The 72,089-nt window shown below is 39.3% G+C and overlaps 1 protein-coding gene and 1 long non-coding RNA gene across 2 annotated transcripts; one reads left to right on the forward strand and one right to left on the reverse strand.

Annotated features, from left to right (window-relative positions):
* The first annotated feature begins 8,696 nt into the window (after nucleotides 1-8,696).
* On the forward strand, nucleotides 8,697-44,730 carry LOC130082271 (E3 ubiquitin-protein ligase TRIM21-like). The gene is made up of 7 exons (XM_056247072.1): nucleotides 8,697-8,759; nucleotides 21,323-21,895; nucleotides 22,279-22,374; nucleotides 29,587-29,820; nucleotides 29,936-30,077; nucleotides 43,764-43,790; nucleotides 44,130-44,730. The coding sequence occupies exons 2-7, from the start codon at nucleotides 21,341-21,343 to the stop codon at nucleotides 44,684-44,686; spliced, it is 1,611 nt and encodes a 536-aa protein (XP_056103047.1). The 5' UTR covers nucleotides 8,697-8,759; nucleotides 21,323-21,340; the 3' UTR covers nucleotides 44,687-44,730.
* Nucleotides 13,199-14,540, reverse strand: LOC130082272 (uncharacterized). Its single transcript, XR_008806754.1, has 3 exons — nucleotides 14,454-14,540; nucleotides 13,839-13,906; nucleotides 13,199-13,426 (listed from the first exon to the last, which is right to left on the reverse strand). It is a non-coding gene; the product is annotated as an uncharacterized LOC130082272 (long non-coding RNA).
* Nucleotides 44,731-72,089: the final 27,359 nt, after the last annotated feature.

The raw sequence follows: 72,089 nt of genomic DNA on the forward strand, positions 1-72,089 counted from the left end.
TCATGACGTAGATCCACAGCTAGATCAATGAGTTTAGAAGCACTATGATTACAATGACCTCCGATTGAAGTGTCACAAAATTCTGAAATTATCATACATTATGGGATTTTTTTTCATTATTCATCGTACATCGTACAGAGGTCAAAATTATCGTACAAATACGATATAGCAACACTGACACTCACTCAATCTCTTACAGGCACACACTCAGGGGTTAAAGTATTAGCCAATCAGAAGCAGAGTAGGGTGGGACTTGTGTTTGCTAGCTATAACAACGTGCAGCTATCCAACAAGATGAAAGTTTTCTCTGTCTCGCAGATGCGTGATGTGCGAGTGCGTGGAAAAATAGAACCAATTCCTATTTTAAAGCACGCGTGCGCCGGGTCCGCGCTTTCCACGTTCCTGGTGTGGCCAGAATCGCTGACATCAGTTGAATCTACGTGTGCGTAGAATTCAGCGTAATACGCGCGTGTAGAGGCCCGGTGTAGTTCGGGTGTTAGAATCACGGTTTAGAGATCTTTCTATTTGTTATAATGCTCATGAATTTAGACCTGAAAATAGACCTACCCCTCTGCATCTAATAGTCTGCTCGTTCGGGAAATGGCTGAGATAATTGTGAAAGTAAATTGAATGAAAATAATCATTTAAACATAATATACAGGCCTATATAAAATAGGAAATCAGATTTTACTGATACAAAGCTTTTAAAGGGAGATGCATCAGGGTTTCAGCCCAATTTATATCCGATGCACACAAGGCCGGACTTACCATTGGGCTTGACTGGGCTCAAGCCCATGGGCCCCGCCCAATAGGGGGCCCCGCCCATTTACGTTAGATTTTTTCAATAATATGTCAGTCATTTAATTTTTCATTTAAAGTTTGTTGATTGGTCTAGCATTGTTACCTGGACCTGCCCTGCAATGAAAAATGTAATTTAAGTAGCTAAATTAAATGTCAGTCATCTTGAGGTTAGCTGATTGGTTATTGGCAGTTACGTAGTGCCTCGTTTACTGCCGTAGAAAAAACCTGTCTGCATTAGACAGTAATGTAATGGCGGACAAACGGTATCAGAGTGGCGCGCTTAAAAGAAAACTAAATAATGAAAGACAGCAACGCAAAAAGGAAGTTCTCAATAAAATGAAAAGGATTACTGGATTTTTTACACCCATGACACCACAGCCTGATGTGCAAGCGGAGAATCCACAGGACAACAACCCGAACCCGCTGGAAGAAACGGTTGGAGACGATTTGAATTCACGAGCAGGGCAGCCCAACAATGAATCATCATCTCTTCAGTCAGAAACAGCGACCGAACAATGTCCAACTACAGATTCTTTATCCACTGATCCTGCTCGCTGGGGTAAAATTGATGAAAGCGTGCGTGCTTATTGGGCGCGAAAAGGTCCGGAGTCCGTTCAAAATAAGGATGCTAATATCAAGGCTTCTGAACGCCACTACAAACATCAGAAGAGACTGTTTTCTAAAACTCATTTCAAACGCAAGCATTTGAATGGTGAGTACTTGCCCAGAGAATGGTTGCTCTACTCACCATCTACCGGTTGTGTATTTTGTTTTGCTTGCCGCCTTTTTGGCGAGGGTGACGGTCAATCCCTTTTTGAGTCTGGCTATAATGACTGGAAAGATGCTACCAGACGCATTGCCGAGTACGAGAATAGTGACAGTCATAGGAAGGCTATGTTTAATTACATCAACAGAGCAGCAGCTGACAGAGTTATAGATTCTCAACTTAAAAAGCAGTTCGAGTCGCAATGCAATTATTGGAGTGAAGTTTTGCAAAGAGTGGTTGCAGTTGTAAAAATTTTGTCAGAGCGTGGATTGGCTTTCCGAGGCTCCAGTGAAATATTTGGTCAAGCTGACAATGGGAATTACATGGGAATCCTGGAACTGATCAGTGAATTCGACCCATTCTTGAAATCACACATACAGATATATGGCAATGCTGGGGTAGGAACCCCCTCATATCTCTCATCAAAAACATGTGACGAATTTATCGAGCTTATGAGCAATAGAGTGCTTTCTGAAATCATTGCTGAAGTGAAAGTGACAAAGTACTTTTCCATTTGCATTGATTCAACTCCCGACATGACGCACATTGATCAGCTTACATTTATCATAAGGTATGTTTCACCCGAGGGCCTCGTAGAAGAGCGATTCTTAAAATTTCTCCCTATATCTAGCCACACAGGGAAGGCACTCTGTGATGCAGTGCTCACAGTTTTACATGAGATGGACATAGATATCAGTAACTGCCGTGGACAGTGCTATGATAATGCCGCAAACATGTCAGGAGTGTACAACGGGCTGCAAGCTCACATCAAAGACATTAATCCACTAGTAGAGTGGGTGCCGTGTGCCGCGCACACGCTGAATCTGGCTGGAGTTAATAGTGTAAACTCCTGCACAGAGACCGCCGATTTTTTTTAACTTCATTCAGACTTTGTTCAACTTCTGCTCGAAATCCACAGCTAGATGGAAGGTGGTAACTGCAGGTTTGCAGCCTAATGAAAACCACCGCATTGAGACACTAAAATCTCTCTCTGACACCAGGTGGGCTGCACATGCACATGCCACCAAGGCACTGTGCAGAAATTATGCCAATATTCAAGAGTCACTGATGAACATTGCAGAAGACAGCAAACAGAACCCGACAACACAAAATGATGCTTGGTCACTGCATAAAAAAATGAACAGGCTTGAGACTGCTTTTCTTTGCACTATTTGGAATTATGTTCTCCAACGCTTTCATGGGACAAGTGTTGCACTTCAAGCTGTGGATCTGGACCTGTGCAATGATGTTGATTTGGTGAGGTCACTGCGGGAATATATTGTTGGTTTAAGAGATGAATTTGATGTGTTTGAAGACCAAGCAAAAGCGATGTCTCCCACCATTTCAGCAACATACAAACAAGACACACAAAGACAAAGAAAACGCAAGACTCATGTGGGTGAGTTTGCAACACCGGAGGTGCACTTATCAGGAAGAGAACGGTTCTCATCTGGTGTGTTTCTAGTTGTGATGGATGGGCTGCTGGCTGAACTTGATCGCCGTTTTCAGTCCTATAATGACCTCAACAGCACTTTTGGTTTCTTGAACAACATACCTACCCTCTCTGCAGAACATCTTCATGAAAAAAGCAGCAGATCTACAGAAGAGATACCACACTGACCTGGAAAATGAATTTTTTGAAGAAATCATCCAGTTCAAAGAATGCATCTGCCATGATGAGCCATCATCTGCTAGGGAACTTATTTTGTGCATTAAAAAAAGAAAACTACAGACCATCTTCCCAAATGTGGATGTCGCTCTCAGACTTTACCTGACATTACCAGTCACAAATGCAAGTGGGGAGCGCAGTTTCTCCAAACTGAAACTAGTAAAAAATAGACTAAGATCCACAATTGTACAGCAGAAATTAAATCATCTCACTCTGATGTCAATAGAGAGTGACCTTCTACGTAAAGTGGATTTTACTGATTTGATCAAAGACTTTGCTGCAAAGAAATCCAGAAGATGCCACTTCTAAAGAGTACTATGTTAATATCTTTAAAATGAGATGACATACATGAAGTTATAACCTGATTACCTTTCTCTCTCTTTCTCTACCTTGCCTGTTGTTGTTTTAAATGATCAGCCTCTGGATTCTGTTCTTGATGTCATGCTTTCTTAAGATATGATAGTGTACTATTTTTATTTTATTTTATTGACTGTACATTTCTAATTTGTGTGCATGGTTTAGATTTTTCACTACAACACTCACCTACTCACGTATTACACACACATACAATTTATCTTGCACTTTGTTCAATGAGTTATTTTGCTATATTCTTGCAATTGAAGGCACTTCCTATATTATAATTGCTATCTTATATTAGCCTACCACTAAATTTTAAGTAAGTTAGGCATGTTCTATACATTTCTATGTATTTGTGCTAAAATACTACATTACATCGAATGATCTTTAAAATGCCATGGAAATGAGAACATTTTGTTATATATTATACTCTAAGATTGTAATTTATGTGATGTAGTAGACATACTATAGGCCAAAGCCTAACACTGCCTATATGTATACAATCTGTCAGCACTTACCAGGAACAGTTTTTTTTAAAGATTTATATACTCATAGATTTAGCTACCGTTAAACTTCAAATAGTGGCCCGGGCTTTTATTTTCCCAAATCGTCGAACTGCACCGGCTTGTATTTGAGACAGGCGCAGGCGCGCTGGAAGCCGTTTCATGCGAGGGGGGCTGAGGGCTGGGTTGGAAAATATGTGACGTCATTGTGTTATGGCTGACGACAAGACATGACATTTCTCTGTATATGTTGTAGCCATTAAAGAAAACATATTTAGTTTCATATTTATGTTTAAATATTATAGGCTAATGTTATTTTTTATTTAATCAATGTTGATTATGATGAAAGTGAGCGTGCAGCGTGAGAAAGACATGATACATGAGATCATGAGATACCCACAATGTCTTTGTTGTTGTTGTTGTTGTAGAAAGACTCTTTTAAAAATATTTTCGTTTAGTATAAATTGTATCTTAATTTTGATATGTTTTATCAAACAATTGCCTGTATTTAATAGCTAAATAAGAAGCAAATATAGCAGACAATGTAAGGCGCCGGCGATCACTTGCATTGCACGTAAACTGGAGGGCGCCGAAACTCAGCTTGTGCCTCACAGATTTTATAAATATAGGATATCTATTAGCTTGAAATGTCTTCTTTTAAACGAAACTATTCAAAACGAAAAGAAATAGACGACTCTCTGATTATGTAATCAAATGTGCATTTCTCTCTGGCGTTCATGGCGAGTCCGCATAACTTCATCTTTGCAGCGACACAGAAAACACCTGTTTATTAATAAACAATTAAATGTCTCCTTGCTATTTTTGACACATTAATAATCATTACTTTCGCCGGTTCTTTGTGGCAAGGTTTATGAGTGCGGGCGTGCGCTTGAGTGCAGCTATATTAGGCTACGTAAACGCTCATCCTGTAGCCTATTTAAGTAATTAAATCAATATAAAGGGGCGATGTGTCCACAGTGGCTAAAATGAACAACTACTAATCGACTAGAAGAAAACTTTAGTCGGAGGCAGCCCTTATTCCACATATTTTCGAACCAGCAGGCCATTCAGGGTTGAGCGCGCGACCCTGAGCGGAATGAGCGAGCGGAGGGATTCAGAAATGCGCTCTCCGCTCACATGCTCTGATCGGAACAAACTAAGCATGACAAATTCAAACTTTATTTCATTTTCTCCGTAGCTTGAACACTCAAACACAGCATGTCTATTTTCATTTCCCCCCCCCACGTTTTTTAGTACAATATGTTAGTCCACAGCCCCCACCAAGGGGGCTGTGGCTATGACGAGGGGGGCTGCAGCACCCCCCTTCCCGCGCTACTGGACAGGCGTCTATATGAGACAGGCCTTTATAATTTAGTGTTGAGATGTTGTTCATTGAGTGTATAGGCCTGTCTCTAATCTCTAAAAATCTCCAAATGCTCCACGTGAAACTGCGGTCTTCCGACCTTTTACTATCGTGTCAATTGATTTTGATTAATATGCGCGAGGGAGAGAGCAAGACAGCGCTCGTGTTGTTTGAAGACGTGAGAGTGCGCGCGCGCGGCCGGGGCGCTCTCTCTCTCTCTCTCTCTCTGCTCGTAACGCGCCCTGTCAGGCGCAGCAGTCATTCTACATCACTCACCGATCAAAAAAGGCTTTGGAGGGACAACAATTTGCTTTGGCGGCCGCCAAAAAGCGGACGATCTGACGGTTTTAGAGGATTAAATACAACCGAAACTAAAAAACAGACCCGGCCTCTATTTGAGACCGGCCTTTATTTACCCAAACCTGCAGCCACACCAGGCGTGTAAAAGAGACAGGCGTCTATTTGGGACTCGGCTATTATTTGAAGTTTTACGGTATTTATATGTAATACAAATGATTTGTTATGATTGCACCTTACAGGGTATTTGTTTGTTTTTCAATATGTTTTCCAGGTAAATAAGTGTTTTATTCTCATTCTGACAAAAGACATTTGTACATTGCAATAAACACATGATCAACTTTTTGAATCATTATTTATTTATTGTAAAAAAACTTTTTTAAGCTTCAATCAGTGGTCATATAAATAAATTATTACGTTTTTTAACATGTAACACTGTCTATGGTACCAGTCACCATTTGAAAGTAGCTTTGCACTTCAAATAAAGATTGGATTGATTATATTGTTACGCCACCAGATGGCGACAAATTACTTAAAAAAAAAACATTTCTCATTGAATCGTTCATTCAAGAGATTCGTTCAAAAATGCTGATTCATCTATGAAACAAGTGTATTTGATTGAGGAATTGAATCATTCAAACCCAAGTTTTTTTTAAAAATAATTCAGATTAATTAAACATTTTTAATAGACTTCAGCAATTAACATAAATTATGTTATTTTGTTAAGTTGTTTGTTCAGAATCGTGATCTCTATTTTTATTCTCAGTTTATACAGAATTGTGTAGCTCTAATACAAAGCTTGTGTATGTATCATTTAGTTCTATTTAAAGGAATGTATAGAAGGTAGGGCCCGAAAGTGACTCAAGCCCAGGGGCCCCCACCACCCTAAGTCCTGCCCTGGATGCACACCACTCCAACCAGTGCACTCGCATCACAGACCCTTGCATCAATCGTGCCAAGCCACAGACACACACATACTCATATAGCCTACAATGAGTCTCAGTCTCACACACACAAGCACTCATTCATTCATAAAGATCCCTTAATGTTTCATGTCATGGTTATGACCATGTCATATCAGTCTTAAATGTTACCTGATAAGTGTGTTTTTCTCCCTGTTTTCAGAGCCTTTTGCGGCATAAATCCCCAGATGGGCAGCAAGGCAGAGAAAAAACGTTTGTGCATTGTGCACTCTGTTTTCTCATCAGTTTTAAGAGAAAATAAAAATACATTTAAAAAAAAATTAAGTGTTTTGTTTTTCTTTGCAGAAGTCTGAAAGAGGACATTTATCCAAGTTACAACATTTAATTGTAATATTTACAATATTCTGTCCTGTGAAATTACAGGAAATCCCTAAAATTACAGGAAATTCCTGGCTACTGAGTGGCCGTAAATATAACATTTTGCTGTAATATTTACAGTATTCTATCCTGTGAAATTACAGGAAATTCTATTAAGTACAGTGCCTTGTTGTAGTTATTTTACAATAACAGTCCTGTATACTGTTTACAGTAAATTTACGGCAACTATTAGCCAGGAATTTCCTGTAAAATTACAAGAAATTTCTAACAGTGTTGAAAACACTGAATTGTTGTGATATATGACAAGCACTGAGAGCGTCCGTCTCTGGCTCAGTGCCAACCAAAGCGAATTATCTTCGGCTATTTTAGAGCCTTTGGATTCATTTCTAAAATACCTTTTACATCTAAGACCAGGGCTCGTAATTGGAGTAGTTTTTCTATTTACAGGATACATTCTCAGATTGAGACTCATCATAACCTTCCTTCATGGACATTTCAAATTTATTTAGATTACATTTCCTTTTTAGTTTTACTGTTAATGTCAGTTCACTTTTTTAATTTCTCACTCATTTTCACATTCTGCATATTAGTTTCATTTCACCGTAAGCTTTCTTGTTCATGGCAACATGCTCACTTGCTTTCACTTTCACTTTCTGCTTTTTAACATCATGGATTGGGAAAAAGGTTAAGCAACACGTTCAGTTTAACTCACAGTCGTAATAATTTGTTCCAAAGCAGTATGACTTTGTTCCTCTCTGCAACACAAAATGAGAAATGTTGAATAATATCATGGACACTCTTTTCCATTTAATAAAAGTGAATGAGGGCTTCAGATTTAAGGTTTCTTTCAATATAAGAAAAAAGCACAATAATTGTTGTGTGTATAATAATTGTATAGGGGTACACTTTGGGCATACACTTACGTAAGAAAAATGAATTCATTGGTTAAAATTTTCTCACAAACTTTGCTCTATTCCATCCGTGTTACTTCAGATTCTTTTTCATATGAGCCCACATATAAAGTAGGAGATAAACAGGTCCTTCAAAGTTAATTGGTCAGATACAGTTTAAACTCTTCTTGTTATGCATATTCATTTCTCAATAAACTAAGACTTTCGGAATTGATTGAATAAACAAATGAACATGTTATTATAAAGCCTCCTAATTCCTTTAACCATATATACACTTCCTGTTCATCTTCATCCACCCTGGCCTTCCTCGACATCCTGTAATATGATTACCTAATGCAGGTAAATAATTTTTCATTGGAAACATTTTATCTGACTCCCTAGACTCTCCCAAGAGTCTGTGGGAACATGTGCTCAGTTACCTTAGTAGCCTTATAATTTAGTCAACAGCTAATGCAATACATGTATGGACAAAGAATGTGAAGATGGATAATGTCATTGATTGATGTTTGTAATAACTAGTGCGGTTGCTTTTGATTTATTGAATGCAGGCACTTCAAAAGCACATGCAAAGTAATGATGAAAATGTGTGTAATGTGGAGTGGTAAGTAACAGAGGGTGTGGTAAATGTGGAGTGTGAACAGAGGGTGCAGCTTCTTTATCTGGGAATGAAAGTGACAACAGAGAGAGAGATTGTGAGGAAACGAAACTCTACTGTACATAAATAGGAGGAGAGAGAGAGACAGAACAGAGTCACTGAAGAGAAGAATCAAGAATTCATACTTCTGATTAAGGTAAATGTAATTCCTGCTTATTTCTCATGATCATTAGGGTGTTTGCAAATGAAAGGATCACTACTATTGCTCATCATTCTATTGTTTTTCAAAACAATTAAAAAGTATTAAACTTTGATATGTGAATAATTTCTGAAATCACGCTGCTTGTTGCTTTTCTAAGCCATCACGTTTGCTAATTACTTTTGTATTGTTGTTTTTCAAAACAATAAATATTGCAATGTTTTAAAATTTGGCAGCTTGGGAATGATTCCTCAAATCATGCAGCTTGTTGAGGAAAGCTATTATATTACTTTCCTTAGCCATCAGACTTATGGTTTTACCATTAAGCTAGAAGATAAGATATTAAATGTGCAGTTTGATATTGCATTTTTTGTTGAATCAATTTCAATTATTTTTTATTTAAAACCATTGGATTGCCAAAATGTAGCATCAATGGCACCAGGGTTTAAAGGGGAACTGAAATGAAATAGGAAGTTAAAGTGATATAACAGATGTGTATCATTGTTATTTGTGGTAGGCCACTTACGAAGTAGTTACAAGGGGGGAAGACAGTGATGTTAGTTTGTTGTTTTGTATGGAAGCATTTGGGCAGCAATTATCAATTTGAAATGTAATATGCAAAACGACAATGCAATATGTAAAATGGCAATGCATTTCTGTATTTAAATTTACAATTGCCATTACATTTGTGCAACAAGAAAATGAAAAATCAATTATATAATTTACATTTGCCGTTTCATACACTAGTTTTAATATGTAAATTGAATACTGATTTTAACGCTTTATAAGTTGCAAAATGAAAATGTAGGCTATTACAGAAATGCTCAGATATGTCGAACATGTTCAAGCAAAACCTGTAGCAAAATTATAATTTAAATGTTATTTTTCTTAATTGCATTTACACTCACATTTAAGGCACTTGCGATTGCGTTTTCTGTAAGTGTCCCGCAATGAATGTAGCAAAATTCAATGTGCAAATTGCAAATGCATTCCAAGCCGATCACGATCACGTGCCCGAGTTCGCGCGCGCGATCATTGGTAACTAATATAACTAATGATCGCGCGCGCGAACTCGACAATTGACTACTGTGGACTTCGAACGAAAACAGGAAGTAAATACAGGTATGTGAGCTGGCTGAATTAACATCATTTTTTATTAATATCTTTCAGATCTACTGCAGTCAGATTGACCGTGGTCACTCTTAATAACACCACTCACATGGCTGTGCACTCGTAATGACAAATCAAGGATGTTAAGAGGCTAAAAGCAGGTTTAGAACTTGCCCCATTGAAGTCAACAGGGTGCGAATTTTAAAAAGAGGATAACACGGTGTAGGCAACACCGATTTTTGTCGTTTTTGTCTGTACTGACAGCACTCCAAATGTACAAAAAAATGAGCTCAATGTTAAAATTGACCGGAGTTTTCCTTTAAGGGTTAAGTTGTTTTGGTTGTATTTTTGTGCTATAAATGTATTTGAGATGCATATGTGTCTCGCTGTTTTATCAGCCTCAGTCACATGTTGCATTGCCGTACCGTATACAGAACAAGAAGTTCTACAAGAAATGAGACCTCTGCATTGTATCTTTTGTCACAATGCACACACATCATGTGTAGAGACCAGCATCATGGAGACTTGAGAATGGACTCTTTTCAATCTGGCTTACAACCACTTAGGAATGCTACCCTTGTGAAAAAAAAGTGCACTTTAGTGTACTTTTATAAAGTGTACTTATTACACAAATAATATACTTTAAAGGTATACACTTAATTGTGAATTAAATGCAATTTTTTGGCCACACTGAATGCACATTAAGTATAATTAATTTAAAATATATCATATATTAAGTTCAAATAAAATGCAATAAGTTGTCATTAAGAGTGATTTTTTGGTACAACTTAATTGGTACTTTAATACAACTTTATATTTACTTTCATAATTGCTTCGAGTGCATTTAAAATATATTTAAAGTGCACTACACAATATAATGACACGCAATTAATGTGATTTAAAATATACTATAATGTCAGTTAACAATACACTTAAGTGTGAATTAAATGCAATGTTTTCGCCGCATTGAATGCACATTAAGTGTAATTGATTTCAAATATATCACATATTAAGTTCAAATAAAATGCAATAAGTTGTCATTAAGAGTGATTTTTTGGTACCACTTAAGTGGGACTTTAATACAACTTTATATTTACTTTCATAATTGCTTCTAGTCTATTTAAAATGTATTTAAAGTGCACTACACAATGCACTGACAAGCAATTAATGTAAACTAAAATGTACTTTAATGTTAGTTAACAATACACTTAAATGTGAATTAAGTGTAATGTTTTCGACAAACTTATTGCATATTATATGTAATTGATTTCAAATGTATCACAGATTAAGCTCAAATTAAATGCTATTAGTTGATATTAAGAGTGATTTTTTGGAACAAATTAAGATTTTAATACATTTGTATATGAACTTTGAAATATGGTAAAAGTGTACTTCCAAATATACTGACAAGCAATTAATGTGAACTAAAATATTCTTTAATGTAATATACATGTACACTTTTATATAATTAAATACATTTGTAATAAAAAAAAAAAAATTGTTGCAAATATTTTCAAATTTGGACAAAAAAAAGTCTTAACCTAGCTACAATCAACACAAATTCAATTTAAAACCCTCTACATTTACTGACAAAACAATCTCTAAAATAAATACATAAAAACCTTTCTGTTGGTGCACAAGAAAAAACCCAAGAAACACTATACATAAACAGTTACAACACTTTAAAGGGATAGTTCACTTTGACACATATGACACATTCTGTCATTATATACTCACCCTCAAGTTGTTTCAAACCTGTATGAATTTTTCTTCTGCTGAACACAACGAAGATATTTTGAAAAATGTCAGTAACCAAATAGTTAACTGGTCCCATTGACTTCCATGGTATTTTGTTTCCTACTATTGAAGTCAATGGGACCAGTTAACTGTTTGGTTACTGACATTCTTCAAAATATCTTCGTTGTGTTCAGCAGAAGAAAGAAAGGTAACACTTTATAATAACTGCACACTATTAATCATTAGTTAAGCATGAGTTAACAGTTAATTCATCATTTATAAAGCATTAATAGACATTAATAAGAAGTTTATAAATACAGCTATAAATGCTTTTTCTTGATTTATAAGCATATCTATAATGTGTTTAATAATTATATTTTCATACTTTGTTAATGATCAATTAATAATTTCTAAATTAAGTATAGCATTATTTACAAACCAGTTATTTAAGAGTTGTCAGTGATTCATAAGATCACTTAAGTGTAAGTTGAGGGTGAGTATATGATGACAGAATTATCATTTTAAAGTGAACTATCCCTTTAACTCTAATTTAGAAAGAGTCTGGAGGGCAATGATGCTTATATGCACAATCATGTTCTCCCTCATACAAAGGTACCTAAACCTATCATCACAGAAAACATTTTTGTGTTTTTACATTTTCAGAAAACATCATTCTGTATGATTTATAAGATTCTTTCCATGTAATTTACTGGTATTACTATACTTTTGGGGTAATTTGGTCCCCATAACCTAGGGATTACCAGTACAAACATCATTTTAGAAGCAAACACACAGTACATCAAACACACAACCCATGAATTAATACAAACAAAATCATGTGATGTGACGTTCTGCAAAATGTGAACACTAAGATTCAAACGGGTAATGCTTTACAACAAGGTATTATTAGTTAACTCCTTCAGTTAACATGAACTAAAAATGAATAATACTTTAAGCATTTATTAGTCTTAGTTAATGTTAATTTAAACATTTAATAATGCATTATTATATTCAAAAGTTGTGTATTAAAATTATAATGCACTGTGAACTCACATGAACAATGACTATAAATTGTATTAACTAACTTTAACAAACTATATTTTAATTAACTAATATTAACAAAGATTCATACATACTGTAAAAATATGCACATTTTTAGATCATGTTGGCTAATACATAAACTAATATTAACAAATGAGACCTAATTAAAGTGTTACCGAACCTTGTTAATTTTAGCTCTTAAACCTTTTCAAGTTTGTCTAAAAACAAAAAAACTAAAACTGAAGAAATCTAAAGGCACAAAAACAAGAAAACCAAAATCATTTGTCACCAAATGTTTTGAAGTAGTTGGAAAGTGCTGTTTATGTCAATGTCCCGGTGCTCTCCAAAGTAAATGTGAATGGATTTGTTCCAAAGAGGCAGGAAAGTCAGAAAAAATACCTTGAGGGAAAAAAAAGTGAAGGAAAACATTTGTTTATAAAACATATCCAGTCCATTATTATATTTGGCTCAAATGAATGAAAGTGATAGATATTTTCCCGTTAAAGTTTATATACACCTTGCAGTATTTTAGTCTTTATTTTAGCAATAAGAGGGAACACAAAAATGTATATGTTGTCTTTTTATTTAGTACTACCCTGATGAAGCAGTTTATTCTGCAAGGTGTACGTAAACTTTTGACTGCTAACTGTTGATGAATGTGTGATGTGATGAATTACCTCATCAGGGTCACACCGTAGTAGAAAGCTGGGCAAGGTTCCTCTATTTCCCACAAACACCAGGATTGCACTGACCACGCCATCTTCACTGACACTGGGCTTAAAGTCATTAAAAATAGAGAACATTTATTTTGCTACTTTAAAAGGAATTAAACATAACTTTATCAATTACACAAATATAGGTTAATGACCCATGCAAACCCAAGACCCATGCAAATTGAGAAAGGTTATCTTGAATTTTAAGCTTGCATCTTAGTATCTTCATGAAGGATGTTCCTGTATTTACCACGGTTGACACAGTAATGCGGCAGCCTTCTTCATTTGGTTTGTTACCTGTAAAATATATGATGATTATAGGGGCATATGTAAATGCACAGGTGGGAATGTATTACTTGCAAATGGAAAAGATTCAAAGCATTAAAAGCTATAGGGATAGTTAGGGACTTGATAGCAGTGTTTTAGCTTGGTGTGCTGGCTGGGCAAAAATTCATAATAAATCTTGTAACATCACCTCATCAATACAGGTCTGTGATTCCACACCGCTTGCCCTGTATCTCCAATAACAAATGTGAACTGATCCTGCAAAATGAATGTTTAATCCAGATAAGCACAAAAATATGACATATTCCAAAACAAATAGTAACTGAACAACTCACTCTTCAAATGCAAAACGAAATTAAATACATTAACGTTACAAGCATTATTTCTAGAGGTGGGTGATATATTAAATATGTATGGTGGTTAAGATTGATTAATATAAATGTCTTCGAGAGTTACAATATTGGATCAGCATTCAGCATGCAAATTTAACTTTAAGTCATACTCATTTAGTTTGTTTAAAATTATTTAAAAAGTCGGTTTAGTAAAAATAAATAAATGAATAAATATATTTAAAAAAAACACATTTCAGTAGACAAATTCCTCGAACACGCCCACACACCCGAGCACATTACGATGTAAGACATTATTTGAATGCAATCATAGATACATTATTGGAAACATGATTAATTTACCTCCCGAATCTATTGCGTATAACGTTACTATCTGCGATTAAAAAGCACTCTTAATCGCAATATCAACTGCGGTGAAAAAAAATTCAATAAAGAAAGCATCAAGATATACTTACTTGACTGATTATTTGCAGTATAACATCTCATCTACAAACAGCCAAACGTGGCGCTCCTTTTGTTCTCTTCTTGTTTGGGAAGCTTCAGTTTCCTCATGCACCGCCATTACAGAAACATAACAGCGCATTTTTCAAACTCTAGTGAAGTAGTGCGTCATCATGACGTAGTATTTCTGGCGCATGCGCATTAAACACCATGTTCGTATCGAGTATATTTTTATTTCAGCTTTTCTGTTTAAGTTGAATTTGTTCTAACTCATTGTGTTGTTAGACTGTAAGTTCACAAAACTTTACTATTTCACCTAACTAAAAGTCAATATTTTTGTTCAATATTAATGCACACAGTATATTTAGACTAAACACATTTAAAATACATGAACAAATTATTTTTGGACAACACACTTGAGTTGAAATTAAAGTGAATTACTTTCCATGTTTTCCATTAAAATTATTATTTTATTTAGTATATTAGTCAATACATCAAAATAAATTTCATTTAATAACTTGTAACTTTAATAAATTTAAAACACTATAAAATCATAATTATTTAAAATGTATGTTTAAGTAAAACTTAAGTAGACACAATTAAAAAGTGATTGTTTTAAAACATGCACTTAAGTGTGTTTAGAAATATTGTGATGAAAGTGTACTTTAAGTTAAGCTTAATTAGATATTATTACAAAGTGCATTTGTAAAAAGTGCACTTAAGTGTGTTTACAAATATGATCATGAAAGTGTACTTTCTTTAAGTAAAACTTAATTTGACATTATTACAAAGTGCATTTTTAAAAAGTACACTTAAGTGTGTTTAGAAATATTGTCATGAAAGTGTACTTACTTTAAGTTAAAATTAATTACATATTATTACAAAGTGCATTTTTAAAAGTGCACTTAAGTGTGTTTATAAATATTGTGATGAAAGTGTACTTACTTTAAGTTAAACTTAATTAGATATTATTACAAAGTGCATTTGTAAAAAGTGCACTTAAGTGAGTTAATAAATATTGTCATTAAAGTGTATTCCCTTTAAGTACACTTAAGTGGTCTTTAATTTTAATTATATTATATTATCTGCAAGTACACTTTTCAAAAAGTATACTTTTATTAGTTTAAGCACACAAAAAGTACGCTTTCAATACAATTAAGCACACTTCTTTTTCACAAGGGTAAGCTACACAGAACACTCTATACACTGCTTAACAACACCCTAGCAACCACCTAGTAATGTCCCAGCCAACATGACCACATGGGATTTATCTGGGTATGGGCCTCATCTGGATATGGGGTCAGAGTGGGCACTTTAATGGGCTGAATGTGGGCTCCAGCTTGGTTAAAGTTTTTGGCCCCGTTTGTTTTAGGGTTCCATAAGGGCCACATTTGGGCTTTATACATGAATATCAGTCACGTGACCTCTTACGTCAACCACTCTTTTTCCAGTTGGCTGCCGCCATCTTGAGTACCTACCGAATACTGTCTATGGTACTGACAAGCCTATTATCTTAAGTCTTGTTAGAAAACAAACAACAAAATAACTATTCTTGACTAATAAACATTATTTGACTTCTTTTTTTCTTAATTATTGTATGGAATAGAATAGCTCCTGCAGCAGGTGCATTAGCACAACAGGTAGCATAAAGCTACATGACACAATTTAATTGATTAATATTACACTTTTACTTAAAACTCACTTTAAAACACCATCGTGTATTTGTATCATATTCCGGTCGCGGCTTAAATTGGTTTCAAGTCAAACTATTTTTTTTAAATATGGTATATTTAGCATTGTATACGAAGCTATGGGCTATCCTTACCTAGCATGCATACTGTAAACATTCTTTTTTCATATGAATACCCCAATCGCAGGAAAATCACACACAAATCAAATTTACTTCAAATCGTGCATTTATTAGCTTTGTTATCACGGATGTCAGAATGAGGAGGCAGGATAATGGTCACGTTGAACCACGTAACGTTAAGATGATTGACAGCTGTACAGCGAATGAGCGCGCGCTGAGATCATAATTTGATGCAAATCAGGAAAACGAGACACAGATCTCGCTGCATTCGCTGTTTGAGCTCTTCAGATCGCATAATTCAGTGGAAAATAAATAGAAATGTCATTCTGTATGACGAAATATTTTACAAACGTGATAATTAATCATTATTTCTCCAAAAATGCGCACCATTGGACTAATAGCCCTGGCGGATGCTATATATTGCATGTATTTGAACACAAATGAACCGGAGAAGACGTGAATGAATGCTTTGAGCGATGATTTCTATTCAAAATAACGAACGTTACAGATTTATGTTGCGACTGCCGTATCGATCTTGGCGAATCAGGTACTCAAGATGGCTGCAGACAAGTTTTAGAAGTGAGTGACGTCAGTGAGGAGACGTTGGTGACATCATCTGATATTCATGTATAGGCTATATTTATAAGTAATCAATAAGTAACTATGGAAACAAACAGGCAGGGGTGGAGGAAGACTGAACTGAACTAATAGACAGAACACAGACAAAGACAGAAATCGCAACATGACATCATGACTTTGCGTAAACATACACGCCACTTTCAATTCAAGTGGCGTGTTATCTATACGCATTTTGAGCTATCCGCGTGTATGTCCACGCCGAAATCTTTTGCGTGTATGTCTACGCCATTAAATGTCCGAGTGATTCCGCGTGTATGTGTACGCCGTTAAATGTCCGAGCGAAACGAAGCAAAATCTATATCTACATCTGTGGAGCGATATTTCTTTTCCTAGGATGGTAGGAGAAGACTCATAAATGGTATTAACCCCAGTGACGGGTAGGTTTAGGGACGGGGTTGGGGTAGGTCATATATTTATATATACATAATACAGTAATATAACGTTAAGTCAAAGGCGTTGATAAACACGCTGAAAAGCGATTATGCGTGTTGATAGCACGCCAAAAATGGAAATACGAATTGGCGTGTCATACATACGCCATTTCATGAGATCAGTCTGGAAATCAAAACAGACTGACAATGTAACACTCGGGAAGAGGAACACGTTCTTTGGCCTCTTCCACCAAAAGAGACTGAACTTCCTGCTTCAGCACCTGAGTCTGCTCTTAACTGACCACTGTGGACAGAAGTACCCCGTTGAAACAAGGTGGACGAGAACCAAACTGAATTCTATATTCTCTCTCTATGGCTACGTTCAGACTGTCAGTCCAAATCCGATTTTTTTGCATATCCGATTGAAATCCAATCAGCTTTAGCTAATGTGAACAGCAAAAAAAAAAAAAAAAAAAAAATCACATGAAACGCGATTTTTACAAATCCATTTCAAGCTTCATGTGGTTTGAAATCCTATTCAGATCGCATTTCTGGAAATCGCATTTCTGGAAATCCGTAACATCCACTTTTGCTCTTCTGACCAACTAACTGAAAAAAAAGCATTGCAGTAGCCTAAATCGTGCTGATTAAATCTATATAACGATCGTTTATCATATCACGTCAAACCATGCAAATTATACTTTGTTCTCAAATTGTTAATGTTAACAACATCAGCATTGCGTGACTACAGATATGTATCCCTGTTTTCGCATGGGCCCTGTTGCAGTCTCTTTTTCCAAACTCTCAGTCCCAAGTCTTTAGCATTTTACAACGGGTGAATCTCCAATTGTCACTGCTGATTGTCGTTTTAACCTTTCTGGATCCGCCATCAAATTAATAAGTTTAATTATATCAAGTGCTGTGAGAAAAGACTATAAATCTCCACCTCCAACATCCTCACACGCAATATAGCTTACTAGCCGAGACTCCTTCTTTATGTGTACAGTGGGCAATTGATGTTGAAAAGACATCAAATTGATGTCAAAATCAACGTCAAGGAACAGGTCAAATATGCAAATAAAATTGACGTCAAAACCAATCCTTGACATTGATTTGATGTAAAATGAATGTCAAACATATTGACCTGCATATACATAAACCAATTTCAGTGTGGGTATTAACTTTCTCTTTTCATCTAATTACCACTGGAAGACATTTTCTTTTCAAACTGACCTTAAAATGATATAAAATATCTTGATCAAGTCTTGACCAACTTTTGACGTCAAATTGATATCATGGTGCCCGCTGGTAGATGTGACGTAATGACGCAAAGACATGCTCGAATTTCCCGTGGAAATCCACCAGTACCACTGGAATTAAAAACATTATCACAAGCTTACCGCTTTGAATCGAGCTAAGGCAAGCAGATTGTTTTGAACACTGGCTGGTTATGTACTAGCTCAAAAATTAATTTTGGATAATTTTTTCAAAAAAGTTATGGACTGGAGCTTTAACTGGCTAATTTAGTGTGATTATTATGGAGAAAAAAAATTCATATTAAAAACTTCCTACCATCTGGTTTGGTCAGACAAAATTTTAAAAGAACCCAATCTGGTAAAGTGGTGGAGTGGCGTGTAGAGTAAAAACAGCAGATTTAGCTTTTGACGCGAACGAATGAGTTCTAGTCTCCCTTTTCCGGATCCATTTCTTATCCATATACCCATCTCTTATCAGTTGGAAGAGGCATTTCATTTTAAATAAAAATGAAGAATTTTTAAAAAAAATGTAAATAAAGTCTATAACAGGTACTTAATAGAACTACAATATGATAATCTAAGTTTATTGCACAATATTCACAAGGAGCACATGGGGTAATCAGAACTGGCAAAGAGAGAAAACAAACAAAATTGTAACCGTTATAGACAACAGTGTTCCCAATCCTATCCAATAGAAATTGCTCTGAAACTATGTGCACACTCACAAGTTCACCAAACACAAATTCACTCCAACCTCCACAATTGTAAAGAAAATCAAACCCCTACCATCTAGTCCCCAAAACTTAACAGAGTAAACCATAAGAAAATGGGAACCCCACCGTCAGTTGTAGGTCCAAAACAAACAAAACAAAAAGCTCACAAATTAAATCAATCACTTTGCCACTTCCATATACAAGACCCAATTCAACATTAAAGTCATCTCTTCAGACACCCATTAAGCCACCAATGCTTTCAATAAAGTAAACGGCAATCATGCATCATCTGTATTCTCAAATATATATGCTTAATTCTCTGAGGCACCAATCAACACCATTCCCATCAGAAGACTTCCCAATTCAGTTCTATTCTGCTCATTAATCAACTTGGTTTTTCATCTGCTATTACACAGCCTTGAAAGACACCAAACAGCTTTTCCTGCTTGACACATAGTACCACAGAGAGGAAGTCTATACAGTTTGGTTTCCCTTTAGCGTCTTAAAGGAACACTCCGACTTTTTGGGACTTTAGCCTATTCACCTTATCCCCCAGAGTTAGATAAGTCCATACATACCTTTTTCATCTCCGTGCGTGCTATAAGTCTGTTTGACGCACCCACCGCTAGCCTAGCTTAGCACAAAGACTGGATGTAAATGGTTGCAGCTAGCATACTAATCCAAATAAGTGACAAAATAACGCAAACATTTTCCTATTTACATGTTGTGATTTGTATAGTCACAGACTGTACAAAAAACTAAGTCACATGAGACACAGACATATTTTAACCGTATAAAAACTGGGAACTATATTCTCTGAAGGCGAAGCACTGCTACTTGGGCGGAGTGATAACCGCAGCACCTGAGACGCGCTCTCTGCTCCTCACCACGGCGCGTCTCAGGTGCTGTGGTTATCACTCCGCCCAAGTAGCAGTGCTTCGCCTTCGGTTTTCGTGTAAATGAGAGGCCAAACCGCAGGGAAATATCTGCGTCTTCCCTTCGTGTAAACGGGGGCGTTAGTTTGGAACTATTTTCGTTGGTGAAATAGAGAAAACAAACTTACATCATTGACAAATTGTAATTCACAATATTAACGTCTTGTTTATTGATCTGTATAAAATTAATATCACATGTGGAAAAAACAACACTCTTGCTTGTGTGCTTAACATATTATATAACACAAAAGCTCATGCAGGGGCATTGCCTCTATATCTGGATTTTGTGGGGCATTACTGCAATCTAACAGTGTTTTTGTTTAGCAAAGTGAGTGACAAACACCAGCTCGCAGCCTCGCACATCATTAAAAACAAACAATTATTATTGTAGACGATACAGCTCTAATATTTACACATGCCAGTGCAAATCGACTCTCCTGCCACAGTCTGCTCCTGTACTTTCTGCAAGTCTTGATTGACAGATGTCTCGTCCAATCAGCGGTCAGTATTCCATTCGCCATATATACCTACCTTTTCCGTTCTGTCTGGCTTGTCGTTGTGTTTTCTGACTTGCTAATTTGTTTTCAGATTTGTCGTTGTGTTTTCTGATTTGTTATTTTGTTTTCAGATTTGTCATTGTGTTTTCTGATTGCCTTTATAAATTTGTTGTTTTGTTTTCGGAATTGTTTTGTTTTGCACATCTCGGCCACCGTAGATTCCAATCAGATACATAAATTGAAGTGTGAACATAGCCTATGATCTGCAGGACCCATTGAGACACATTTGGCAGAAGTCGCCATGCTGCCAGATATTCCTCTCTAGACTGACATCTGGTGCATTACGAGAAGTATGTCCGATACCCTGAAGTGGATGACCGGCAGGGAACAACCAAAAACAAATGGTTACCAAGGACTTTTATGCAATGCATAACAGAACCTAAAGGAACACTTAAGCAATTAAGGGGAAAGACTCACTTAACCCCTTTATGACCCTTAAGGAGCCTTAGGTTTTTTTTTTTCTAAGAGTATCCTTAACCTTATAACTTAGGGTTTTAAGGTTTCTTATAACTTATTAAATTTTTTTTAGGTGTAATTAATCCATGGCCATTAATATTATAATTAATGTTGTATTAATTGTAGCTGTTCTGTTTTCCCCTTAGTTTTGACAGACAATCAAAATGACTACAGCCTTAGACGTCTCTCGCCACCTTCATTGCCCCATCTGTAAAAACCTGTTAGCAGATCCGGTCTCAACCACATGTGGGCACAACTTCTGCAAGCGTTGCCTGGACCAGCACATAAGCATGTCCGAGCCACACTGCCCTCTTTGCCAGGAGCATGTGTCCACCAAGCCATCTGTGAACGCAGCGCTCGACGCCCTCCTGCGAGAATTTTACCAGATGCAGTTACCCAACATGAGCCTCTTCTGTGGAGAAAGAGGCGTGGTCCCATGTGACGTCTGTGACGAGCACCTCACGTTCAGAGCTGTGAAGTCCTGCTTGAACTGCCTTCTTTCATACTGCGATCAACACCTGAAGCCGCACCAGTCTATGGTGAGATTCAAATCCCATAAACTGGTGAATCCCATGGAGAAGTTGGATCAGAGAGCATGCAATGCGCATGGTAGGCCTCTGGAACTCTTCTGCAGACGGGACGAGCGCTGCATCTGCACCTTATGTGTGAAGTTGGGTGGAGATGTGATACCTGTGGAGATAGAGAGAGAAAGGAGACAGGTGAGAAAATCAAGCTCTCGGGAAATAACACAGATTAATCTTTTCACCTGAGATAGTGTTTGAATTGTTTCCCAAAAAGAATAAACAAAACTTAAACTGGCGAGTTTTTTAATTAATTGAGAAAGAAACAAATACTGTTGAATCATTGAATTTATAACTTATTAAACACAAAATTTGGATTTACATAGTTGCCCATCACACCGGGTTTTGATATAATTTTAATTGACTTTAGATTAATTCAGTGTACTCAGAAAGCTGTGTGTGTGTGTGTGTGTGTGTGTGTGTGTGTGTGTGTGTGTGTGTGTGTGTGTGTGTGTGTGTGTGTGTGTGTGTGTGTGTGTGTGTGTGTGTGTGTGTGTGTGTGTGTGTGTGTGTGTGTACAGGCTGAGCAGCAAACAACTATTGAAGAGCTGGAAAGGATGATCAATCAGAAGGAAAACAAACTCGACGAGCTTAAGGAATCAGCCAAAAAATGCCAGGTACATACATCTTTCTACAAAAAACACAAATCTCTATTAAAAAAATACAATGTATAACTTGACACCACTCACTAAATTAAAGGGGACCTAATATGCAAAATCCCCTTTTACATGGTGTTGTAACATAAATGTATGTCAGCAGTGTGTGTACACAACCACCCCTGTAATAGTAAAAATTCTCAATTCTAGATTTTGTGACGTCACAAATGCTTAGGCCCCAACCACGACTGCTGAAGGACTCTGCCCTATTAGCATAGAGTGAGCTGTACACAGCCCGCCAAAGCATTTAATAGCAGCATTCAAGAAATTGCACGATTCTGGGTAAACTGAGAATCACAATTGTTTTTTATATTTATTTATTTTAAATAGAGATCACGATTCTCCCACAATTCTGAATAGAAGTAAACAAAATAACATATTCCTAAAATGTTAATTGCTGCATTCTATTTAAAATATTTAATTCATTTGAATTATTTTTAAAAATGGGTTTGAATGAATGATTTAGTGACTCACTCTGTGATAATTTGAATTATTGTAACAGAAATAATGATACTGTGTGGTTGAAAAGACTGCAACGCTGTTTCATACCTATGACAACTGCTCTCTCTGGGTCTGTGGCAGTGCCAGCGTATATTTGAATGTTGCATTGTCATCGTACTTGTCAAATGTTTAATAGTCACAGGTGAATTGTCATCATTTAGGGAGCATAGGTGTTTGAATCAAGATTGCGATCTTTTAAAGATGAATCATGCCGTTTTAAATGGTTGACACCATGCATTGTATACTGTGCATAAACAGTTGACAAAACAAACAAGCCAATTGGAGTTTGATATGGAAATATAGCTGTTCTGTGTAGAGTCCACATGCTCTGTGTTTGTTTGGGTTTCCAAAGACATGGCACTGTAAAGGATCCACTGAAGGCAAGTTGTATAAAGAACCTAAGACTTGGCAGGCATGAAGTGAAGAGACTCAGGCTTGGCAAACATGACGTGAAGAGACTCAGGGTTGGCAGGTACTGTGGGGTTGCGGGCCTCCTCATCCGCAAAACCCACAGTAAATGTTGAGCCGCTCAACAAAGGGCATAGTATTGGGCCAGGGAAAAGTGAATCTTTCCACCTGGCAAACAAGACCGGATAGGTTCATTTAAACCTACCCTAAATATGTCCTTATAGTCCAGTCATTTTATGAAAAAAGGTTGAACAAATTGCAACAGAAGCAAACTCAACTGATTTTGTATCCTCAATATGTCCTGAGTAAGGAAAAAAAAGCCCAGAAGAATCCCATTAGGGGAACGTTTAGAAAAAGACCCAAATATATCCCATTCATACGCCTATTCATTCTTTTTCTCACGTGAAAAGGGTAAACATTTTAACCTTTAGATATCATCATGAAAATCACTAAGTTGATTACTTACATCAAGACAAACAAAAAATGTATTACAAGTTTTTTTAAATTGTTTGTTAACATGGACAAACGGTGCATAATATAATTACGTATTAGCTAATTTGCATAATTACCCAAACAGATCTAAACATTGGGTATAGCAGGGGAAAATGTTTTTTTGAATATTGTTGACATATAACAGTAAAAGACTTAATGTTAAGGTCTGAATGGAACCCATTTAGGCTACCCATGAACATTAATACAGGAAGAAGTACTTTAGAAACCAGCCTTTATTAATTATTATTGCAGAGATGGGGTTTGGGCATTGAGTGCATTGTGTACGTAATTAGATTTTTTGATCCAGGCACTTTTTATTTCACCTACCTTTTGTCTTCTGCATTCTCCTTACCCATTTCTCCTGTTCTTCCCTCAGACTCATCCCCCAGAAACAGTCCCACTGACCCAGCCCCAAACCCCATCTCTCATCTCTGCATTAATGTTCATGGGTAGCCTAAATGGGTTCCATTCAGACCTTAATATTAAATAGTTTACTGTTATATGTCAACAAAATTATACAAGACATTTTCACCTGCTATACCCAATGTTTAGATCTGTTGGGGTATTTATGCAAATTAGCACATATGTAATTAGATTATGCACCATTTGTCCATGTTAACAAACAATTGCAAAAAACTTGTAATACATTTTTTGTTTGTCTTGATGTAAGTAATCAACTCAGTGATTTTCATGATGATATCTAAAGGTTAAATTTTTTACCCTTTTCACGTGAGAAAAAGAATGAATAGGCGTATGAATGGGATATATTTGGGTCTTTTTCTAAACTTTCCCCTAATGGGATTCTTCGGGGCTTTTTTTTCCTTACTCAGGACATATTGAGGATACAAAATCAGTTGAGTTTGCTTCTGTTGCAATTTGTTCAAGGTTGACCCTAGACTTGTAGTCGAGACCGCCTAAACCGAGACCAAGACACTACCAAGACCAGATGGTATCGAGACCAAGACAAGACCAAGACCAAGACCAAGACCAAGACAGACCAAGTCGAGACCAAGACCAAGTCGAGACTAAGACCGAGACCAAGTCAAGACCGGAGGGGAAAAAAACATTAGTGTTGAAGCTAATAAGCAATAACTTGTCAAATGTTGTTTTGCATTTGCCTGCCTATCTCTGCTGATTTCGAAGTCTCCAAATGAATCCATTCTGCAACTTTTAAATACATAATTATATTTTTAAAAACGAAATTATAGGCTTAAGTGCAGGATCCGAAAGTTGGTCGTTTTTGTTGCTATGGTTACACACACACACACACACACACACACCGTTGGCGGTGCGCTCAAAGTCATCTGTCAGTTCAGTTGTGCAGTTACCTAAAATCAATGAAGGTAAAACCCATCATGTCACTGATATGTGTTTTACTAAATATTAATATATCAAAAACTGTACATGATATGTGTTTTTTAAATCAAGTGATCAAAGTGCTCGTTGCCGCTGCGATCAGTGGCGCGGATACAGTGTTTTCTCGCGTGGCTCGCGCGCACCGCACTGTCTTCACTCGCAGCGCTTCAATACGTTGCGGATATCGTCGTGGATATTGTAGTATTGTATTGCTCAATCCCCTGACCACTATGTCGGTCTGAGACAGCGAGACCTAGACAAGACCGAGAGGTCCGAGACCAAGACAAGACCGAGACCAAAGACCGTCAAGGCCGTGACAAGACCGAGACCACGTAAAAGTGGTCTCGAGACCGGTCTCGAGACCAAGACCGGTCTCGAGACATACATCACTAGTTGACCCTCATTTTGGCTTAAAATGACTGGACTATTAAGGGCCATATCATTAAAGTCCAATAGGTGAGAGAGTTCACAAAACTCTGCCACATAATCCTCTATGGTAAGTTCTCCTGGACGCAGATTTAGGAGAGCAACTTCTGGGTTAATGGTAGGTCAAGTTTCCTGTAAGGGATCCACTGGAGGCAAGTAGTGATGTTACGTCTGACACCAACGCTCCGAAGCTTGCTTCAAACTCGAACGGTCCTTGCAATGAACCACTGCTTCGGAGCTTGTATCATTACGTCACTAGTCACGTGAAAATGACGTCTGAAGCAAACACACTGGTTCACTCCTGTAGTGAACCACCTGACTGCTTTGACAGCCCAATCCAGTGTTGACAGGTTTGAAACCTGGCGGCTGTATTTCTTATAAAAGTGAAGCCAAACCATGGCAACACCGTGGGTTGTAGTAGTCGGTGTTTGGATTGCGTTATTGTTGAGAGTGGATTGAGTTTATTTCAGTGTTGTGATGGAGCCAGCGAGAAAGAGAAGTCGTTCCCAAGTTTGGGAACACTTTAAACTTATTTCCCCGAATAAGGTTAGGTCTTTGACATTTCTGCATACAAATATTTTTTACATATGTAGTGAATGATATGGAGAAAGACAGAAACTTCAAAAACCCTCTGCTACATTATACAAGTACAACCAGTTACACAAGCACATCCTTTTCAACATACAAAAATATCAGTCCCACCAGTTAACAAGTTATAGAGTTCTGCTTCCCACAGGAAAGAAGCAGTAATGTAATGGTTTCTATAGTCATGGAAACCATTACAGAAATTATATTGGATTTAATGGTTTTCATGGGAATTTTATTGTTTGTAATGGGAATTATAGTGGTCTCTGTGGGTCTCTACTGATATGTGTTGGGTTCTATTGGTGGGGGCATTACATCCTAATGGAATATGTCCCAAACACACAACAAAAAAATAATTCTGTAGTGGTTTAAATGGTAAAAGCCAATGGTTCCTATTGGTATTTTAATAGAAACCATTAGAATTTCTGTGATGGTTTCCAACTTTTTTTAAGCTGGTCTGATCTTCTGTCCTTGTCTAAAGAAATAATTACACACACACATCATGCTTAATGTTTTATTATCAAGGTGAACACATGAAATTCATCAGTATCTGTAAAATTCACCTACATAAATGAGTTTCACAGCACTAACACTGTTTCAGCTTTGATCGGCTCGGTAAACGCGTAATAAACGGGGCGTTAACGTATACGCCTACTTGCATTTTATGGTTGTCAGCTTTGTTGCATTACATTTATAAATATGTGTTTAATACTACAAAATATGCCCGATGTTACAGTTACTGCACTTGCCGCCCAGAACACAAGAGAACATCCCAATCGAGTGAAGGGATTTGTGGAAACTGAAATGGAAGCACACATCTTACCTTATTCAGATTAAAACACATCTATTTAGCCTCACATACTGACTTTATTTGTAGTTCATACTGTTTTAATACCCTGTGTTTTCTTTCTCATTTTTAGGAAAAGCACTTAATTGTTCATTTCTATACCAAATGTCATACACTTGCAATGAAGCTAAAAATATAAACAACTACATCATTATGTTGATATCCTATATTTTTACAATAAAACTTACGACAAACATGTCTTCTAAAATCCTTAGTTGTTGCGTATACCGAGCTGCATCGAACACATTTGTAAATTACTTTCCTTGAACCCATTGTGCGAGTTCACTTTAATACCGCGTGCTTTATATACATGTTGCTGCTGATTGGACTGCAGTTCTGACACACCCACCAAACAAGAGAAAACGTATCTCAAACCCCGTTGCACAACGGTGCACGCCGTTTCCAGGAAACATGACGTTCAACTCAGAAACCGTAGCAAAACGTTGCGCACCGTTTTGAACCTAAACGTGCCCCAAGACAAGAGGTGTGTTCGACTTCATGCAGCTCTGCGCAGACCGATCAGTGGCTGACTTGAAGCAGTGCATGCCGGTTAGAAATTTTGTCTGACTTGATACAGCGCCGACGCCGCGTGACTGTGACGTATGTCATCAAAGTACTGCGAGAGCGTTTCGAGAGTAGCCGGAGGACTCAGCCAGCGCAGCTTCTCAAGAGCAGCTGCACAAGCTCTGATGACGACACAACTGTTCCACGATTGGCCGGATTCACCACATGACAACGATCACGTGCGTTTCGTGTTTATTCTCACACCTTTAGTTCCACTAAAGCTCACAAATCAGTTTTTTATAACAGTAAACAGTCTTTTCATGTAGTTGCGATGTTATATTGTGTCATGTTTATCAAAATAAAACGGATTAAAAAACGTTGACTCCACTTCATTGATATAGGCTTGAACTTTATTCTTGTTCAAACAGCTGCTGTAGCCTATGAAGTAGTAAACTATTGAATGAAAATGTGTCTGAAATATCTGTGTATTTGGCAAATATTGCATTTATTTCACTTCAGCTGTGGTAAAGTATGCAAACACCACATGAGCGGTCACTACGGGAACCAGAAAGTGTCCGACTTCACGTCTCCGTTTGCAGCTGCTCCCCGCCCGCACGCGGCAACTCTCGCTGATCGGTTACATCCAGCCGCAGCCGATGTCGAACACACCTAAGACCAAATCGTGACAGCCACATAGGTGAATTGGAGACACTAAATTTGAAGAATCATGTTTTCGACAGAAGACAAGGACAGGAGAAAGAGCTCAGTGGCAATACAAACACCAACACGTTCAGCAAACCGGATGCAAGGCAACATTTGTATTTACATTCAGGTTCCTTGTAAAGAAGAATATGCAAAGATCATGCAAAGACTAGTTTCACAAATATTTGACTTTGGGCATACAGACACAGAAACTTGCAGAAATTAAGTGGAAATGCATAACTTGCTACTAAAACTCTAAATATGTGGTTTATTAAAATAAGTTATTGTATCAGCCCAGTACTTTATAATCATGACTTTATTTCCTGGTGGACTGGTAAAACTTGCACACCCAGAATTCACTCATTGAATGACCTAGACCTATGGAAAGAGTCCTGAACATGTAGCCGATTCCTGTTCACAAAACCTCTCCAGCTTTTACTTTCTGTACATTAGCTTTTATATGTTGTCCAATGGTGATGTAGCAACCGTCCAATGAGAATATACATTACATCATATAGAATGCAAGACAGTAAAAGCTGGAGAGGTTTTGTGAACAGGAATCGGCTACATGTTCAGGACTCTTTCCCTAGGTCTAGGTCATTCAATGAGTGAATTCTGGGTGTGCAAGTTTTACCAGTCCACCAGGAAATAAAGTCATGATTATTAAGTACTGGGCTGATACAATAACTTATTTTAATAAACCACATATTTAGAGTTTTAGTAGCAAGTTATGCATTTCCACTTAATTTCTGCAAGTTTCTGTGTCTGTATGCCCAAAGTCAAATATTTGTGAAACTAGTCTTTGCATGATCTTTGCATATTCTTCTTTACATTCTTTACATTCTTCTTTTTGTACGGAATGCTTCAGTACACATAGAAAAACCTAAAAATGCTAAAATTTCAAACTAAAAATGCTAAAACTTTACCAAACAATTATTTTATAAGGTCTACTATAATCTATCTGAATCTCCAAACCAATTGCATTAAAAAATAGAAAAAATATTATCAAAATGACATAAAATAAGCTTTCTGAAAAAAAAAAAAAAAGTAAAATTTTAGGGCTTCTGAGGGAATGATTTGTTACAGAACGCGATTGCAGAAAGTGATATAAAAGTTTTAAAACTGCAATAAAGTTGGCATGAAAACTTTTCTCCACTACACATGTGACACATATCTGAGAGATATAGCTTCTGGAACAAAAACAAAAGTAGTTTCACACCAGTAAACATGTCATCAGAGAAGAGATGCCTTCTTTAACAATAATAACACTGATGGACTCAAAGAAATGATTTAGAGCTTGCCAGATCAAGAATATGCTTATTTTTTGTGTTATATGCCTCCACTCTTGGCAGGCTCTGATAGAAAGAGAGCAGCAGGAGATAAAGGAAGTGTTTGCTGCAGTGATGGAGGCTGTGAAGAGATCAGAGCAGGTGCTGCTGGCTCCTCTGGAGGACGGAAGGAGGTGTTTGGAGAAGGAGATGGATGAGAAGACACAACAATTACAAAAAGACATTCTCAAGTATAAGGAGACAATCGACTCTTTGAATCACACTATGAATGAGGAAGATGTCATCTTCTTCCTGCAGGTCAGTTAATCATGAAATACTGACTAATATTTGACAAACACAAAATAATACTATTATATGCCCCAAATAATACTATTGTGTGTCCCAAATAATACTATTATATGTCCCTTTTCAGTCTTACCCGTCTGTACCAGCTGAGTTCAAAGATGACTGGATGGTTTCCATTGATACTGAATTAAACTTTGGCACAATGAGAAATATACAGGCAGCCTTATTGGCTGAGATTGAGACTCACCTGGAGAAACTTTGCACTGTTGGTGAGTGATTATGTCTGAGAGCTGTGATATAATTAGCAAACATTCCCTATTGTTATTGCCGATAAATAGAGTTAAGGATTTGGACAAGATTTAAACTTGTTCTGCACTGTTTGTGAGCCCTTGTGAAAAAGAAGTATACTTCAGCATACCTTTAAAAATATTATGCTACTTATTAAAGAAATAATATACTGTGAAAGTATGTGAACTGAATGTAATGTTTTCGGACACTTAATTGCATGTTAATTGCAATTACTAAATGAAAATGCATCATAGTTTAAATATTAAATGCAATTAGTTGAAATTTAGAGTGTTTTGACCCACTTAAGTATAACTTTATATGCAATGTAGCCTATATTTTATAATTACTTCTATTGTCTTTGAAATATGGTTAAAGTGTCAGGAGAAACAAAGGACCCAAGAGCGAAGGCAGGTACCGAAACAAACTTTATTGCTTGAAGAGAACAAAAGCAGTCTGCAGTTCCCTATCTATTAGGCTGTAACGATATGCGATATGAAACTGAAATCGTGATCCTCTGCAGATCCACGAACCTGTGTCGCAGTGTGAGAAGGCAATCGTGACACACCCCTTCCAACTCTCAGAGTTATCCTTCCCGTCCAGATCCAATGCTACCACATCTTTAAATTACTGGCTGTGCCGGTAAACTTGACAACCGCACCACCGCGATGGCTGCGTAGCACCGGCGGTGGTCCGCGTAAACACATTTTTTGTATGTGAATGCTGTTTTACATGAATATTATGACACAAGTGAAGCACAAAGCTTTGTTTACAAAATAAATATTAGGTAGCAATTAAATGTTACATCGCAGCCATGGAAATTCATGATGAATGAGAGAGTTGTGCGGGAGCCCATAAATTTAAGCTTTGTCGGCTTTGAATTATGGTTTGCGATCTGGTCACCCGATTATCAGCGAATTTAACAATATTCCATTAGTTATTCCATATAGAAAGCTTGAATTGTCTACTTTTAAACAAAACAATTCTAAACGAAAAGAAACCGACTAGCCTATACTGCCTGCTTATGTAGGCCTATTCTGTGTGTAGGAAGTGTGCATTTCTCTCTATAGACGTTCACTGCGAAGATGACGAGTCAGCATCGTCAACTTTATCTTTGCAGCCCGACACTGACACAGAAAACACTAGTTTATTAATACACATTTAAAATGTCTCCTTGCTAAATTTGACACATTCGTAATCATTACTTTTGCCAGTTCTTTGTGACAGCTGTTATGTGCGTTATTGGCAGCGTCACATTCTCGGTTACATGAACGCGTCACCACCACCGCATCAGCACCGAAAAGATGGAGATTTTATTTTAGAGAATAATCGCACAACCTATTCGATATTCTATAATTAAATCAACTAATCGAATATTCAAAAATCGTGACTCATCCCTGCATGGAATCTCTTGTTACCCAAATCTTCACTTACGTCTCACCCATTTTCGAAGGGGATTATAAATGTTTCTTCCTTGGTTCGCTTTTAATTAGGTCTATTATTTTCGTATTCTTTACTGTGGTAAAGTAAAAAAAGCTGTAGGAAAGATAGCCTACCTTTTTACCTGCACGTCAAATTCTTTTTAACATAGTTTGTTCTTGTTATTAGACATGGTAAGGCGTGTCAAGTTTATTTGTAAAGCGCCTTTCACACGCGCGGGTGATTTTTAGTTTAGCTTTTTTTCTGGCAGCACAAAATCAAACAGCCTAAATGCCTTTTTAAATAGATTTAACTTTATTATATTATTTAAGTTACCAATATTTACTGATATTTATTTCAATGCTTTACAGGCTTTAGTGTGTTGTTTCTTTGACAGAATTGCTCAAATAAACACTTTTTTTGCTCAAATAAACACTACCTTTTTTTTATTTCAAAACAACCACCGCACCACCGAGCCACCACCACTGCGGTGGTAAAAAAACTGCCACCGTCACAGCCCTAACTATTAGTATTATTTGAAGTTAACATTATAAAATACGTAGACAAAATCTCTACTATTACATCTCTACTATACGGTTCACTCATATTGCATCACTAGACGCATTCGGAAAACTCCTTTTTCTCAGATTACTGAAGCCTTATATAAAAGAGACAGCTGCGGAGTTGCATGAACCATTGACTGCGCAGCTGAGCTGCACGAACCTATGGCGCTAAAGCCCACCGAAATGGGAGGGGCTACCCGTATATATATGCGGGCATTCACCAATAGGATCACAGATTAATTCTCCTTCAGCGACGAATATCTTCTCTTCGCTGGACTCCGAGACAGAAAAAAGCGATCGGCACACTGCAAGCAAGCTGATTGACAGCAAGCTGATTGACAGTGCTCGGCTATAAGGCGATACTAAAGAGCAAATTTCAAAGCAAATTTTCGCACACGCCATTGTTGCAAATGTCGCACCACGAATGTGGCTCGAGCTGGGGACCCCTCCACTCCTCTGGTGAGCACAGTGAGTGTGTTGCCTGTCTGAGAAAATCCCACACAGAAGCCACGCTCACCAAGTCAAGTCAAGTCACGTTCATTTATTAAGCGCTTTTAACAGTATGGATTGTTTCGAGCTGTTCTCATTGTTAGCTATTCACATTGCGAGAGCATGAGTCTCGCCTCTCTCTGCTTTTGGGTCGATTTCTTCTCAGAGAGCGGAGGAAGAAGCGAGTGAGCTCATGCCAGCGTAGATCCCGTGTGACTCACTCTCCCCACAAAGTGAGGATTGTATTTTTTCAGCGGATCTTAAAGATGCCTACTTTCATTTCCATCGAAGATGAGGTCGACATCTTCACCTCAGAAGACAACTCTCACTGCCCAATATATTTCTCAAAGGACAGAGATGTGCTGGCCCACAAATGGCTCAGCCTTCCCTATATCTCCCAGAGTTGATGCAGATGTTCACAGCAGCCCTGGGGCCAATTCCCTTGAGGAAGGACCTCCTTTCCCAGTTAAAGGGAACAATCTGGCACCCCTGACCCGAGTTATGGGCCCTTCATTTCCGGCCCCTCGACTGGAGCCTATGGACCTTCCCTCCAGAATCTTAAACACTATTCCGTTAACCCTGTCCACTATTTTCGTTAAGCCCTTTCCACTAGACGCCTCTACGAAAAGTATTAAACGAAAGTTTATAAATGTTAAGTTTAAAAAACGCTCTGCCCAGATCAGGCAGTCAGAGCAGCTCTTCGTGTGCTTCGGAGGCTATACCAAAAGGCATCCGGTCACGAAGCGAAGACTATCCCACTGGATAGTGGATGCGATTGTGCTAGCTTATGATTGGCCTTCAGTGGCCCATCGGAGTAAGGGCCCACTCCACCAGAGACATGGCCTCATCCTGGGCTTGGTCCAGCGGAGTGTCCATTAGCGCCATCTGTGCGGTGGCCGGCTGGTCCTCGCCGTCCACCTTAGCCAGATTTTACAACTTGGGCGTCCCTGCTCTACAAGCACTGGTCCAGTCTGATTAGCTCGGCTTTGACATCTACACGAGCTCGACCCACTAGAACCCTCCTTTGTGACTCCGACATAACGGTCTGAGTCTCTTAGTCTCCGGCGATTACCTCGCCCTACCTTAGCCTTGATGCCCTCTGGGTCCTTATTCAAGTGTACTAGGCAAAGGCCATAGACTGATTGTCATCCCGCAGTTATAGCACGGCGCGATTGGACTGGGTTCCCAATGCGTCTAGCGACAAAATATTAGTGAACTGTATCGATAGGGAATGTACTCGGCTGCTAACGTAACGTTAGTTCCCTGAGATAATGGGAATGAGTATTGCATAGCTGGGCGTGCTGTCATGCTGCCATTTTGGCGGGCTTTAGCACCATAGGTTCCGCTGCGCAGCCATTGGTTCATGCATCTCCGCGGCACAACCATTGACTTGTGCAGTTTCACTGCGTGATTCTATAAGGCTTCAGTAATCTGAGAAAAAGGAGTTTTCCCAATGCGTCTAGCGAAGCAATACTCGTTCCCGTTATCTCAGAGAACCGAGGTTCCGTTAGTAACCGAGTACGTTCACCGGCACTCTTGGTGGATGCAGATCTGGAAGAAACTCCAGATAAATAAACTTGTCAGGTGGGGTCAGTAGTATGGGGTTCCAGGATTGGCAGTGGTCACGTAGACAAGATTGGCCCAGTGTGCTTTGTTCGACACCGCTTAGTGCGTTCTGGAAATGTCCTGCCCCTTCATAATAGCCAGCTCTACTCACTCAGATGTAAATAGCCTATTAAGGATGGGGTCAATTTCAAACCAATTCAAGCCTAATTTAGACTTAATAATAGTAATAATTATAATCAAGCGCAGCATCAGTTCTGGCAGGTCACGTTAGTCAAGCTTGCATCAGCTGACTCTCAGCTCTCCCTTTCATTATCATCAACATACACAGTGAAGTACACAAAACACTTGTTACAACTAACAGTAAACAAATATATACACACCTTTTCAGTGGGTGCTTAACCCTCTGGGGACCAGAGTGTTTTTGGGGCCCTTTGGATGTTTTGACATGCTCTGACATTTGTGCTTTTTTCAGTTGCTTATAAACATATTAATGGCACAGGTGAAATTAAACTCTATTTAGCACAAACAGGTCTACCATAATGTGTGAGCAACATGTATGTACATGTTTGTATTTTTGAGAGAATATTGTTTATGCGTGGTTATTGAAAAAACTAAAAAATAAAGTTTTTGAAATAAGGACACAAAAAACATACTAAATATGAGTCCACAAGACTTTTGACTAATGTACGTTGTTGCCTAGAGTTTTTGCTTCAAAATGATCTGAAAATCATCCTTCCTAATCATTCACATAAAACAATAGATTGTTTTAAATTGTGAAAAACATTTTTTTGTTTGCCAAGGCAATATGCGGATGGGCGGAACGGCCCAACCCCTATCATGAATAATTAAGTGGTTCTCAGACAGTGACCCTGCATAATAATGAGCCTTTCATTCAGGGGTGTCACACAAGAAAGAATGTAAGGACAATATATATATATATATATATATATATATATATATATATATATATATATTGTCATTGCATTCTTTCTTGTATATATATATATAGCCTACATGTATATATATATATATATATATATTTTGTCATTGCATTCTTTCTTGTATATATATATAACCTACATGTGTATATATATATATATATATATATATATATACACACACACACACACACACAAACACACACATATATATATATATATATACAAACAATCAAAATATAAATGAAAGCCAAAAGCACATTTTTAGTCATACCTGGAAACAAATCCTGGTCAAATGCTATATGGGCCATTCTACAGAATTGGTTCAAAGTTACAGTTGGAAACATCTTGAAAAGAAAATAGTCTTTTCCCATAAATGTCTTATAAAGTATTATTTTTTAAAGTAGACCAATACAATAAAAATAAACCAGTCGCATTTCAAAGTCGCTCGCGAAATGACCGCCAGGTGGCGCAAAGGGACATTTATCAAAACGTAAGTGGGGCTAATGTCAATTAACAACAGTAAGGATGAAATTCTACAAGTTATGGTAATTTACAAATAAGCCTACAACAAACATTTATTTTTAAACAAATATTTTTAAATATGCAACATGCACGTTTAAACAACAAACAATACAATCTGAACCAGCGCTCCTGTATTGAGACATGCAGCGCGTTTCAGTTACGATCCTGGTTCCAGTGGCCTTAATACATTCACGGCTTTTTAAAATGTCACAAAGCGTTTTGAGATGGTTTTGAATGAAATATTGAAGTTTATAATTAGGGTATTTTGGCACACCACGCCGAGTGGCTATGCATTATTCTAAAATCTGGCTTTATTCTGGCATGTTGAATTAGAGTTTGACAAACGCGGCGGCGCGTTCATTTGGATTTATTTTTCTCATAACAGCTAAAAGAACTTACTGCGTAATTGTTGGTCATACAGATAAGATATCATCTTTTAAAACTGTAAAAGGTCTACTTTTATTCATGTAGGCTAAAGTAGGCCTACACTCACACAGGCTAACGACAAAACGTTTTCTCGCTCATGTGAGAAACAAACGTTTGGGCATTTCTCAGTGAGGAAATTAATAGCCGAGCGGTAGAACTTACGGTTCATCATCAAGATGACACGGGTTCAAATCCCGATCAAACATGGTCTACTGCAAATTTTATATTTATTAATGCAGAGAGATTTGTCTAGCTCTAAAACTCTGTTACGCCATACAGTTTTTTGGTTATATTTATAAAATAAAATTACCATGCATTTCCATTTTACACTAGGAACAATAGTATCGAACACAACGACGTTGCATCTGTACCAATCGTACGAGGCTACCAATCGTAATTTCAAAAGCAGTTCTGTAAAAAAAGTAATTTTACATATATAGCCTATATATATATATTTTTTTTTATTAGGCCTATTATTATCATTATTATTTTGATTCCCTACAACCTAGAGTTTTTAAAAACATGGTTTTAAGTAAAGTGTGATTTGCCAGGGGGGACGGGGATTTCCTTCTGGTCTAAACATCCCTGCTTCTGCTGAATTATTTGAATCCCCACACCCCTCCCTCCACAGTAATCAATGCTATAGGCTACTTCACCAATAGACCCACGGCCGCATTAACAATAGGGCTAGGCGGGGCTAAAGCCCCGGGGCCCGAACAAGGAGGGGGCCCGTGATTGGCTGTGGAGTAGATACTAGCCATCTGATTGCCAAAGCCTTACCACGCAACGCCCCCCACAAATTAGCCCTGTTATTTAGTGGTGCTTTGCCGTATATTCCATGCATTATCATGGAATCATTAATATTATAGTGACCGTTCGCAAAGACCCGCCTTTTTTAGTTACAGTGTGACAAGCCAGGCGTCTCTCACGAGTCACGCACATCATGTTCTCACTCACGCAGTGAAAAATACATCGCGGGGCAAAGACTAACGTTACACCGAGTGACTACGAGAGAGAGAGATCAGAGCAGCTTACTGTTGATATGAAACAAGGAATGGTGAATTGAAACGTCACGTTTTAATTTGATATAACAAATACATTTATTCTATATTTAACTTGTGAACGATCTACCTGCTGCTGCACGTAGCAGGGGCGGATCTACAGGGGGGCAAGGGGGGGCAGGTGCCCCCCCTCTCTAGAGCCTTGCCCCCCCTGCTGCCCCCCTAACTTTGATGATCCAAAAACTGTACTTGTAAAAACAACCTGCCACTATGTCCACAAGCTTCTCAAAACAGTGAACTAAACAATACATTTACCAAAAGTGAACAATTTAATTTTTAATTTTAAATATATTATTAGCCCCTCCCCCCTGCGTCCCTGATTCAAACGTGCAGAGCGGCGTTGGCGGCTCACACACACACACACAGCGAGTCTGCTGCGGTGAGGTGGCCCTGCAACCCGACTGGAGAGAGTGAGCTTCCCCAGAGCCTCTGAAGGTGAAGTGAGTTTCCCCAGGTGTAGTTTAAACACACACGTTTAACTTAAAGTTACATTTGTAATGAATGTATTGTATACTAAAGACGATTCAGCATCAGCAAAAACAGCGCGTCTATTACGTTAGCCAAAATCAGCGGTCAATTCGCTCCCTCGTGATTTGTAAGAGCACTCTTCCCTTTGATTAGCCTAATTTTGATTTTAGTAAAGACAAGAACAGCTTAAGGCGAGACACAATAACATCGGGGTTTTTTTCACTGGTTAATTTGAAGATTTTGGGCTATTTGTCTTCAATAACATGTCTTCTTTCAGACTTGTGGTGAAATTTTTTTTCCAAAAAAACACATTTAGGACTTTATTTTACTACACTTTGTCTATTTGCGTCAGTATTCTCCTAAATTCAACAGAAGTTGTCGTTCTAAATCAACATGTTGCTCCGCGATCGCTGCATGTCAATGTCATCACATACATCTCTGTTGGAAAGCTCTCTCTCCTGTACATTGTTGTCGTATCCAAATATGGTCATTTCCTTTTAATCAGCAACCAATCGTGAAAGTACAATGGGCATTTAACTCTAAAACCGAAATCTCATTGGCTGATGTCAATTTCTGACAACGTGATTCGTTCAGATGCATCACGTGACGTGCTCTGACATTTAGATATGCGTTTTTGACCGTTTTTCTGTTCAGTTGAAGGCCATAAATGCTGTGATTTAGGTGGTTTGTATTGTTGTTGCTAATGATTTGGTAAGATATTGTGTCTGTAAATAGTTGTTTCCACTAAAAAAAGTATGAATTTTTACATTACAAATCTTTAAATGCTGTTTTCTCAAAATTAGTTTTTTGTCATTCTCCAGTACAAACATCTCAGCCTGTGTAGCACCTATGTACACCAAACTTTCCAGTTATACACTTAGCAGTATTCTGAAGATATTTTCAGAGGGATTTGTTAATAAATCATTCCTAAAAACCTTTGTAGTGTGTAAGGGCATGATTAAACAATAACGTTAATCATTTAATAACGATTAAATGTGTTTTTGTGTTTGTTTTGTTAAAGCAATTCACATATAGGGATTCCCATGTACCGTCTACCCCTGCCACCCTGCCAAGACCTCTTGCCACCCCTTTGCCCCCCCATATAAAATTTTCTAGATCCGCCACTGGCACGTAGGCCTATAGATGGCTGCCTGCGCCTTATTAGAATATACGCATCAACCAATCAATCGCATCCACTCTTCACTTCATTCTATTCTTAAAACACATGCGTCATCATCGACCCCAAAAATTTTCGGTAAGTTTGATTATTAACTTGATGGATGTATGATGCTTTTTGTGTTTGATCAAACTCTATTTTCGCCTAAAGGGCTGGCGATAATATATCCGGTAGAAATATGTACATTTTCCTGCGCCATCATGATACAAGTTTATAATTTAAACGCGTTTTTTAAACATTGTGGTTTGGATACAAATTATTTTAAACTGCTCAGGCACAGTAAGCAGCGGGAGAGAATTCATTTTGGTTTTGAGACCATGGTGAACTTGAGACGGTTTTGCACAGCGCACTTGAGTTCCGACCCTGAGGTCTTAAAGTGACAGTAGCTACTAATAAAGCTGCTGTCGCCATTTCTGCAATAATGTTAATCAAACATTAGAAATAAAGTTATTTACTGCCCTTGAGTGATTCACTTTTGTAGAATAAATAAGAATGAATGTTGAATTTATAGAGAAAACTATGTATTATTTATTTGATCACTTTATACAATATAATATTATTCAGTGCTTTAAGTTTTTCAAGTAGGTCGATTTCTTATGTGCCTTTGTTCTATTGTTATTTGTGACTCTTGTCATCAGTAAGCTTGAGATTCTTTTCTTAAGCTACTATTATTTTTTGTGATATTGAAATTGGTCACAAGAATTATGAAATTTGAGTGGCATAAAATTTTGATATGATAAAAAATCGTATTAAAAGTAATATAACTTAACTGTGAAGTATATCATAGATGAATAAAACGACTCGTATAATGATAGAACATTTAGCTCATGTAGTTGGTGACCTAAAGTGGTGGTGGGGGGGCCCTGCAGAGCTCATAGCCCCGGGGCCCAGTGAGCTCTTAATGCGGCCCTGAATAGACCATATCAAATATAAAATAGAGATATGCAACAAGCACGTTTAAACAACGACAAACAATAAAATCAAAACCAGCGTTTCAGTTGTTCATTAGTTCAAGTGGCCTTAATGCATGCACGGCTTTTCAAAATTTTACAAAGCGTGTTGAGATTATTTTGAATGAAATATTGAAGTTTATAATTAAGTGTTTTGGCAGACCACGCCGAGTGGCCCTATGCATTTTTCTAAAGTCGGGTTTTATTCGAACTTTTGCTAACGACAAAAACAGTTTATCTGTCGTCTCTGTCTCCGGGAACTGCGCGTCACAAAAATGAACCGAAGCCACTTCAGCTCAGTCACTATAAGAAATCGGCTCTGTCTAAAGCCTTTAAATGTCTAAATATTCTGGCTAATAAATGTTATCTGATTATGTAATCCATATGAAAACGAGAGGTACAGAGGATGTACTCAAACATGTAGCCTGTAAGCGCTTCCCAATGAGAAAATGACAAGGGTGAAAATCTCGCTCTAATGAAATGTAGCAGGCTAAATCGCCCTGAATTAAAATGTAAAAACAGATCAAATAATGTATTTGTCGAAATGTTGCGATATTGTTTCATTTAAGTTCATAATTATTCAATACATGTTATTTAATTTAGCAGCATTACCACAAAGCACCGTGGTTCGATATTTATTTGAATAAAAAAATAAAAAATAAAAAACTTAATTCACAAATTGCATGCCTGGTTGAAAGGATCCAAAGATCCATGTAGACTTTAATATTGAGTTGAACATTTTGTTCATGAAAACAAATTAACATGCGTTTTTTTCAGATTATATTTAGTTTTGCTTGGAAAAAGCTGGCCCAAACCAGTTTTATTTCATCAATTACTGAAATAATGAAATATTTAGTAATAAACTTTTATGATAGAAATATCACTAGGCTACATGTAACTAAATCATTTAATTCCTTCATTATCAACACTGTCTAGAATAGCGATTTAAGTGTGAATTGCGACTTCTCTTTGTGTTAAGTCAGCCTCAGACTCCGATAGCCTGTGGGGGGTTGGAGGGACAGTTCAGTGCTGTATCGAGCGCGCAGGACAATAGGCATAGGTGTTAATGTTCCTCTTTCATATGGAGAGCGAGGGAGACTAAATAAACTTGTTAAAAAGAGATTCAGCGCGAGAGAGGCAAAGAAAAACGCATGTTTTAATTTAATTATGTTGCTTTGGACAATTTTCGTTTTGTAGGCCTACTGTTTTAATTGTTTAATATAGCTGTCATTTCTTTGGCAATACAAATTTAAAATGTCGCAAGAATAAGATTAGCCTAGTGTTTCTTATTTTGCATCGCAAAAGAAATAAACTCTAAACCCGATGCAACCCTGTTTTAAATTAAAAAAACTGTCCCGACACTTTATTTAAACCTTGAAATGTTCGAACTTGGTTTCAAACTTAAGTAATTTTAGTGTTCTTTTACATTACACAATAATTTAGCAGACTAAAGACGAGCTTCTTCATTTTCATTTTCTGATGCAATCGGCTGACAATCTTCCTTCATCAGTTTTTGTCGTTTGTGCAGCGGCTGCGGTTCTACAGGAATGTAGCAAATTTATGTTGTAATAATAATTAAACAAAACTCTTGACTTTAAATAAGTAAACAGTTATAAACAGTTAGCTATTTAAGCATCAAGAAGGTTAAATATAAACGCTGTTGGCCAACATCAGTTAACAACATGTATGCTACATTGAGATTCGATCTCGAGTCGATTGAAGCTCCTCGAAGCTCGTGTTGTTGCGTTAACCACTGAGCTATCGTCTGTACGTCTGTAAATGTTTTTATTGCAATGTTTTACTTTTTCATTATTTATTCAATTTCATTTCAGTAGCCTAATTTCAGTATTGTGATTATGAATTATTTTAACTATACGTTTCACTTGTTGAATTCATCTGCTACCAGCTTTCAATCGCTCTGAATCAGTGCGGTGCGGCAGCAGATTACGCATTAGAGAGAATAAACAAACACTTTTCAGAGTCTATGATTGTAGCGCCTCTTGGCGGTAAAAGGCAGCAAATACACCACACATTTTACCGCCGCGGTGGAACGGCTGATGTGGGCATTGTCATGGCTTGCCTCAACATTTGCGTTTGAATAGCGCGCGTCCTCCGTGGGCGTGTCAGATTAACGCGTAATGAAGTGTAATGAGCTGGGGAAAAAAAATCTGACAGCACTCTCTTTTCGTACAGATTACATAAACTGAGAATATTTGTTTTTTATATAAATTACATCATTGAAAAGAAGAGAATTCAAGCTTCATAAAGAAAAATCTCTCGTGCCTGTATGACAAGTATTTGCAGAGTTAGAGTTAATTTTTCGGACGTGTTTCAGAATGGACTGCACTGACAGAGAGAAGGCAAAACTCGCATCATGTTTATTTTTCTTTATTTGACAAAAAGCACAAAACTTTGTTTTTATTGTGAGTATACAGAAAAATAATAGACAATTAACAAGATCGATTGATGTATAACACTTATATGTACGATCAAAATCAACAGAGTATTTTAAGTCTATTTTTCTGCTATGTGAAAAAAAAACGGCAAAACGCGCGGGCGCGTTTCTGGTCCCCAGAGGGTTAATAAACTGATAAACTTTATATCCGTAAAACGACTCAATGAGCTGTCATAAAGTACGCGCTCTCACTTTCATTTCTGCCGTGATCAGTAACGGAAGGCCTATCACTCCGGAGAGTGTAAGCTGGGTCACAAACTGTTGGTACTGATCCATTCTCGAGTAACAACGAGAGTAAATGAAGACTGCTATATGTTCATTCTTACATCCAACAACAAAACACCTCAATAACTTTAGAAGACATTCTAGTCTACAGCTGCTCCAGCGTAGAAAAAATGCCCTTTAAATAAAATATATTTTTTTATTTGAGCTTTTTATGCTCAAACAGCAACATTACAGACTAACTAAAAAGTGAAAATGCATAATAGGACCCCTTTAAAGATTTGAAGTAGGCCCACACTACAAGTGCACATTCAGTACAATTAAGCACACTTCTTTTTCACATTGGTGTACAGTCATGAATGACACCTCAAATCTTCTGTTTTGTTAAGGAGAGGTGGATAGTGGTAATGATGGTAAATACCATATTTAATTAATGTATTTTAGAGTAACATTTATGTATCATATGAAAATGGTATCAAGGTATGGAAACAATCAGATATTTGTTCATGGCATGTCTGTCTCAGTACTTTTAAAGGATTGGTTCACTTCAGAATTAAAATTTCCTGATAATTTACTCACCCCCATGTCATCCATATAGTGGACTTCAATGGCAACCAATGGGTTGAAGGTCCAAATTGCAGTTTCAATGTAGCGTCAAAGGGCTCTACACAATCCCAGCAATGGAATAAGGGTCTTATCTAGAGAAACGATCGGTCATTTTCTAAAAAATAAATTAAAATGTATATACTTTTTAACCACAAATGCTTATCTTTCAGAACTATGCGATACACCACGCATTATGTAATCACGTTGGAAAGGTCAATAGCAACGTAGACGAAAGTACCATCCAATATTTACAAAGTGAACGTGCAAAGACTAAGTCAAATGCCCCTTTTTAAAAAAAAGAAAGGTAAAACAACGATGTTGGACGATTTTGAACTTGGAGGTGAAAATTATATGGGAGTTTTTTGCCTTACCGCGGTACTTTCTGACCTTTTCAACGTGATTACGTAATGCGGGGCGCATCGCAGAGTTCTGAAAGATGAGCATTTGTGGCTAAAAAAGAAATATTTCAGTGGCTGAAAATCACAGATTGTTTCTCTAGATAAGACCCGTATTCCTTGGCTGTGATTGTGTAGAGCCCTTGAGCCCTTTGAACCTGCATTGAAACCGCAATTTGGACCTTCAACCCATTTGTTGCAATTGAAGTCCACTATATGGAGAAAAATCCTGGAATGTTTTCCTCAAAAATCTTAATTTCTTTACGACTGAAGAAAGAAAGACATAAACATCTTGGATGACATGGGGGTGGGTAAATTATCAGGAAATTTTAATGCTGAAGTGAAATAGTCCTTTAAATGTAAGGCTGTCGTCATGATTTGTTTTGTGATGTTATCTGTTCTCATTACAGAAATTAGAAGAATTCACAGCTTTTCAGGTATGTGTAGGAATAATTGGTAACACTTTACAATAAGGTCCAATTAGTTAACTTTAATGCTTTAACTAACATTAACTAACAATGGACAATACATTTGTTGCGGTATTTATTAATTTTTGTTAACGTTCGTTAATAAAAAATACAACTGTTTGTTTGTGTCAGCTCAGGTCCATTCAACTTTTGATTTAAATTATGTATTAGTAAATGTTGAAGTTAACATGATTAATAAATGCTTTAAAAGTATTGTTGATTGTTAGTTCATGTTAATGCAGTTAACTAATGTTAACAATTGAAATGAAGCTCAAACATCAAGTATCTGAGAATCTTGTCTTTGCTCAGTGGACGTGACTCTGGATGCAGAAACAGCACATCCACACTTAGAGGTGACTAGAGACGGCACAGTGGTCAGAGACACTGGAAAAAGCCATGATATCCCAGGCAGTCCACAACAGTTTGACTTGGTTGGAGGAGTCCTGGGAAAGCCTCGCATCACGTCGGGAAGAGCTTTCTGGGTCGTGGAGGTGGGGAAGAAGGTGGGCTGGGAACTCGGGGTGATGAGAGAAGGCGCAAACAGGAAAGGAAAAGTCTCCTACAAACCCAGCGAGGGATACTGGTCCATCGTGCTCTGCGGTCAAAACATGTATGGAGCTTTTGAAGACCCTCCAGTCCTGCTGAATCTCAACACCAAACCCCAGAAGCTGGGAGTGTTTGTGGACTGTGAGGAGGCTCTGGTCTCCTTCTATGATATGGTGGCTCGTTCACATATTTACACATTCACTAAGTGTAGCTTTCATGGTGCAATCCGTCCATACTTTAATCCTCATCCCAACAAAGACGGAACCAACTCAAGTCCATTGGTCATTTGTGCTGTCAATCAAACTGATGTCTCTGTTTGAGAGAAAGGGCAAATCTTGATTTTGAAACAAAGAAGGATCAGAAAGTTTATATACTATATATATATATATATATATATATATATATATTTATTTCATTGACACTATTGCTAGTAGTATGGTTATCTATCTATCTATCTATCTATCTACAGTATATCTATCTATCTATCTACAGTATGTATATCTATCTATCTATCTATCTATCTATCTATCTATCTATCTATCTATCTATCTATCTATCTATCTATCTATCTATATCTATCTATCAACATGTAACTTTAAATGGAAATTAAACTTGCTTTTTGATCTTGTGGGGACCTTTGGGGAAAACAGCTTATAAATCATCCTAATTATGTTTTTTGGGGGGGTTTTTTTGAAAATGAAAAAAATGCAGAAAGTTTTCTCTGGGTGTTGTGTTTAGGGGTAGGGGTAGGGTTAGTGGATAGAATATACAGTCTGTACAGTATGAAAATCATTGTGTCGATGGAAAGTCCCCATGGAAACCCAACATGAATAAAGCATGCTAAATGAATTTTTGAATATATAGAAAACGCAGTATAAAAATCATTCTGTCAATGGAAAGTAAAAAAAAAACAACGTGTGTGTGTGTGTGTGTGTGTGTGTGTGTGTGTGTGTGTGTGTGTGTGTGTGTGTGTGTGTGTGTGTGTGTGTGTGTGTGTGTGTGTGTGTGTGTGTGTGTGTGTGTGTGTGTGTGTGTGTGTTTGTTTTATGCTTTCTGTCCAAATATTGCTATTAATATCTTTTTGATTGTCAGCCAACTGCACAGGATGATTTATACCTTCATTACCTTTGTTCTAAGTTGTACAGTTAACATCAGAGAGGATTGTTTGTTTAACATGATTGCTAAACAGGTATAATTATCATCATGGAATTGACCAATGTTCATGCAAGTAACACTGAAGCTAATTGTTCTCATAACTCATTAATTATGATTACTTTCTCATTTTATGAGAACATTTTATGATTAATAATAATTGAAAGTACTAAGAGGAATATATTTTCTATCCACACATGAACAAATCAAGATATTCACATCTTTCACACTGTGCATTGTTGTCCATGTAAATCGTTCAAAAGCGGGCCAGGTGAGCGAATTACACATGCAAATCCACAGGGAAGTGTTTGCTTTGAGAGTGCTGAATGCTCGCAAGAAACCCAAGATATTCACATCTTTCACACTGTGCATTGTTGTCTATGTAAATCGTGCAAAAGCAGGGCAGGTGAGCAAATTACACATGCAAATCCACAGGGAAGTGTTTGCTTTGAGAGTGCTGAATGTTCCTAAGAAAATTATTACTTTTATTTCCAACTTGAAAATTTGTATTAGTCGCTTTCTGAAATGCGTGCTTGAGTTTAACATTTGAATGAGGAACAATCTGTGTCAAATTTGATAAGACTGCTGAGGAAAAATCCTGACAATGTCTCAAGATGAAAGCATTTGAAATCTCAGCATTTGAGTGCGTCTAAAGACTTCAAGAAGCAAACTACTTTGAGAAATGACGAGTCAGCCAGTCCTTGGCACTCCTAACAGAGTTATTTTGGGTTTTCTGGCAGCCATGCGAGTCGAATGAATGATGGATTCTGTGTAGAAGCTGCATCAGGGTCAGGTTATGTGAGACTGTTCATCATAACAATATTATCACATTCACTTTGTCCCCATGATTTTGCGTAGTTAGATAAACATGTTTTGTTGTTCCTTATCAAAAAAACATGTAACCGTATCTTCACCAACCCTAACCAAACTATCACTAAAATCATTTATCAGCTATAAAGCACACAAACCAAACAATGTCAGCTTCTGTGCCTCCAGCAAGCGCTCTGTGTGAAATTCTATTTATTGTTTGTTTGTCACAAGCATGTATACATATATATATATATATATATATATATATATATATCAAAACAGGAGTATAATGGCGAGCAAAAAGCATTTTGAATTAAAGCTGCTAGCAGCATTTAGCGGTGTTCAAGCAGTTAAGGCCTTTAAGGCCGTTAAGCACAAAAGCATCAAAAGACATTAAGTTTTATGTAGCAAGCATTTAACTATTGACATCATAGATGGAATAGACCATGTTTTAGCATGATTTACCATGATATACCACATTTCAGTGTGATTGTTCATGATTTACTATGTTACAGTGTGATTTACCATAGTTTACTATGATATACTGAGTTCTAGTATGATTCACCATGGTTTACCCTGTTCTTGCATGATTTACCACAATTGAACACATTCTAGTAGCCTATGATGTAATATGATTCTAGCATGCTAGCACACATACACACACACACAAATAAAGACAAATGTTGTTGTTGTGGTTTTCAATGCTATTGGGATGTGTCATTATGAAAATATACTTTAATGGTCTATAAGCATTTCACATAATGTGTTTGTAAACTGTTAATCAGATTATTTTGCATTTATTCAGAAACCTAGGACTACACACACACATTCTGTTGTAGATACAGATATTTGAACTATGTGATGGAAAAAAGAAATGTTTACTGCAATTGTTACAATTAATTAAAGAGGCAAATTTTGTCCGATTTGTCTGAAATTTTTCAATGCTGTTCAGAGTGATATTAGACATGTTCTTGACCTTTTTTAAAGAAGATCTGAGCATTCATTTAAGAGATCAGCATTTACAGTCAATACAGGCAATTTACCATAGGAAATATATGGTTTTAAAGCTTTTTGACAGTTATAGCGCCAACTATGGTCCGATCTCCATGAAACTTTGCATGCTTCTTCACCAAGTTATTACACATATGCTCACCAATTTTTGTGAAGTTCTGAGTTTTTATTTATGATTTATAGGCTTTTGAGTGTATTTTGACACGCCCCCTTTTCTTAATGACCCTGTTACAGTGAACCAAAGGGCAAAGTTCAACATTTTTTTGATAATTATTGATCTAGAGAGTCCAGAGAATTGTCCTAGACTGGTTTGGTTCCGATCGGGTGAAAAACCAGGGACTAGTTTGCGAAAGTAGGTTTTTAACATATTTGTGAATATTTAATGAATGATTTGATTGACAGCAATGGATTTAGAGGCAAAGTTGTTCAACATGAGGAGATCTATCAAATGATATGCATATTATGGGAAACACCACGTGATGTGTGCAACACCACGTGATTACAGAGCCATAAAACTCGTTAGCGCCAACTAGTGGCCGATTTCTTTCAAAACTCTTACAGACCTCTTGGGCCATGAGTCGAACATGCCCATCGAGTTTCGTTCCGATTGGCCTCCGTTAACCTCGTCTCACAGGTGCTCAAATTTCATTGGCCGATGGCGGCCATGTTTTTTGAGATACGCCAATGTCCTCATACACATACATGGGGCCTTGGACCAAGACACTGCATACCAATTTTCAAGTCAATCGGACTAACGGTCACGTGGTCATAGCCCTATTTATGTTTTTTTAATGTTATAGTGCCACTTAGCGGTAGATCGACGCGGTTTTTTTACTGTGACCCCAAACTGTCCTCATACACATGTGTGTCAAGTTTGGTGAAGATATCTTATTTACTTCTGGAGTTATAGCCATTTAAGTAAAATAGGCTCCTCCCACAACGTTTATTTTGCGCCCCCTAGCGACCAGAAATCGAAATTTCGACTTTTTTTCGATAATTATTGATATTCAGACTCCAAAGAACATGTATGCACTGGTTTGGTTCCGATCGGGCGAAAAACCAGGGACTAGTTCGCAAAAGTAGTTTTTTGACAAAATTCAAAATGGTGGAAAAATTTGCATACCGCAAATGAAATCGGAGATATACGTTTTTTAAGTCAGAAGTCCAGCTTTCCAATGATATAAGACACTTGAGTCTACGACATACGGTCTAGGAGTTATGATCACTTTCGCGCTTTTGTTGCTATAGCGCCACCTATGGGCCAATCAGGCTCATACTCTCTCAACCTCTCCTCGATTTCTGTGCTACCTTAATCCCAAATATTAAGTCTCTAGCACTTACGGTTTGGGCTGTACGATGCGTTTTAGCGGAGAATAATAATAATACAAATCAGTACAAATACAATAGGTTTTCAGCACTTCGTGCTTGAACACCTAATAATGTGTCCCTCCCTGCGCTCGCTACATTACGAGTGGAGATACATGCAATTTATGTGTTTGTTTGGGAGTGGAGCATGTATGTCAGCTTTCGTGGGGGCTGACAGTGTTCATTTATAAAATTTCCCAACGTGTAAAGAAGCATGCAGGAGCATCTGGAGTTTTTAGCTCTGCTCCTGTTGGCTTTCTTCTCAAGGGAAGAAAGTCTTATGGAAGTGACTCGGATCTCGTGTTTGCCGAGGCAACACCTAGAATACCAGTCTGCAATAAAGAATCTGGTGGCTCGGATCTCGCGTTTGCTGATGCAATGGTTAGATTAGATAGAAACAATATTTTTATAATGTGGTGGGAACTGAGAAGATGGGAGTTTCCCTTTCTCTCTTGTTCCTGTGATCGAGTGCAAACTAATTATGTGTGTTTGCAAGCTATGATGTATGATTCTTTTTGTATATTTCTTGGCTGCATTTCATTTTGAGATATTAAATGGAACATGTGTCTGGCTTTGAGAAATTAGATGGTTTGGATGAAAGGCTGAAAATAGTATTGTCACGGTATACAAATCCATTTGCTTCCTTCTCGTCTCGTGTTATTGTTGTTGCATGAAAGCACGTGTGTGGTGGGCGTGAGTGAGTGTGTGTCATTCCTTGATCCGCTCCAGCTGATCATCATCTCATCACCAGCTGCAGCCGATCTCATTCACTATTTATGCTCACAGTGTTCTCATCTCCATTGTCAGATCGTTGTTGGATGTGTCCGTGTTCCAGTCTTGTGTTCCTGAGTCTCTCGTCGTGTGTACCTGTGGATTTCGTCTTGTTCGTGGATTATCGTCGGTTGGGGATTATCACCGCTTGTGGATCGTTTCTCATCTGTCTTCACTGCACCACTTGGGATTCACCACGCTGACCATCGACGTCCCTGTGTCATCCTCCACGCCCGTGTCTTTCTGTTTGGACTTCCACTGAATAAAGAATTATTACCTGCTATTGCTTCCTGTTATTCGTTAAGTCATGACAAGTATTTGCATACAGGCTAGTTTTCTTGTCTGGATGATCTTTGGCTGCATTTAATTTTAAGGGATATATTGGCAAATACTCATCTGATTTTGAGACGTTAGATGTTTGTATTAATACACTATGTAGAGTCTGGACCCATCAGACACACATTATATACAAAGGTTTATGAAACTTCAAAACTAACATCCCAAATGAAACGAACACAAGGGCAGAAACAGTGTCATGTTACAGGGCTGATAAGAAGATTTTTACGACCTCCTCAGGAATGTGGCCACGTGCACAAGAGAGAGACAATGGGGAGACAGAAACCCTCTTTAAAACAGACTTTGCTGCATTAATCATAGACTAACTGATCTATAAATGAACATGCTTCATAGCATTGTGTAAATGATTTACTGTCTTGTGTACTATTATGTATATATTATGGTATGTACCCTGGTATACAACCAACTAACGGTCAATGTAACCTCACATGTATCATGCCTCCTACCTAATTAATCCTAATTTAATGACTCACACTTTGATGTACATCACCTTCTTCTAGAATGCAGTGTGGATGTGTTATATCTATCTGAGCATTAATGAAGGTAACCATGCTTGGGACAAAGACTCTTAAATTAACTAGAGTAACCTTCCCACTCGGACATTTCACTTTGCTTATTGGTCCAGTCAACCCTTAGGGGTTGGATCTTTTCTCAGGCTTTATTAGGGACAGTCCACATGTGACCTCCCTCTCTTAGTTTTTCATACAGCCGCAACACTGTTTCTGGTGATACTGGGGAACCCCCTCCCCCTCCACGGAGGCCCAGGGCTCAGCAGGCCCTGATCCAACCAGATATGCAGTCATGCAGGAGAGAGAAGACTCTCTCACAAAGAACCAAGGACAATCTCAGGAGTTTGGAACCAGGACTCCAACCAACAACGACTCTAATCACCCACTCTTCTGACTTCCTCACTTCTCCGGGGTGCTCGGCGTGGCCTCAACAGGGCCCCATGCAGGCCTTGACCAAATGTGCTCATGGAGAAAGATAACTTTCAAACAACTGCCACTTGCCACTGCCGGAACCCTCAACGACTTCAATTTTCCACAACTTCAAGAATTGTTCCCACTACAAATGCAAGTATTCAATTCAATGAAATGTGAAAATGAAATGCTGTTGGTTCTTCTCATAGTTAGATGGATCTTCTCCATCGTTACATCATTCCATCTCTCACTCCTTTTTCCTACACACGTATTTATGTATGTATGTATGTTTGTTTAGTTTATTCATGTTTATGATTTAGTTAATAAAACTTGTGCACTTTATGTATTTGGTTCTGATTCACTGCTTGCAAACAAAGTCTCTTTTACGATCTTGATCTTGCTACATGCTCAAAGCGCTGTACATGCTAAGAAATAATTATTCTTCTGTGGCCATTGAAGATACCCTTTTCTTAGAATAAATTAATAATCAAAAGAGTTCGTTGGACGAACTGATTAATTGATTGTAATATTAATTTAGCCATGTCAAGTTAATCCAATTAACTGACCCAAATATTAATAACTAATCATAACAAGTTATTATTGATTATTAATATTTCCTATAGCTAAGTTCCTTACAACTATATTCAGCCTTTCATCCAGAGCATTCTGTACTTGTCTGGTTGATATTTGGCTGCATTTAATTTTGAGGAATTAAAATAAAAATAGTCATCTGATTTTTTTAAAGTTAGATGTCTGCATTAATAAACTATTCACTCTTTCATACAGACCGTGTTTCCTTGTCTGATAGATCTTTGGCTGCATTTAACCCTTTAGAACCTGAAGCTAAAATAGGTGTTTTTCACACATTTTGATTTTTTGACTGTAAAATTCTAAAATAATGTGCTATCTTCATGTGCAAGGTGTCATCTTTTTCAGACAAAGATTAGCTTTCAACAAATTACAGTTATTGACCATTATTGTGTGTGGTGAGTTTGTAAATAGAATTTAAATAGACACAAATTTTAAAAAACGAGAATACATTTTCTGATTTTTATTTAGAAAAAAAAACAGAAAAATCACAAACAAAAGGAACTAACACTTTAAAGTTGAAAAATGAAGTATAATACATCAGATACGAGTCTTTTTTGTGACATTGGGTTGCACAGTTTTCATTTAGGACACTTTTTTTCATACACGCACACATACAAATGCGTCCATTCATAGGCACGCACACATACACATGCATACACCACATGTAAAGATACGTGAAAGAGTAACGGCCATCCACCTCCCAAGTTTCATTAAAAATCATCCCAATCCCCTCTTCTGCTGTCTACCACTTCTTTCGCGATGTATTTGTTAGTTTCTTTTACTATTTTATGGAATCCAAAACACTGTAACCTGCCGCGCTTCGTATCTCTCTGTTCAAATCCTTCCTTCCCGCTCTGCCAGAAAGCGGCTGTCATTTGCTGACGGAATTACCGTAATAAGCCGTATATTGCCGAAAAGCGCATGTTGTCTACTGTCGGGGGCAATTTGAATGGTTTTGATAGTGCGAACGGTTGAAGAGTTACGGTACAATGAATACAGCTTGCTTGTCTGTGTCGGCGACGACACAGCCGGTTCTAAAGGGTTAATTCAGAGGAATTAAATGGTGAAATTCCCGGTGGGAAATGGATAACACCTCATTATACGGTGCCCATCTCTCTTTGGTGCCCTCGGGGGGCCGTTCTGCCAACCCCGCCACCTCTTGTGCTTCGGGGCGCAGGGGTCTTTACCGAGTTCTAATCTCAGTGTTCGCCCGGAAACGTTGCGACACTGGGAGACTCGCACCCTACAAGGAGGGTTTCAGAGGGGTCTGTTCGGTTGCTTCCTGCCGGTCATTCGCTTCAGGGCACCAGATTGGCTACTTTTGAGAGCCTGGTTCTTTCAGTAGTCTCAGTCGAAGTCTTTTCAGGATAAGACGGATCTGAGGACTGTCATTATCTCGAAGAAGGTTTCAGCGAAGAGGCCCTGACACCAATGGCGCCAGACCTCTGAGGGCAGTCCCTTCTGGGGGGAAAGTGGTCAACACCTCATTGTACGGTCCACATTTCCCTTCAGCGCCCTCAGGGGGCCGTTTTGCCTACCCTGCCACCTTGTGTGCTTTTGGCCACAGCTGTCTCCAGCGAGTTCTAGTCTCAGTGTCTGGCCGGAAACATCGGCACTAGGATGCTCGCACCCTGAGGAGGGTTTCAGAGCAATCAGTTTGATTGTCCCCTGCTGGTTCACCGCTTCAGGGCACCTGTTACGGGCGGACGGACACCACCCTTAACATAAAGGAGAGTCACACACAGGCCAGCTCGTGTCAAAAATAGGGGTATGTTTATTAAGTAGGTCGGTTATCAACTACCGGGTAAGTTCACAATTAAAGACAGAGTTACAAAGGCGGAACGCTTTTGATTCCCGGGGTGGACTGCAAAAACTCTAACGACAGACAGCACGGCAGTGATTCGACTCCGTTCTCAGGCTCTGTGTGCGCCCTCACGTGTGGAGACTGTCTTCGCCTGTCCGGGGTTACAATTACATAGTTCAGATCCGATATTTTTTTTCCGACAGTATATGGTCCATTGAATCGTGCCTGAAACACAGAACCGGGCACGGGTAAGAGAACTAACACTTGGTCTCCAGGTTTAAACGAACGGGCTCTGGCTTTTCGATCATACCACGTTTTCATGCTAGATTGGGTTTTTTCTAAATTCTCTCGAGCGAGTTCACGCGCTCTGTGTAGACGGGAGCGAACGTCGCTGATAAATTGTACTGCGCTACGAGAGGTAGGCTTGCTCACCCACTGATCTTTAATGACGCTTAAAGGCGTGCGAACATCATGAGCAAACACTAGTTCTGCAGGGCTGAAACCAAGTGACTCTTGCACGACCTCCCTAGAGGCCATAAGCATCCAAGGAATCGCATCTTCCCAGTTCGTACCCATCTCCAAACAATATGTACGCAGCATCGATTTAAGTGTTTGATGGTAGCGCTCGAGAGCCCCCTGACTCTCCGGATGGTACGCGCTAGAAATGCTGTGCTTAATTTTGAGCGACTTTAGGACTTTGGAGAAGACACGCGAAGTAAAATTTGTTCCTTGGTCCGTTTGAACGATTTTCAGTAGCCCCACAAAAGCAAAGAATTTTAATAGAGCCCTGGACACAATTCTAGCAGTGATTTTCCTCAGAGGCACCGCCTCTGGGAAGCGAGTAGCAGTGCACATGATTGTTAATAGATACTGATATCCACTTTTCGATCGTGGAAGAGGACCAACACAGTCAATGATTATTTTCTCAAAAGGCTCACCCACGGCAGGTATTGGGTACAACGGTGCAGGTGGAATTATCTGATTTGGTTTACCAGTAACCTGGCAGACATAGCACGTCTTACAATACTGCCGCACATCACGCTTCAGCCCCGGCCAGTAAAAGTGACGAAGAACGCGGTTGAATGTTTTAGTCACACCTAAATGACCAGAAACACCATCATGCGCGATACTCAAAATTGCACGTCTATTTTCAGTCGGCATAACGATTTGCTCAATGTCACCCCATTCGTTACTTTTGTGAGGCGTCCACCTCCGCATCAGTAATCCGTCTCGAACAAAAAAAACTGAACTCTCGCTGGCACGGTCTGAAACAGATTGAATTGCATTATAACATGAAACAAGAGTAGGGTCTTTTTGTTGAGCACTAATAAGTTTCTCTAAAGACAACGATGTATCTGGTTCTATTGTTTTTCCACTGTTCCTCACATGTACAGGACTATTGCGGCACGGAGTGGAAGTGGGTTCCAGGAGCCTCTCACACTCCGCAGGGTGAGCAACGAAACTGTCACTTAGGTCGACGTCAAGAGGAGGTACTGCATCCCTCATCCTTCGAGTCTGCGACCTAGTGACAACACTGGCGGGAAAAACCTCTGGGAATTTTTGTGCGCACTCATCGGGACACTCTCGACTGAGCGGCACAGACACAACCTCGGGGGGAACATCACCACGGCACCACACATTTCCACCGGCTAGGTCGTTGCCAAGGAGAAACGTGACACCGGGGACTGGCAAAAAGTCTTGAACGCCAACAACCACGTCACCACACACCAAATCTGAATCAAGATGCACGTAATGCAAGGGAACATCGAGAAAACCCATCTCGATTCCTCGAACCAGGACACTACTACCTGTTGCAGTCTTCTCAGACAACGGCAGCAAACCACGGAGGAGGAAAGACTGCGCAGCGCCCGTATCCCGCAAGATGCGCACAGCGACAGCTTCCCCGCCAGACACAGATACGGTCCCACTCGTCAGAAAGGGCTCGTACATGGACTGGGTTTTCTCTGACTTTAACTCAGCATGGAGGACAGGTGAAACCTTCGAAGAAGAGTTAACGAGACCCATTGGCTTCGTGGATTGTTTTTTTTTTAATATTACACAGTCTGCGATGATATGCCCAGGTTTTTTACAATAAAAACAGTGTCTATCCTCTTGTTTTATTGCACTCTTTTTCGTGTCTATATCAGAGGTCACAGAGGGATTAACTTTTAAGCGAAAACGTTCTCTGCCAACGTTATGCGTCAAAACGTATTCGTCAGCAAGGACAGCGGCTTCCGATATCGACTGCGCCTTCTGCTCAGCTAGATAGGTGGCGACTGCGGTTGGCAGACAGTTCTTAAATTCTTCCAAAATAATTAATTCACGCAACTTCTCCTGACTATCAACCTGTTGTGATGAGCACCAACGATCAAAAAGGGCTGCTTTATCTCGACCAAATTCAACAAAAGTTTGACGCTCAGTTTTTTTAAAATTCCTAAACTTCTGTCGATATGCTTCAGGGATCAGCTGATAGCACCTCAGAACTGACGCTTTCACCACATCATAGTCAACGCTCTGTTCTACTGTTAACGATGAGTAAGCCTCCTGCGCCTTTCCGACTAAAACGCACTGCAGGAGGAACGCCCACGCAGTTCTCGGCCAATTTAAATTAGTCGCGACACGTTCAAAGTGTGGAAAATATTTTTCCACATCTTTTTCCACAAAAGGTGGTACAAGTCGGATGTGGCGAGTGACATCAAATGAGTTAGGGTCAGAAGGAGCGACACCTTCCCTCTGAGCCTCGATTTCTAACTTTCTCAACGCTAGTCGATTTTCAAGTTCATGCTCACGGACTTGTGCTTGCATGCGCTCACGGTCATACTCAATTTCCTTCTCTCTAATACTTAACTCCCTCAACCGAATTTGCAGCTGTAATGCCTCTGTAGACACGGGAGATTGTTTCTCTTCAGGCAGAATGCCCTTTCTAACCAAAGCAGCTTGTAAGACGGTTTTAATTGTATCTTTAGTGCGCTTTTCAGCCGAAGTGAGCTCAACTTCATAAGTTGCAGCCAAATTTAACAATTGCTCCTTTGAAAATTTCAAAAATAATTCAATAGAGGGATCTTTAACGAATGATTCCTCTGTTTTCTTTCTAATGCGCAAAGACGCTTTAAAACGCGCACAAAATCAAAAAGAAAACCTCACTAAAGCAGTTTTAACTGCGACGAAGCTACAAAGTAGCGAATATCTAAGTGGTCAAACAAAAGCACAATATAGGCTACAAACGACCACGAATTTTTAATGTCCACCCACGAATTTAACAAAAATGCTAGCACAATCAAAGTACCAGCGCTCACTCAAATAGGCGATATGCCACAATATATAACACAAGCTATACAACTAAACTAAAGAGTATTCTGATAGGCAAAAATGCTGTCCAACTTCTCTAACTAACTATATACAAAACGCAAAAAAAAAAATCCTAAATATCTACGCAATCTTCAGTGGTGTACTCAGCTCGAGGCTTCCCACCGAGCCCCCTCCTGAGATATCCACCAAAAATAAAATAAACAGTCGACTAAACAAATGAACAGACAATCATAATTGCGCACCAGAATACTCACCAAAATGTTGTAGCCTTTCAAAAGTTCCGCAATTCACACTAAACACTAAAGTCCGACTTAATCAAACTATAAATCCCGGACCAGCCCCCAATATGTTACGGGCGGACGGACACCACCCTTAACATAAAGGAGAGTCACACACAGGCCAGCTCGTGTCAAAAATAGGGGTATGTTTATTAAGTAGGTCGGTTATCAACTACCGGGTAAGTTCACAATTAAAGACAGAGTTACAAAGGCGGAACGCTTTTGATTCCCGGGGTGGACTGCAAAAACTCTAACGACAGACAGCACGGCAGTGCATCGACTCTCAGGCTCTGTGTGCGCCCTCACGTGTGGTTCCGGACAGCTTTTGTAGCTCAAGTATACGGCTGCGCTCAGGTGTGGCTCATCTGTAATTAAGAGCAAGGGAAACTCAAACACTCAAACACACATGTAGAAACACACAGCGGAGCTGGGGGACGTAACAGCACCGAATTGGTTGCTCGAGTAACACCAGTGACCAGTCTCGAGAGATTGGCTCCCATAGTAGATTTTTTAGCACTGTGGAAACTACTGCCAAATATATCTCAATGGTCCCTGCACACAGGGGGGTCTTGTCTACTGTGGTAGGCCCCGAGCAGGCTCTAGTTATGGAACAAAGAGGTAAAAGCTTTGCTGGGGAAGGGAGCCGTATAACGTGCTTCTGCCCCCGAAAGAGAGTCCTGGTTTACAGCCGGTATTTTATCATTCCGAAAAAGGATGGGGGTTGCGTCCAATTGTAGATCTGCGCACTGATGTGAATCGTGGCACGATCATATCCGAGGACTGATTTGTCATAATAGATCTTTAGGACACACACATACTTCCATATTCCATCCTTCCTCAACTCAGGAAGTTCCTTAGGTTTATAATCAGATAGAGTAAAGGTTATGTGTATTTGGTGTGCTGTCCAAGGGAGGCCTCTGAGCTCTGAATTTGGGCCAAACCCGGTGACTGTGTGCCCACTTAAAGGAGTAGATCACTTCAGAATTGAAATTTCCTGATAATTTACCCACCCCCATGTCACCCAAGATGTTCATGTCTGTCTTTCTTCAGTCACAAAGAAATTAAGGTTTTTGAGCAAAACATTCCAGGATTTTTCTCCATATTGTGGACATCAACGGGTATCAACAGTTTGAAGGTCCAAATTGCAGTTTCAGTGCAGCGTCAAATGGCTCTACACTATCGCAGACTAGGAATAAGGGTCTTTCAAATTAAAATGGACCAATAATAAGTTGAAGTTCTGATACCGGTAATGCCTAAGAAAGGGAAACACATGGACAGTTTTAAAGACACTCAATACATTTTGTTAAATTATGATTATGTAAGGTTAAATATATATATATTATATGATATATATATATATAAATGGGAGACAGTGGGTTAAAACCTGTTAAGCTGCAAGCCCACTTTTGAAAAATCCCCAGAAATGGCATTCCCAAACTGAAACAGATACAGTTCATGAACCCTTTGCACTAAAAGCACAAGTATGATCTCATTTGAAAGCTTACACCTGGTAGTTTATTGTAAATGTAGAATTAATTATTGTCATAATGAATTTTAAAAAAAAAATAGCTTCAAAGTTTTGTAAAGTTATTAGAAATTTATTTTTATGAAACATCTTCATGAAAATAAAATTAAAGTTGGCCCTGGAGCAATCTAGAAATGCACTGCAGCTAAAGCCATATGTGTGACCATTTTATATTTAAAATCTGAAAATGATAAGTCTAAAACTCTGTATTTAGTTAAATGTTTTTCAAGATCATGTCAAATTACTTTATTTTGATTAGACTGATTTAGTATCTTCAATGCAAACTGATGTTTAGTCATCTATTCAGTCTATTGCCTCTATTGTTTTTGTGGTGCAAAACGAGCCCCATTCAGTCTCAGTCTCCCCTGCACACATTTACACCTCTCCAGACTGGTTATGGTTCTAAATACGCATTTCTTTTGTCTGCATTATAGCTACTAACGACTGGCTATTCACAGGCTATTCATAGGGATAACCCTAATTTCTTTTATCAAAGTTCTCACTAAATATTTGAAACTGGTATCAAATGCACTGAAACATTTCAGTAAGCATTCCTATTTAGAAAAAAAATCATAAAACAATAACTGCTGGTATAGCAGGTGCACCTGGGCTAGCTAGCATGTTAGCTTAGCACACCATCAATACACGACCATTTATGAGATTAAAACCATGTCTGTTCTCCAAACTTACTTTATAACGCAAGTCGAGTGTTTTAAATAATCTTCTGTGATCTGATTTGGCTTCAGATAAAAAAAAATCCGACCGAAAATGTATTTATAGTGTTCTGCACGATGATGAAATCTATATCGATTAGCATAACATTATAAATATAATCTATTATTATGAAATACCTGGCATGGCTTGAAGAACACAGGTAACTCAAATATCATTGCAATCATGTTTATTGTCTTCAAAACATCTTTATCTGCACTTTACAGCGATCTCTGGAAGCTTTGTTGTGGCAAGACTTCCTTGTCACATGATTATGGCTCTTCTTCATGTGATCCATATATGGACTTTACTGAACAAACAGCGCCCTCAGACTGCCAGTATGAATTGAAAACACAGTACATCAGACTATCCAGCGCTCATAATGATTACATCGACGCATTTGGGTATAAATTCAATAAACATTATTCCTGTCTATAGAAATCTGATGTAAACCGATGAGAATCTATCAATATTTCTCCAAATCTGCACATGTTTGAGCTAAAAGCCCTGAGGGACGTTGTTTTGTCAAGCGCTGCCATGACGATCGCACGGGAGTTTTTTTTTGAATGAGAGCAGCTGACGCTCATAATTCATATTAAAGGTAACGGCTCATTTTTTAATTTCATAACTCCTGACACAAATTAAGACATAACTGTCACTATAAGTTTCTCAGAATACAATAGTGGTCAAATACTGAAACTTGAGTCTTATATCTTTTTAATGATGTAAAATTTGTCAAGTTAATAACATTAATTATGATAGTAACTTTGAACTATTTAAAAAAAAAACGCTTCAGAGCGCCCACGCTCTGGTGAAGCTTAACAGGTTAAAGTCTGGAATCTGTGTTCTGGTTAAAAATCTTGATTTACTTCATTGTTCATCTTCCTGCTTTCTGATTGGCTGTATTGCAAGTTGGTGTTGTTTTTCTGAGCGCTGAGTGAAGGAGTGAGTAAAAAGAGACGACTGTTCACGAGCTGTTTCTCTCCGGTGTTTTATTTAATCCTTTTGAGTGTGTGTCACGCAAAGCTAACTAACCCTACTTTACATTGGTGGCAGCTGGGTCATTATTTTGCATTTTTGGCGCTTTTCGTGGAGTTTTATGAACTTTGCCACTCGATATTGGCGCCATTTGGACATTACACTCTTATTGTCACCGGTTGTGCACAATACTATTGCACAAGGACTAGACGAAACAACGCAACGCCACTCAACGTAAGGGTGAGATACAAAACGAATTACAGGGATGTCTGAAGATGACGCGGGTGCTGCGTTGGCGGACGCTCCCGCCGATCCGCCCAACGCTAATGGAAACGCGAACAGGATGCCGCCTCTTGCACCTTCTGCCATGGGCAGTTGGCATATCGAGCTCCCGGCAGCTTTTAAGGGTGATGGAACAGAATCATTCTCCAGTTGGGCTCGTCGTTTTGAGGTGGCTGTGCAAGCAATGACACCACAAGGTACAGACATGATGAACATGTTAGCTTCAGTATTGCCAACACGGCTGTCAGATGCTGCTTTCTTGTACTGGGACAGTCTTCCTAATTCTGTAAAGACTAGCTACAATACAGTGAAAGACAGGCTAAGGCATGTCTTTGGGCTCCAACATTCATTGCCATTCTTCCAAACTCATGTGAATGCTCGCCCCCGCAAGATTGGTGAAAGTTTAGAAGTGTACAGTGCTGATATTACTCGTCTAGTTTTAGTTTTAGAGGCTTTTCCTGATTATGATCGTACTGCCCAGGAGGGTGAGAAATTCAGACGTTTTGTGGCTGGTTTAGATCCAGCCTTGCAAGCAAAGATTCATGAACAAGGTGCAACGGATATTGACGAAGCTCTTATTGTTGCATGCCGATGTGAAAGGGCCCGTGCAGCTATGCAACTCCATGTTGGGTCAAATCAAGTGCCCCAAACCCAAACTCAAGTGGCTATGGTGCAGTCCGATCACAATGATGGGAAATTACTCAGGGCAGTGGAACAGTTAACGTTGACCGTGAATGAGCTGAAAAATGATGTGCGCCAGCTACAAGACAAAAACGCTCATCTTACAGAATGTTTGGAGTACTGGGAGAGGAACAAAATTCTTTTAGTTAGGGAGCAGCCCAGGATGACGCGCGGCCCTTCTCCAACATACCACAGTTCGCGATATCATTCTGATAATGCCCATGCACCTAATAGACGGCACAAGGATGTTGCAGTGCTGAATGACTGGCATCGCACAATGCAATGTGACAATGATGATTCACGGGGAGGTGACAGAGCTAAGCCCTATTATTCTCCAGGGGGTGCCCCATGCAGTCAAGACCGTAGGTATCATACTGATGACTACAGACGGCCCCACAGCCCTAGTCCTGTCCGGCAGTGGAGTAGAGATGGGAGCCCTCAGAGCCGACGCAGTGTACGCTTTAGGTCACCTGACAGCCAGCAGTCATTCAAACAACAGCCGGGAAACTTCCATTAGCTGATGTTGAGGGGCAAACATCAGTTTCAGCCTCCTGGCCCCGCACTGATTTTACAGTATTTAATACAAATGATGAGCACACACAACCCCATAACAAGGTGTCAGCAAATGTGTTGGCGATTGTGGAAGGAGTGGAGGTCTCTGCCCTCGTGGACACTGGCTCTACTATTTCCATTGTGGGGGAAGATTTTCGACATTCGCATCCCATGTTAAAGAAACGTCCTATGAAAACTTCCATGGTACTTGCACGTTCTGTCACGGGGCAGTGTCTGGACACCATAGGTGTCTTAGTGCTAGGCATGAGACTTGGTAAAGAATTACTGCAACATGATTTCCAGGTTGTTAGAGGTGCACATCATCCAGTCATCCTTGGCTGGGACTTCCTACAAAAACACCATGCTCTCCTTGATGTAGTCAATCAGAAATTGTCTTTGTGGAATGTTGAGCTACCTCTGCTTCCTACAGGACATAAAGCGGCAGCCTGTTGTAATGTTTCGGTGCTTGCATCTACCAAACTACCAGCATGGAGTGAAACGATTATCACAGCGTGCGTGGCAGGAGCGACGGCTGTATCTCCTGTGCCAACTGACTACACAGGTATCCTGGAGCCCAACCCGGCTAGTAATGTAGCCGTTGCGCACACCCTCAGTGAGGTTCAAAATGGCCTGACTGTGGTGCAAGTTCTGAACACCACAGAATAAGACATTGAACTCCATGCAGGTCAACATCTTGGTGAGTTTCACTTTCTTTCTTCTATTGACACAACAGTTTTGGAGGGAGAATGTTGCAATGTCTTATCTGATCCCTGTGTCACTGACCCAGCTGTGTCAATTGATAATTCTAACCTGTCTACAGCTCAAGTGGAATCCTTAACAGAGCTGCTTACTAAGTATTCTGAAATTTTCAGTAAAAACTCTGATGACAGAGGTAGGACCGGAATAATTAAGCATAGGATTCGGACAGGGGAGGCTATGCCAATCAAACAAAGGCCGTATCGTGTGACACCTGAACAAAGACAAGAGATACAGCAACAAGTGAAAAAACTCTTAAAAGCAGATGTCATTGAAGAGAGTTATAGCCCCTGGGCAGCACCCATAGTTTTGGTACGCAAGCGGGATGGCACATGGCGATTCTGCCTGAATTACAGGAAACTAAATGCTGTAACCATAAAAGACTCTCATCCCCTTACAAGAGTCGACGGTGCATTAGATGCTTTGTCAGGATCTGCTTGGTTCTCCACAATAGACCTGCAGCAGGGGTATTGGCAAGTTGAATTGGACAAAGAAGATCGTGAAAAAAACGCTTTCACCACAGGTAGTGGGCTGTACCATTTTAAAGTTATGCCCATGGGTCTGACAAATGCCCCAGCAACTTTTCAGAGGTTAATGGAGATGGTTATGCGTGGGCTGCCTTGGAAAACTTGCTTGGTGTATTTGGATGATGTCTTAATTTTCAGTCAGACCTTTAAGGATCACCTTAAGCATTTGGACGAAATTTTTTCCAGATTCAAATCCAATGGGTTAAAACTCAATCCTACCAAATGCTCGTTTGCTAAGAGTGAGGTTCTGTTTTTGGGTGACATTGTATCTAAAGAGGGGGTCCAACCTGATCCACGGAATGTTCAGAGTGTTCATGACTGGCCTATCCCTTGCTCACCTACTGAAGTCAGGGCATTTTTAGGATTGTGCTCCTACAATAGGAAGTTCATTAAGAACTTTGCTCACCATGCAGTCCCTCTCCATAGACTGACAGAGAAAAATGTTGGATTCCACTGGACTGCGGATTGTCAGGAGGCATTTGCTTATTTGAAACCTGTCTCATCCACCTATTGTTTCTTTCCCAGATTTTCACCGGCCGTTCCATTTGTACACAGACGCCTCTGCATCGGCTATAGGAGCTGTCCTTGCCCAGGAAAAACGGACTCAAGAAACAGTGGTAGCTTATGCCAGCCATGTTCTCACCAAGGCTGAAAAGAAATGGTCTACATATGATAGAGAACTTTGGGCCATTGTGTGGGCTGTCAGACATTTCCGCCACTATTTGTACAAGCAGCCCTTCTTCATCATTACAGATCACAAACCCCTCCTGGGCCTGAGCTATTGACAGTGATCGCACTGGTCGGCGAGCCCGCTGGGCCCTGGAATTGGATCCATTTGAATGGACAGTCATATACAGGAAAGGACAAAGCAAATGCCGCCGCCCTGTCACGTCGACAAGAATCCGGGTCAGAATTTGAAAACGCAGCCTGTTCATCTGATAAGCCTGATCTTAGCACACCACTGTCCAATAATGGCGGCTGTCGATTATCAAGTAGGCAGGAACCGAAAGAACAGGTTCAGTCGGTCGGCCTGACCCATGATATACCAAAATCAAACGCCTGTGTTGAGCAAGAAACTGGGAGGACCTCTTGTCTCTTTCTGCAGTTGGCTACTGCTGAATCGAGTTTCAAAGAGCAGCAGCAACAGGATTCAGTTTTGAAGGAAATTGTGAGTTGGAAGATCAGAGGCCGCAAACCACCATATAGGAAGATGAACAGACGGTCGCCTGAGGAGAGAGCTTTGTGGAAAGAATACTTCAGGTTAACCGTACACACTGGTCTCCTCTGTCGCGAAATTGTTAGTCCAGTCACCAAATCGGTGATTTTTCAGGTGCTTGTACCTAAAACTTTAAGGGAACAAGTCCTTCTGGCCATCTATCAGCCGAAAAAGTCTTGCAACAGGCACAACAGCTCTGCTTCTGGCCTTTCATGTCCCGAGACATACGCGAGTGGTGTAAGAAGTGATGCCCGACGCACTCCAATCCCTGGTCAAAAAGCACCTATGAAAACAGTGGTAGCGACAGCACCATTTCAGAAAGTAGCCGCAGATATTCTTGTACTTCCTGTTACATGTCGAGGAAACCGGTATGTTCTTGTTGTTAAAGACTACTTCTCCAAATACGTTAACCTTTATGCTGTTCCAGACCAGAAGGCTACCACAGTGGCTAAGTGTCTTTTCGAAAATTTTGTCTGTGAGCATGGCATTCCAGAGGTCTTACATACAGACCAAGGGTGACAATTTGAGTCAGACCTTGTTAAACATCTCTGCCAAATGTTGGGCATTCATAATACCAGAACCAGCCCATATCATCCACAATGTGATGGTATGGTTGAACGTTTCAATAGAACCCTCATTGATCAGTTGGCCAAGGTCTTGCAGCAACAGCAAGGGGAATGGGATGATTACCTTAGCCAGGTGGCTTTAGCGTACAATACTAGTCCCCATTCGTCGACTGGCTTCACTCCCTTTTTCCTCACGCATGGTAGAGAAGCCAGATTGCCGGCTAACCTGCTATTGCCAAATTGTGTACCGCATTCTCCATCTAATTCACCGTCAGATTATGCTGTTAACCTGATGCGTAAACTTCAAGATGTATTCGCTATTGCCACCCAAAACAGGGAACATGCATATCTTCAGCAAAAGCGACACTATGATAAGGATCTGAAGTTTACTGCTTATCAACGGGGAGACTTTGTGTGGCTGCATGACCCTACCACCAGCAGGCAGAAACTTGCTCCTCACTGGAAAGGACCGTGTGAAGTTGTGGACTGTTTGGAGTCAGAGGGTGATGTGGGTGTCACGTACAGAATACATTATCTGTTAGACGAATCAGATAAATGTCAAATTGTCCATTATAACAGACTGCGACCATACTGTGCACCTGTCCTTCAAAAAGAGAAACAAAATGCTCCCTCTACTCCAGATCCTTTCCCATCTTTGACCGCTTTATCAGGTGCCTTACCTTTCAAACCCCCACAAATTGTTCTGTGTACATCTAAGGGAATGTCTAAGGATCCCATCCGGCCACGGGCGCCACTTGATCCTGGACCTCACCCTCCCCTGGTAGACCAGCTGCCTGTGAGCCCTCCTCTTATTCAGAGTTCAAGTTCTGGTCTGGCTGCATGACTAGGTCGACGTCAAGTTAAACTGCCTGGGTATTTAAAGGACTATGTTTTGACGTAAAAGTGTCTACATGCTTGTGGTCCTGGTATGGCTTACAGTTGTTTTTTTGTTTTTTTTTGTTTTGTTTCATTCCGTTGGTTCTGTTTCCTTAGCACTCACTTGCTTTGTTCAATGGATGTAATTGTAAAGAAACGGGGACGTTTCTTAAGGGGGTGGGGGAAGCAATGTAAGGTTAAATATATATATTATCTGATATATATAAATGGGAGACAGTGGGTTAAAGTCTGGAATCTGTGTTCTGGTTAAAAATCTTGATTTACTTCATTGTTCATCTTCCTGCTTTCTGATTGGCTGTATTGCAAGTTGGTGTTGTTTTTCTGAGCGCTGAGTGAAGGAGTGAGTAAAAAGAGACGACTGTTCACGACCTGTTTCTCTCCGGTGTTTTATTTAATCCTTTTGAGTGTGTGTCACGCAAAGCTAACGAACACTACTTTACAATTACATAAACCATGCACAATTATTACTTACATTGGAACCTTTAAGTCTGTGCAGATGACTATGTTTGCCCCCTCACCCTTGATTATATAAAGTTTTCAAAGTGTGCAATTTGTAGAATAGACTTGTAGTTGGCACCGATAGCCTTGTGGGCAAGTGCGCCGACATGTAGCGCTGTTCTGCTTCGGGAGACCGGAGTTCAAGTCCCGGCTCGTGGACCTGTCCTGATCCCGTCTCTCCCACCTCAGTTCCTGTCTAGCAACTGTCCTATCCTAATAAAAGGCAAAAACACCAAAAATAAATCTTAAAAATAAAAAAATATATATATATACTTACATAAAAATATACGTATGGTATGTTTCTTGTAATGAATTTGTAATGTACTTGTAACACTAATAAAGTCCACTTTAATATCACTAATCAAGCATGTAATTAGTCCCTACACAGGCATATACTTAAAGTATACTAAGTACTCCATGAATCGGATGTGGGTTCTGCTAAAGGAGTGGAACACCACATTCGCCTGAGTGACAACACACCGTTTCGAGAGAGATCCCGTAGGCTTGCACCTGACATGCCGTCATCTTCATGAGTTGTTGGCTGCTGGAATCATCAAAGAGTCCAGAAATTCATATGCTTCCCCCATTGTTGTGGCCAGGAAGAAGAACCGAACGATGCGCATGTGTATCGACTATAGAACCCTTAATTCAAGAACAATCCCAGATCAATATACTGTGCCGCGGATTGACGAAGCTTTAGATTGTGATATTTAGAATGGTATGATTAAAAAACATTCAATATAATGTTTGTAATCTAGGGTAGGCAGGAACAATACATACAATTGGTTCTGAATATTGAATATTGATTTCATTTCAAATCATTTTAACTGACCAGATCATATTCATCAATGTCAAAATGCTTAATCTGCCCTACAGTATATTAAATAGTGCTGGGCAACGATAAAAACATTTCATTGCGATTAATCGCATGATTTTCTTGCGATTAATCGCGATTAATCGCATTGTTACGCGCAAAATTGAATAATGAATTCTAAAGTAGTGTATTGCGCACTTTTGATTTAAATGTACTGCTACAAAAGTGCAATAACATGTGGTTTGCAAAAACTTTAAACAAATAAGGTGCTTTTATACCAGCAGTATTCCCTTTACACAGTATCAATAAAGTATTTCTTGTAAATCTCAACTTAAACATTAATGTAATCAAATCAAATATTTAAACAAAGCTATTTGCCACTGCCAGGGCATTACCTTTTATCTAGCTTGTTAAAACGAGTCCAGTTTTCTTGTGTGTTTTTTTTCTGAACAGGTATCTTGTATCAGGGAGCAGCAGAAACAGTCTATGTAGTCAAAGGGTCATGATCACTTCACTACTACAGATATAAGTCGACCAACGTTACTTCTCTGATAGCAGCTTAGGTTTGGTCATGGCATGCCATGGTTTCCCACGTAAGATTACATTAAACAGAGGTAAAGCCCAATTTATACTTCTGCGTCAAACTCACGCCGTAGCTGTGTAGCGCGCGTACCCTGACGTGCATCTCTCCAAAAATGTAACGTCAATTCTACGCGTACCGCAAGCGCTGTGATTGCTAGAACCGCTCCCCGGGTTTCACACTCTCCCTCTGCATGTGTAATTGCGCGTCAACGCGGACAACGACGCAGATATATAAATGAAAACCAACGCGTAGTCTATAGCGTAGAGGCTCCGGCGTAGGTCCGACGCAGAAGTATAAATCAGCCTAGAGTGAGGTGAAGTGGTCGAGCACAGGTGCAGCGACAAGCGGGTACGTTCCTGTGAAACTGTTGCGGTCATGCTCGCCTCAGTTGAATTGTCTAACTTTTTGTACACGACGCGCAGCACAAATCATTGGAAGAGAGACTGATCCTCGGCTCGCTGTTTGTGAGTTTCCAGAATCTAAATAGTTATCAGGACATCAACAGGAGGGAATTCACATGGCAGAGCATCCCCGCTAAACTAAACGCAGGCCTATCAGGTAAAGTTATGTATAATTTTAATTTAAGTTAAAAAGGCTACAGCTGCGTAGCGCACAGAAGCCGTTGCCATGGTTACTTACTATCATAGAGCGCCTGTCATTCACTCGCGGAGCGCTGTCTCCCTTTCTGTTCACCTGAGAGAACCTGCCAAAGCCATTCCACTGCTTGTTTGGGTGGGTTATTTGCTGGCTGACCAACATCCCACCCCTCCTGTGATCATGGTTTGACTGTAGGCCTATGTGTATTCAGAGCCAGTGAGCAACGGACTTTCAAAATAATAATAATGAAAAAAAACTGCGTTAACGCGCGATAAAAAAAATTGTCGGCATTAATTAATAAATGCGTTAACGCGATAATAACGCGTTAACTTGCCCAGCACTAATATTAAATAATTCCTTTTTTTATTTTCTATGTAAAAAAAATAACAGAACATGAATCTATCATTTTGCCACTTCCAAGTGACTTCAAAAACACAAGTCCCTTTACTCTAATGCAGTGTTTCTCAACCTCTCCTGCAGGGACCCCCTGACAGGCCATGTTTCTGTTTTAACCCTGAAATGGCACACCTGATTCAAGTCATTAAAGGCTTAATGAGTAGTTGACTAATTGATTAATTGAACTATTCCTACTCTAATTACTCATTAAGCCTTTAATTACTTGAATCAGGTGTGCCATTTCAGAGTTAAAACAAAAACATGGCCTGTCAGGGGGTCCCTGCAGGAGAGGTTGAGAACCACTGCTCTAATGCTATAAATGTAACAATCAGCTGCTGGGTCATTGAGTTGAACAAAATAAATCCACATGATGTTTCTCTGTCTCTGTCTCTGTCATTCACTCTGATAAGCAGTATGGGATAATATATCGATGCATCGCGATTCATGGATCGATTCCATTTTTTTCCGAATGCATCGCAAATCGATTCTGAGCTTAGTTTTTAACAGCAGATGACGCTAGTCTTTTAACTGTACGCTCAAATGTTCACGAAGAAGAGCGGTCGTGCGTTCGGCTAAGTCTGAGAATGTGCTTGCACCTCAGAATGCTTTTATGATGCGAGATTTATGTAAACAGCACACTGCAAACACCCTTGTAATTCGCTTCAACCTTTTCAAACTTTATGAATTATTATTTTATAGAAGGTTCAAGTGGTGTGTGTAAGGCATTGGAAGCCAGCAGATTACGGCTGTTTCTAGAGCATGCAGTGCCATCTGCTGTTAAAAACTAAGCTCAGTATTGATTTGAGAAAGAATCGGAAAAAAATGGAATCGATCCAGAATCATTTCTCCAATTTATTGTCCCAGCCCTAATGCGCAGTTTAAATCAGGGCATTGACTGAGTGCTGTCTGTCAACTGCACTTATGATTTTTTATCATAACTTTTCACAAATATTTTGTCAAATCATCTTAGGTTCACAAACGTTATTCAGATAACATAATAATTTGAGTTTCTGTTGATTAAAATATTTTTCTTTGTATCAACTGAAATTATTTGTTTAAATGAAGTAAAAATTTTAAGGCAACCAGGTTATGCAACGACTCATCACTGGACTGCTAGTCTCCAGGACAGCAGGTGGCACCCAGGGGCAATTGTAGGATTTTTTCAACTGGGGGGCACAAGAGGGGCCAAAATTAATACATAGGGGCCAATCTTATGTTGTGTTTATATGTAAAACTGTATATATCAAAATCATTTAAAGTTCAGTAAGCTTTAAAATCAGCAATAAACAGTGATACCTTATTTTTGTTTAATGGAATTTATTCACTGCTGTAAATAAGAACAGTCAAATTCAATTTGTATTAACTTTTCATTTTTCAGACGCGAAAAAACTGTAATAAATAAAATAATCCAATCTGTGAATAGAGTACAACTCACAAAAATAATAAAACTCAACATTAGGTTATATAAACTTTACACAAATCCTTATACATGGGCAAAAATAAATAAATAGAACGTCTCAGGTTACGTATGTAACCCTGGTTCCCTGAGAGGGAACGAGAAGCTGCGTTTGAGACGCGGTGGGAACGCCCTGCGTGATTGCGTCGTGAAGCACGTGTATAATCAGTCCAATGGAAAGACGAGACGTCATAGGTGACGTCATCGACCAGGAAACTATAAAGCACCCCTGAAAACAGACCGCGACAGCTTCTGGAAAGCCTGAAGCAAGTTGATCCGGGCATGCAGGAAGTATGGCAGGCGAACGCAGCGTCTCGTTCCCTCTCAGGGAACCAGGGTTACATACGTAACCTGAGACGTTCCCTTTCAAGGGAACTCGAGCTGCGTTTGAGACGCGGTGGGAACCCCATACCCACTACGCCATAATGACAAATGCCCGTTCTGTGTGTAGTCCTTGCGCACACTAAGAAGCAAGCAACCTAGCCCCAGGAGTGGAGAGGTCTAGGTCGTAAAATCTGACAAATGTATGTGGTGAGGACCAGCCTGCCGCATTACAAATATCCCGAAGGGAAACACCCGAAATTAAAGCCGTAGAGGCAGCCATACTCCTCGTAGAATGGGCCCGAACAGCCATAGGTGAAGGCTGTCCGGCCTCAAGTGAGATAGCCTCAACTACCCACTTTCTCATAATCTGTTTCAATGCAGGGCAACCTTTCTTAGTTGAACCGAAGCAGACAAATAACTGCTCTGATCTATGCCACAGGGCAGCTCTGTGAACGTAGGCATCCAAAGCCCTAACGGGACATAACAGATTGAGTCTTTCCTGATCTGGGGTATTAAAAGGTGGAGGGCAAAAAGCCTGCAGCACAATTGGGCCCGCAACATTAGTAGAGACCTTAGGAATGTACCCCAGCCTAGGGTGTAGAAATGCCTTCACCATACCAGGTGCAAATTCCAGACATGAAGGAGCCACCGACAGGGCTTGCAAATCTCCAATTCTCTTGACAGAAGAAATAGCCAGTAGAAATAAAGTTTTTAGTGTAAGAAACTTCTCTGAAACCGCTTCAATAGGCTCGAAGGGAGCCAAGGCCAGACCCTCAAGTACAATGGCCAGATCCCAAGCCGGTGCTCTAGAGTGCAGTGCAGGCCTCAGCCTCAATGTGGCACGGAGAAAACGAATAATAAGAGGATCTCTCCCAAGAGAAGATGCCCCCAGAGGGGTGTGATAAGCAGATATAGCCGCTACATACACCTTTAAGGTGGAAGGAGATAATCCAGCAGAGAAACGGTCTTGTAAGAATTTGAGAACTGTACCAACTGGGCAGATAACAGGATTTAAAAAATGTTCTCCACATCAGGTAGAGAACAATTTCCATTTCAATGCATATAGTTTTCTCGTGGAGGGACCTCTGGATTGAAGGATGGTCTCAACAACCTCAGTCGAGAGACCGGATTCTATGAGCTGGGCCCCCTCAGAGGCCAAGCCCACAGTTTCCACAACTCTAGGTGAGGGTGAAATATCGTGCCCCTTGCTTGGGACAGCAGGTCCCTCCTGACAGGAATCTCCATCGGAGAGCCGTCCAGAAGGGACACTAGGTCCAAGAACCATACTCGGGCCGGCCAGTGCGGGGCTACTAACAATAGATGAGCCCCTTCCTGGCGAACCCTCTCCAGAACTCCTGGGAGCATTGATACCGGGGGGAAAGCATACAGGTGTAGCCTTGGCCACACCTGCACCATCGCGTCCAGTCCGAGAGGAGCTGGATAAGTGAGGGAGAACCACAGCGGACTATGGGTTGTATCTGATGATGCGAAAAGATCGACTTGAGCTTGACCATAATTCTCCCATAGGAGCTCCAGCACCTCGGGGTGAAGTCTCCACTCCCCGGGCCTCAGCCCCTGCCTTGACAGGATATCTGCTCCCACATTCAGATGCCCTGGAATATATACTGCCCTGAGTGACAGTAATTTCCCCTGGGCCCATAGGAGGATCTAATGAGCCAGTTTGCATAATAATAGAGACCTCAGACTCCCCTGATGGTTGATGTAGGAGACCACCGATGTGTTGTCCGTGCGGACAAGCACATGGTGGCCTCTCAGGTCTGGCAGCAAGTATTTGAGTGCATGAAATACCGCCATCATTTCTAGCTGATTTATGTGCCAAGAAAGCTGATGGTCCTGCCAGAGACCTGTCGCCGAGCGGCCACTCATGACCGCCCCCCATCCTGTGAGGGAAGCATCCGTCGATAGCGTTACGCGTCGACAAGAAGCCCCCAACACTGGGCCCTGGGCGAGGAACCAAGGTTTCTTCCACATGACC

The sequence above is a fragment of the Rhinichthys klamathensis genome, unplaced genomic scaffold (genome assembly GCF_029890125.1).
Source record: "Rhinichthys klamathensis goyatoka isolate OS25496 unplaced genomic scaffold, OSU_Roscu_1.1 h1tg000042l_1, whole genome shotgun sequence".
NCBI lineage: Eukaryota > Metazoa > Chordata > Actinopteri > Cypriniformes > Leuciscidae > Rhinichthys > Rhinichthys klamathensis.

What these genes read in the sequence shown, in the direction of transcription:
- LOC130082271 (XM_056247072.1), top strand. Translation starts at nt 21,341, where the DNA reads ATGACTACAGCCTTAGACGTCTCTCGCCACCTTCATTGCCCCATCTGT. An exon ending in AATCAGCCAAAAAATGCCAG is followed by an intron (nt 22,375 to 29,586) that starts GTACATACATCT and finishes CACTCTTGGCAG; the next exon opens with GCTCTGATAGAAAGAGAGCA. An exon ending in AAGAATTCACAGCTTTTCAG is followed by an intron (nt 43,791 to 44,129) that starts GTATGTGTAGGA and finishes GTCTTTGCTCAG; the next exon opens with TGGACGTGACTCTGGATGCA.